The sequence below is a fragment of the Vigna angularis genome, chromosome 5, assembly GCF_016808095.1.
Source record: "Vigna angularis cultivar LongXiaoDou No.4 chromosome 5, ASM1680809v1, whole genome shotgun sequence".
NCBI classification, from domain to species: domain Eukaryota; kingdom Viridiplantae; phylum Streptophyta; class Magnoliopsida; order Fabales; family Fabaceae; genus Vigna; species Vigna angularis.
This window is the reverse complement of record NC_068974.1, coordinates 17,049,055-17,121,143: the sequence shown is the minus strand read 5'-3', so window position 1 is coordinate 17,121,143 and position 72,089 is coordinate 17,049,055. Positions and strand designations below refer to the sequence as shown.

General features: G+C 38.6%; 2 protein-coding genes across 2 annotated transcripts; one reads left to right on the top strand and one right to left on the bottom strand.

Moving 5' to 3' along the window:
• Window positions 1-32,983: 32,983 nt before the first annotated feature.
• Window positions 32,984-56,333, bottom strand: LOC108340303 (uncharacterized protein At4g15545). Its single transcript, XM_017577587.2, has 10 exons — window positions 55,931-56,333; window positions 54,406-54,474; window positions 48,030-48,083; window positions 47,863-47,926; window positions 47,657-47,725; window positions 46,995-47,252; window positions 46,711-46,756; window positions 46,547-46,625; window positions 46,333-46,457; window positions 32,984-33,274 (listed from the first exon to the last, which is right to left on the bottom strand). The coding sequence occupies exons 1-9, from the start codon at window positions 56,219-56,221 to the stop codon at window positions 46,359-46,361; spliced, it is 1,029 nt and encodes a 342-aa protein (XP_017433076.1). The 5' UTR covers window positions 56,222-56,333; the 3' UTR covers window positions 32,984-33,274; window positions 46,333-46,358.
• Window positions 56,334-60,689: 4,356 nt separating this feature from the next.
• LOC108339193 (uncharacterized) lies at window positions 60,690-63,358 on the top strand. The gene is made up of 3 exons (XM_052878158.1): window positions 60,690-62,012; window positions 62,127-63,155; window positions 63,275-63,358. Exons 1-3 carry the CDS (start codon window positions 60,690-60,692, stop codon window positions 63,356-63,358), a joined length of 2,436 nt encoding a protein of 811 aa, XP_052734118.1.
• The last annotated feature ends 8,731 nt before the right edge of the window (window positions 63,359-72,089 follow it).

Genomic DNA, 72,089 nt, shown 5'->3' with positions numbered 1-72,089 from the left:
ATGAAAAGGTCAAGGTTAAAGGTAAACATTGTTTGTTGTTTCAGGTACATGAAAAAGAGAAGATTGGCAGAGGAAGAAAAGTTCCTGATGATTGGATGAAAGAACAACTCAAACTTGGTACACCTGTGAGATTCAAAAACAAGTTGTGGGTTGTGAAAGGCTATAAAGAAAAGGAGATGATAGAGATAGAGTCTCCATATTCTAGAAGAGTCAAAACAGTACACCGGAAGCAATTGAGGAGTTGGTGGGATACGGACATCAACCTTGAAGAAGGAACTTGAACTTTATTGGGTCAAGCTAATGACGTTAAAAGAGCGCTTATTGGGAGGCAACCCAGTGATTTAAGAACTTTTAATTTTTGTTTTGGTGATGTAATTTTGAATTGTTGGGTACTTTTGTTATAAGTTTGTTACATGGTTTACATCTACTGATGGATGTTAGGCGGAAGAGTATCTACTGAAGGATACTATGTTTGTATACACCTACTGATGGGTGTTGGTAAGAAAGTTTTGCACCTACTGATGGGTGTTGGTGGATTTTGGGTCAGGCTCGTGACGTTAAAAAGGCGCTACCTGGGAGGCAACCCAGTTGATTTATTTTCTCTGTATTGTTTGTTTTGATCCTGCTTTAGTTGCATAATAGGGTTGTGCATGAGTGATCTGAGAATTTTATTGCAGGGAGCTAGTGAGGGGTATGTTTAGGACGCATTTAGTTTAAGCTAAGGAGAAGGATAGCACTTCCCGTAAGTGCTGCTGAGCAGTAGTGTCGCAAACTAGGCTTAGGTTACCCCTTAGCGCAACCCGAGCCCATTAGAGTACTTTTTATACCCTAAGCTGCGCCTTAGTTTCTCTTTTCATACTCTTCTCTACACACACACTCCTACATACTTTTTCAAAGGATCTTTACAACTTTTCCCTTATCCCTTTTGAGAAAATCTCTTTTCCACTTACTTTCTCACTTGTTTTCCATCTAAGTTTGGGGTTGGGAGAGAGCATCATGGGGCTGAGTTTTTCAAAGCACTAAAGCAGGATTTGTTCTATTTATTTGTGTTAGGTTTGATGTACTCAATTGGAAACTTCATCTATTATGATGGTTTGCTTATGATTGTGAATGTTTGATAAATAACGCTTGATGATGCTTTGATATAGATTGATGTTGAGATGTGTACATTACATGCTTATACAGGTGGTTCACAAGCTTTGTGAAGAAATGCAAGTTATTATGATTGTTATTGTGATATTAAGCAGGATGTGTATGTCAAATGTGAATGAGCTTATATATGAGGTTTTGAGTTCCAGAGTTTTTGTGATTGAGTGTTATTACTTTGGAAGCATGAATAACTTTGCCTAGGTTTTCTTTGATTGAATCAATTGCTTGTTTGCATTATATGATCAAGGCCGTTTGTTGGTAACCCTTATATTAGCCAAATTACATGAAATAAGCCACTAAAAGAGAACACTATGTGTTCTATCCTTTGAACCCTTAGCCTTGAACATAAAACCCTTGTTGAAAGCTTTTCCTTGAGTTAAGTACAAAATATTTTGTGGTATTGACAAATGTTCAAGTTTGGGGTTGTTGGAAAATAGAAAGGGAAATTGAAAGCATTGAGCTAAGAGCTAAGAATTAAGTATGTGAAAAGAGAAAGACAAAGAGAAAGAAAAGAAAAGAAAAAGCAAAGCTCAATGCAAAGTAAAGTTGGGAAAGTAAGAATGATTGTGTTTATATGATTCTCTTAACTCAAGGGTTTTGTGATCTAGAAAAACCAATTTTCTTGTTAGCCCAGCCACATTATAATCCATTGAAAAGTCCTTGTGATGGTGCATGCTTGTGAATTTATTTGATTGTGGTTAAATGAAAGGCAAAGTCAATTCATGTGATACTGTGATAGTAGAATGAATGAGTGATTATCTCTTATACACTTGTGTTTGAGAGAAACACTTTACCTAGTGAGGAAATATTCCATGAGCACATGAACATCCATGTTTAGTTGATTGATCATTCAAGAAAAATAGCATTTGATTGGATAGTAAGTGATTTTGTGAACACCAAAGCATGTGCACATCTTGATTGAAATCTTTGTCATGAGTTTGATTGAAGTTTTTACTTATCTTGAAAAGAGGATTTTGAATGGAGTGAACCATTATATTGATTGGTAGAAGATTGATTTACATCTTGTTTGCTTGAGGACAAGCAAAGTTCTAAGTTTGGGGTTGTGATAACAGTTGAAAAACTGTTATTTTCATGCTTAAATTTGATACTAAAAGCAACCTTTAACACTTAGAAACTAGCTTGAAATCATGCTTTTGGTTATATTTTGGGATATAAGAGAGCTGGACAGGTTTATGCTTGATTTTAGTGTTTTATGCAGGTTTTAAGGTGAATTTGGTGAAAGAAGTGAAGAAGGATAGAAATGGAATCAGAAAAGACATCAAAAAGTGCAAAAGGAGAAGCCGCAACTACCGCTCAACGGCAGTTTACCGCTGAGCGGCACTCAGAAACCCACGTTGGCTCCGTTGAGGGGTGAAAAGGCCGCTGAGGGGAGGAAACCAACTCGCGCACTTACCACTGAGCGGTAGTTTACCGCTGAGCGGCACTATTTTGGGCTTGGGCCTAATTTTCTGTATTATTACGAACAATATATAAGCTTTAGGTGTTCCTAGGGTTTGTATCTTTGGCTGAGACGAAGCAAACACTCTCTTTTCCACCCCTTTGAAGGAAGATCTTGGATGCTCAGGCTCCCTTTTCACCTTTCTAGGGTTTTATCTTCCATTCTTTCATTATTGTTCATCTAGTTTCACCATGAATATGGTGAACTAAACCTAGTATTGTTGTTGGGGAATCAATGTAGTCTTGTGAAACTCTCATATATGGAATTAATGTTTTAACATCTTACTTTAAGACTTATGCTTTCTTTCATCATTAGTTAGGGTTTTTCCTCTTTGCTCAATGCTTGCTTTGTTTAACTCATTCATTGCTATGATTATTGATTTTGTCGATATGGGAACGTACGGGGAGATCTAGATCCGGGAAATTTCTCCCAATAGCATATTGGTTGCCTTTAAGATCCTGCACTTTAGAACTAATTACTAGGAATGCTAGGAATTGTATGAACTCGTAATTAAGGATAGGCCTTCTTGACAAGGTAATTTAGAGAGTGGCATTAACATTGATGAAAAGATTGATGAATTCCTAAAGTATATGAGAGTGGATAAGATGAAATTGATAACCCCAACAACATACTCATCCATATCATTCATTACATGTTTGTTTTACTCTTTTTGCCATTGATCAAATTCATGCATACATGTTTAATTATTGTCTTGTGCATTAAAAACCTACAATCAATCGTTCACAAGTCTTAAATAATTAACAAATCAGATAACTAACTAGGTCGTGAGTCCTTTGGGAAAACGATACTTGGTCTTACCTAGTTTTATTACTTGATACGATTCGGTCACACTTGCCGAGGGTTAAACATGTTTGTGGCGCCGTTTTCGGTGTTGATAAATTTGTCATCATGGCTTCACACGTGGCTGCCCTCTTCCTTCCCCAATTAGGGTTTCAGATTGTTGAGGGTTTTTGCCGTGAATTGGAGAGTGGAGAAAATCTTGCTCCTGCTTCTGCCGTTGTGGAGAAGAAGCTCGTACTCTAGACTCGCGATGACTTGGAGATTTGGTAATTTCTGCGGGTTGCGTTTCTGGTTTCTGATGTAGGAGATTCTCGCGCGATAATGGAGATAGAGGAGATGAACAATGGCGCAATTCGGTTTCATTTTTGCCTTTTTCTGTTTCAAATTGCAGGTGGCTTTTCACGGCAGCTATGCGGAAGAGGGAGTCGTGGTCAGGCAAGGGCTCGCGTGAAGGAAGCATTGTGTGTGCTTGGTATTGATGGTTGCGGCGGCCATAGTGGCGCGAATGGAGAAATCGCGATTATGTTCCAAAACGGTAGCACGAAGGCGGCGATGATTCCGCGCAGGAGAAGGCTCGTGATGTTCCGACGATGGTGGCTAGAGGTTCGAAGATGAAGATGGTGAGCGAGAAGCGTTGCATCGGTGTGAAGGTTGACGGTGGTATCACGACATTAATGGTTGAGGCGCTGTGGTGGCGGGAATGGTGGTTTGTTGATGCGCCAACGAGAAAGGAGGAGATGAACGGTGGTCGTGGAGGTTGCGGCAGCGGCGGACGTTGGCAGTGGTTGCTGTGCGACGACGACTATTCGTGATGACGGCGGCACGACAATGGCAGCTAGGGTTTGGATTGGGAATTAGGGTTTCCTGTGGAAGATGATGACGTGGCAGAGGGGAATGATGTGGCAGTATATGGTTGGTCTATTTGGTGTGCACAGGATTAATGACATGGCAACTTCTTGATGGTCAGATGTGTGGGTATTAGATTGCCATGTGGCATGATCTGGTGTAGTCTAGTTTAGGAGGGTTGTGTATAGGAAACTTAGGGAGGTGTAGTAGAAAAGGCTTAGTGTTTGGGCTTAGTTGTTGGCCTATTTCAGAAATAGGAGTGTATGTAGGGATTTTAGGAGGTGCAAGGGTAAAGTCTGTTTGTTTGGCCCATTTGTATATTATTTTCCAAATAAAATCTTATTTTGGGCCTTAAATTGCCCTTTGGACCAATAAAACTTATATTCTCAGCCGCACAAATAAACATTAGAACATCCAAGAATAATTTATGCGCTAAAACTCAATTTTTACGTCTCTTTAATTCACAAACCCAACACTGCCAATCATCACAAATTCACTTAAAATCAATCATTTAAGCACAATTATCTCATCAAAAATTTGATATTTAAAGCATAAATGTGGACATAAATATGCACTCATCACCTAGCGTCTCCTCCATGCCTTGTCTAAAAGAAGAAATCTCTAGCTTCCCTTTGTTGATTTTAGATTGTGGGAAGTACTTGTTTAAGAACTTTGAAATCACGACTTCCCAATCAGTAAAGCTTTCCTCTGGAAAAGAATGCAACCATAACTTAGATTTGCCTCCCAATGAGAAAGGAAACAAACTAAGCTTTATTGCTTCATCCGGCACACCATTGATCTTTACAGTGTTGCAAATCTCGTTGAATGTGGTGAGATGCTCATATGGACTTTCATGTGATAGCCCATTAAATTGGTTTGTCTTCACCAATTGTATCAATTCCGGTTTCACCTCCATGTTTGCTGCATTGACCCTTGGCCTAGCAATGCTATGAAAGTCATGAGGGCCAACAACATTCGTGTAATCCGCCAGAGTACGTCTACCATTTTTCTCTCCGACCATATCTTCAGTGCTTTGGTTAGACCTTTGTGGTGAGGGTTGTAGAAGTGTTTTCGTAGAAGGAAATAGTTCTCTAGAAGTTCGAATTCTCCTTCTCCTTCTACTTTCGTCCAATCCTTCAAGAATAGGTTCCGAATTTTTCTTGCTTCTAGTCCGAATTGTACCCTGCATAGACAAGGAAACAAGTCCCAAGAAAAAATTGTTAGCACAAAAAGATAGAAAAGATAAACTTAAAAAGATAGAAAGATTAAGATTAAGAACAAAAGATAAGAAGATAAAAAATAAAAACTAAAAAGATCAAAAGATAAACTAAAAAGATAAAAAGATAAAGAAAAAAAAAACAAAAGGATAGAAAGATAAAAAAGATTAAAAAACTCAAATCAAAGTTAATCAATAATCACACAAATAAAATAGTTAAACCACAAGTCCACGACAACGGCACCAAAAACTTGTTAACCCGCGGCAAGTGTAACCGAACCGTATCAAGTAATAATAAATGGCGCCACAAACTTGTTTGACCCTCGGCAAGTGTGACCGAATCGTATCAAGTAATAAACTCGGTAAGACCAAGTATCGTTCTCCCAAAGGACTCACGGCCTAGTTAGTTATTTGATTCGTTGATTATTTAAGACTTGTGAACGATTGATTGTAGTTTTAAATGCAAAAGACAATAATTAAACATGTATGCATGAATGTGATCAATGGCAAAAAGAGTAAAACAAACACGGAATGAATTATATGGATGAGTATGTTGTTGGGGTTATCAATTTCATCTTATCCACTCTCATATATTTTAGGAATTCATCAATCTTTTCATCAATGTTAATGCCACTCTCTAAATCACCTTGTCAAGAAGGCCTATCCTTAATTACGAGTTCATACAATTCCTAGCATTCCTAGTAACTAGTTCTGAAGTGCAGGAGCTTAACGGCAACCAATATATTATTGGGAGAAATTCCCTAGGTCTAGACTTCCCCGTACGTTCCCATATCGACAAAATCAATGATCATGACAATGAATGAGTTAAACACTGCATGCTATGAGCAAAGAGGAAAAACCTTAACAATTAATCAAAGAAAGCATGTATCTCAAATAAGATTTTTAAACACAGATTCCATATATGACAGTTTCACAAGATTACATTGATCCCCCAACAACAATACAAGATTTAGTTCACCATATTCATGGTGAATCTAGATGAACAATGATTAAAGAATGAAAGATAAAACCCTAAAAAGGTAGAGAGGTAGCCTGAGCATCCAAGAGCTTCCTTCAAAGGGGTGGAAAAGAGAGTGTTTGCTTCGTCCCAGCCAAAGATACAAACCCTAGGAAAACCTAAAGCTTATATACTATTCGTAAAATACAGAAAATTAGGCCCAAGCCCAAAATAGTGCCGCTCAGCGGTAAACTACCGCTCAGCGGTAAGTGCGCGAGTTCATTTCTTCCCCTCAGCGGCCATTTCACCCCTCAGCGGAGCTAACGTGGGTTTCTGAGTGCCACTCAACGGTGAACTACCAAATTCTCCTTTTGCACTTTTTGATGTCTTTTCTGATTCCCTTTCTGTTCTTCTTCACTTCTTTAACCAAATTCACCTTAAAACCTGCATAAAACACTGAAATCAAGCATAAACCTATCCAGCTCTCTTATTTATGAAAATATAACCAAAAACATGATTTCAAGCTAGTTCCTAAGTGTTAAAGGTTGCTTTTAGTATCAAATTTAAGCATGAAAATAATAGTTTTTCAACTGTTATCACAACCCCAAACTTAGAACTTTGCTTGTCCTCAAGCAAAAAAAAATGTAACTCAATCTTCTACCAATCTGTACAGTGGTTCACTCATTAAAAAATCCTCTTTTCAAGATAAGTAAAAACTTCAATCAAACTCATGACAAAGATTTCAATCAAGATGTGCACTTGCTTTGGGTGTTTGCAAAATCACTTAATATCAAACAAATGCTATTTTCATGAATGATAAATCAACTAAGCATGGATGTTCATGTGCTCATGGAATATCTCCTCGCTAGGTAAAGTGTTTCACTCAAACACAAGTGTATAAGAGGTAATCACTCTTTCACTCTACTACCACAATGTCACAAGAATTGACTTTGCCTTTCATTTAACCACAATCAAATAAATTCACAAGCGTGCATTATCACAAGGACTTTCAATGGCTTATAATGTGGCTGGGCTAACAAGAAAATTGGTTTTTCTAGATCACAAAACCCTTGAGTTAGGAGAATCATATAAACACAATCATTCTTACTTTTCCCAACTTTCCTTTGCATTGAGCTTTGCTTTTTCTTTTCTTTCTCTTTTTCTTTTGCTTTTCACATACTTAATTCTTAGCTCTTAGCTCAATGCTTTCAAATTCCCTTTCTATTTTCCAACAACCCCAAACTTGAACATTTGTCAATACCACAAAATATTTTCTACTTAACTCAAGGTAAAGCTTTCAACAAGGGTTTTAAATTTATGTTCAAGGCTAAGGGTTCAACTGATATAACACACAGTGTTCTCTTTTGGTGGCTTATTTCATGCAATTTGGATAATATAAGGGCTTCCAACAAACGGCCTTGGTCATATGATGCAAACAAGCAAATAATTCAACCATAGAAAACCTGGGCAAAATCATTCATGCTTTCAAAGTAATAGCATTCAATCCCAAAAACTCTGGAGCTCAAAACCTCACATATAAGCTCATTCACATTCCACCTATACACATCCAGCTTAGTATCACAATCACAATTACAATAACTTGCATTTGATCACAAAGCTTGTGAACCACCTGTATAAGCATGTAATGTGCACATCTCAACATCAATCTATATCAAAACATCATTCAAGCATTACTTATCAAACAATCACAATCATCAGCAAACCATCATAACAGATAAAGTTTCCAATTGAGTACATCAAACCTAACACAAATAAATAGAACAAATCCTGCTTTAGTGCTTTGAAAAACTCAGCCCCATGATGCTCTCTCCCAACCCCAAACATAGATGGAAAACAAGTGAGAAAGTAAGTGGAAAAGAGATTTTCTCAAAAGGGATAAGGGAAAAGTTGTAAAGATCCTTTGAAAAAGTATGTAGGAGTGTGTGTGGAGAGAAGAATATGAAAAGAGAAACTAAGGCGCAGCTTAGGGTATAAAAAGTACCCTAATGGGCTCGGGTTCCGCTAAGGGGTAACCTAAGCCTAGTTTGCGACACTACCGCTCAGCGGCACTTACGGGAAGTGCTATCCTTCTCCTTAGCTTCACTTAAATGCGTCCTAAACATACCCCTCACTGGCTCCCTGCAATAAAATTCTCAGATCACTCATGCACAACCCTATTATGCAACTAAAGCAGGATCAAAACAAACAATACAGAGAAAATAAATCAACTGGGTTGCCTCCCAGGTAGCGCCTTTTTAACGTCACGAGCCTGACCCAAAATCCACCAACACCCATCAGTAGGTGCAAAACTTTCTTACCAACACCCATCAGTAGGTGTATACAAACATAGTATCCTTAAGTAGATACTCATCCGCCTAACATCCATCAGTAGATGTAAACCCTGTAACAAACTTATAACAAAAATACCCAACAGTTCAAAATTACATCACTAAAACAAAAATTAAAAGTTCTTAAATCACTGGGTTGCCTCCCAGTAAGCGCTCTTTTAACGTCATTAGCTTGACCCAATAAAGTTCAAGTTCCTTCTTCAAGGTTGATGTCCGTATCCCACCAACTCCTCAACTGCTTCCGGTGTACTGTTTTGACTCTTCTAGAATATGGAGACTCTATCTCTATCATCTCCTTTTCTTTATAGCCTTTCACAACCCACAACTTGTTTTTGAATCTCACAGGTGTACCAAGTTTGAGTTGTTCTTTCATCCAATCATCAGGAACTTTTCTTCCTCTGCCAATCTTCTCTTTTTCATGTACCTGAAACAACAAACAATGTTTACCTTTAACCTTGACCTTTTCATCTTTAGGGCTAGTCATGAGTACATCTTGAAATGCAGCTTTATGACTAGCTTCTTCCTCCTGCATCTGTCTCTCCTCTTTGAAGACATCTACAACAACCCTTTCTTCTCGGTCTTGCAGCGCCACTATACCTTCGTTCACATCAATGATGGCTTTGGCCGTTTTCATAAACGGTCTTCCGAGAATAATGGGTATCTTTTCGGTCTCCATCTCCATCACCACAAAGTCTGCCAAGAACGGTAGTTTGCCTACACAAACTATAATGTCCTCTGCTATTCCATAGGGTTTCTTCGAAGATCCATCTGCCATTACTAAGTTAACCTTTATAGGCTTCACATCCACATCACCAATCTGTTCAAGTAAAGAATAAGGTATCAAGTTAACACTTGATCCTAAATCAAGTAAAGCTTTTTTGATCCTTTTCTTCCCTATTGTGCATGGAATGGAAAATCCTCCTGGATCTTCGGCTTTTGGAGGGAATGACTCCTTTTTAACAATTGTATACTTCTTTGTATCTTCATCTCTACGTCTTTTCTTTGTAAAGATTTCTTCCTCAGGTTTAGTATAAACTGCAATATGCTGTAATATCTCCTTCCAAGGTGCATCATTGTCCACCATATTGAATAATTCTGTAAAATCAAATTGTTTCTCATGATTTATTGGAAAAGGAAACATATCATTACTCTTTATCTCTTTTCTCTCTTCTTTTTCTTTTTCTCTCTTTTCTCTCTTTTCTTTTTCTTCCTCTCCTTTTTCTTTCTCTTTGTCTAACTCAACTATTTCATCATTTGTACTCTCCACCACTTTACATTCTTCCCCGGGGTTAACCTCAGTATTAGCCCCAAAATTTCTATTAGGCCTTTCTTCCACTTGCTTGGTAATCTGACCCATTTGAATCTCCAAATTCTTAATAGCAGCATCAATACTATTTTGAGAAGATTCAGTTTTCTGTATAAATTGATGAAGAGTTTCTTCCATCCTTATGGACCTTTCATTAAGTATAGAAATCTGTTGCCATAAAGTTGGTTGTTGTTGTTGCTTGTTAAATTGCCCAGTTTGTCCAGCTTGCCCACTTTGTCCTTGACCAATGCTTGGGTGTGGTTTCCACCCTTGATTGAAGTTCCCCTGACGGTACGGAAACTGATTGGCCATGAAGTTAACATCCTCCAAAGCTTCTGTTAGAAAGGCGCACTGACCATTTACATGATCACCTCCACACAATTCACACAACTGTGATTGAACCTGTGCAACAGTCTTTAACTCTTTTGGCAATTGTGCAAGTGTTTTTGTAAGAGTCTCCAGTTGTTGAGTTAGTATCTTATTTTGTGCTAGCACGACGTCATGGGATTGCAGCTGTAGAACTCCTTTTTGTTGGATAGGAGTTCCTCTTTCACTGTTCAGATCATTATCACTAGTAGCCATGTTATCAATGATTTCTGTAGCTTTCTCTGGAGTTTTCCATTTGATGTTTCCTCCAGCTGTGGCGTCAAGCATCATCTTGGTTTGAGAACCAAGACCTATAAGGAAGGCCAAGACTACTTCCCCTTCGTCAAAACCATGTGTGGGAGTTTTTCTCAGTAAGCTTTTATATATGTCCCATGCATGACCTAGTGATTCCTCCATACCTTGCCTGAAAGATAAAATCTCTTGCTTTCCTTTATTTACCTTTGATTGTGGAAAGTATTTGTTTAGGAACTTTGTTACCACCTCTTCCCACTCTGTAAAGCTTCCTTCTGGAAAAGAGTTCAACCAAATCTTAGTGTTGCCTCCTAGTGAGAATGGAAACAGGCTAAGTTTGATTGCTTCGTCCCGCACCCCATTTATCTTTACTATGTTGCAAATCTCGTTAAACGTAGTGATGTGCTCATATGGACTTTCGTGAGACAACCCATTAAACTGGTTACTCTTAACCAATTGGATTAGTGCTGGTTTCACCTCCATATTAGCCACATTGACTCTTGGTCTTGCTATGCTGTTGAAATGCTGAGGTCCAGCTACATTAGTATAATCAGCAAGAGTTCGTCTGTTATTATTGTTTTCCATCTCCTCAATGCTATGGTCAGAACTTTGTGGAGTTTGTGGAGAAGGAAAGAGTTCTCTAGATGTACGGATTCTTCTCCTTCGTCTACTCTCGTCCAAACCTTCAAGAAGAGGTTCTGCAGTTTTCTTCCTCCTAGTTCGGATTGCTTCCTGCATACACAAGAAAACAAATCCCTAAAAAAAATTGGTTAGCACAAAAAGATATAAAAGAAGATATAAGATCAGAGATAAGAAGATAAAATAAAAACAGAAAAATAAAAATAGAAAACAGAAAAATAAAATAAAATAAAAACAAAGAATAAAATAAAATAAAATAAAAACAGAAAAATAAAAATAAAAACAGAAATTCAAACAAATACACTAGTTAAACCACGAGTCCCCGGCAACGGCGCCAAAAACTTGATAACAAATTTATGAATACCGAAAACGGCGCCACAAACTTGTTTAACCCTCGGCAAGTGTGACCGAATCGTATCAAGTAATAAAACTAGGTAAGACCAAGTATCGTTTTCCCAAAGGACACACGGCCTAGTTAGTTATCTGATTTGTTAATTATTTAGGACTTGTGAACGATTGATTGTAGGTTTTTAATGCACAAGACAATAATTAAACATGTATGCATGAATTTGATCAATGGCAAAAAGAGTAAAACAAACATGAATGAATGATATGGATGAGTATGTTGTTGGGGTTATCAATTTCATCTTATCCACTCTCATATACTTTAGGAATTCATCAATCTTTTCATCAATGTTAATGCCACTCTCTAAATTACCTTGTCAAGAAGGCCTATCCTGAATTACGAGTTCATACAATTCCTAGCATTCCTAGTAATTAGTTCTAAAGTGCAGGAGCTTAAAGGCAACCAATATGCTATTGGGAGAAATTCCCCGGATCTAGATCTCCCCGTACGTTCCCATATCGACAAAATCAATAATCATAGCAATGAATGAGTTAAACAAAGCAAGCATTGAGCAAAGAGGAAAAACCCTAACTAATGATGAAAGAAAGCATAAGTCTTAAAGTAAGATGTTAAAACATTAATTCCATATATGAGAGTTTCACAAGACTACATTGATTCCCCAACAACAATACAAGGTTTAGTTCACCATATTCATGGTGAAACTAGATGAACAATAATGAAAGAATGAAAGATAAAATCCTAGAAAGGTGAAAAGGGAGCCTGAGCATCCAAGATCTTCCTTCAAAGGGGTGGAAAAGAGAGTGTTTGCTTCGTCCCAGCCAAAGATACAAACCCTAGGAACACCTAAAGCTTATATATTGTTCGTAATAATACAGAAAATTAGGCCCAAGCCCAAAATAGTGCCGCTCAGCGGTAAGTGCGCGAGTTGGTTTCCTCCCCTCAGCGGCCTTTTCACCCCTCAACGGAGCCAACGTGAGTTTCTGAGTGCCGCTCAACGGTAAACTGCCGCTAGGCGGTAGTTGCGGCTTCTCCTTTTGCACTTTTTGATGTCTTTTCTGATTCCATTTCTATCCTTCTTCACTTCTTTCACTAAATTCACCTTAAAACCTGCATAAAACACTAAAATCAAGCATAAACCTGTCCAGCTCTCTTATTTCCAAAAATATAACCAAAAGCATGATTTCAAGCTAGTTTCTAAGTGTTAGAGGTTGCTTGTAGTATCAAATTTAAGCATGAAAATAACAGTTTTCAACTGTTATCATTGGTGCATGCAAGCTGTGTCAAAACTGGTCAAAGCAGGTCAACAAGTCTCCTTTGGTCAAAAGTGGTCAAACTGAGGGGCTTTCTTGCAATTTCAAAAATTAAAATGGGGCTAGAGTATAGATAGAAGAAATTTCAGGGCATTTATGCAATTTTGGAAAGTCAGAAAAGTTAAAAGATAAAATTCAGTTGTTGAATTAATTTAATTTGAGAATATCAACAGAAAATATCTTCCAAGTAATGTTATAATTATCTAAATCTTTTAGTTATTTGGAAGATATAAGATAAAAGATTCTGTCACACTAGTAAAAAAATGGGTTTTTACAGCGCACATTATGCCACGGTTCAAAGAAAACCGCAGCATAATGGTGCGCGGTGGCAGTTTTGTAAATAAATCGAACATATATGCCGCGGTTCTGCTCCAAACCGCGGCATATACTCCAGTCAACCATTGCCTTTGACGCCACGTATGAATAAAAAATTAAATAACAGAGTATATGCCGCGGTTCCCCATAGAACCGCGGCATATACCCCTGCGAATTTATTGCAGGTGCTGACTGGGTCAGAGTACTTGAAAAGTTACAGGGGTATATGCCGCGGTTCTATGGGGAACCGCGGCATATAACCCCTGTAACGTCTGAACTTCCCTGCCAGTCAGAGAATTTCAGAAGTTACAGGGGGTATATGCCGCGGTTCCCCATAGAACCGCGGCATATACCCCTGTAACTTCTGAAATTCCCCAGAAGGCAGTTGGGAAGCAGTTGTGTTGAGTACGTTACAGGGGTATATGCCGCGATTCTACGAGCAACCGCGGCATATTCTGCTATCTGAAATTAATTTAATATTAATTTGAAATATTAATTTGACACTAACCGCGGCATACTCGTCGGACTATATGCCGCGGTTGAACCGCGGCATATAGTGCATTTTTCAATTTTTTTTTTTAATTTTTTTTTTAAAAAAAATGAATTTAGGCAGCGGTTCCCTTTACAACCGCGGCATATTCCGCAGCCTATATACCGCGGTTAGAACCGCGGCATAAAGTGCCTGACTTACTATCGCGGCTGAATATGCCGCGGTTCAAGAACCGCGACGTATAGTGAAAATCAACCGCGGTAAAAGCCCCTCGCTGCACTAGTGTCAACTGAATATTCAGAGTCCAAGCCCAATCAAGCCCTATATAAAGAGACCCAGGGAAGCATAAAAGGCACTTGACTTCATTCATTCATTCACCACTTCTCTCTCTCTCTTATTTCATCTTGTATTCAACTCCATTCATCAAGAGCTAAGCATCTAGGGCTATTCTGCTGTAATTCCATTATAGATTATGAGGTTAGATTGAGTTAATGCAATTGTTTATTTTGATTATTGCTTTAAGTTGTTCTCTCTCTATGTCTTTCATCTCTCTATCAAACTAAAAGGAAAGATTCTTGCATCATAATGTGTTTGAATCTACATGCATATTGATTATATGAGTTCTAGGGTTTCTAGGTTTAATTGAGAATCTACTTTGATTTAATTTAGCAACTTTCATATGATTAATTGGTTTTTACTATCAATTGAGAATGTACTTTGATTGGTAGTAATAATTTCAACTGTAATCAATTGAGAATTTACTTTGATTGATTAGTTTTTAATTTGGTTAGGCGATTTAAGAATAGACATGATTAAACACAATAGGATTTGATTGAGAATGTACTTTGGTTGAATTCATTGTGAATAATCTAGAAAGGTTTTTCATTTGATTGAGAATTTACTTTGGTTAAATGCATGATCGCCCTCAAATTAATTAAGAATGTACTTTAATTAATTTGAAAGTTAAATAATAATCAATTGAACAATTATCTATGAATAACCGATGATGAATCGATCTTGGAAAAGCAGTGGAATTAGCCTATTTCATTATAATCATTTTTAAGTTTCTTATTTGTTCTTTAAACCTTCTCCAAACATCAATTTTATTCTTGAACATTGCATTGCATTCATAAGATTCAAATATTAAAAGGCAATTCCGTATTCGTTGGGAGACGACTCAGGGTTACTTTAACCCTATTTACTTTCTTGAATACTACTTGGCAATACTGAAGTTGCTTTGAAAAATAGTATTAATTTGATAGCTTCAACGACAGCCCATCAAATTTGGCGCCGTTGTCGGGGAATACGGTTAGTATTTTGAATATTTTGATTCTTATTTTTATTTTTACTTTTTTATTTTTATTTTTATCTTTATTTTTTTAACGTACATACATTTAATTTAATTTGAGTTATTTTGTAGTCTTTAGTCATTCTTGTTTTAGCAAAAATCTTTGTTCTTGTTTTAATTAAGAATTCTCTTGAGAAATACTTGAGGCTAGTTTGAATACACTCTTGCTAGGAAAGACTTGGTACTTAAGTTGTCCATTGTGATGCACCTCTCTTTCCTGGGAGTGGACCCAACAAGTCTCTCTTATCTCTTATTTGAAATCTTTCTCTAAAGCAAGAACAAAAGAAAAAAAAAGAAGTAACAGAGAAACAACTTCTAGCAGATTGCGTAGTGCATGACCAGAGCTAACCCGGGAGAATTTTATCAAATTAACCCGGAAGTCGAAAGGAATTTGCATAAGCTGCGGAGAAGATTGAAATTTGGGTGTTCTACGTAGGGAACACTTCTTACATCTGAAGCCATACCACCTTCATTATCTCTAGTTATAAACATACCATCTAATCCTGTACCTGATCCTAACCCAAACAATATGGCACAAAGAACCATCAGACAGTTAGCCACCTCGAAGAATACAGTTATCCGAAGTAACATTGAATACCCTAATGAGGAGTGGGAGTTGAGACCTGACCTGTTAAATGCCTTACCAAAGTTCAATGGGTTATCAAGGGAGAATCCACACAAGCACTTGAGACAATTTCACATGTTGTGTGAAAACTTTAAATCTCCCAGGATCACAATAGAAAGCTTTAAAATGAGAGCTTTTCCTTTTACTCTTTAAGGAGCAGCTCAAGATTGGTGGTACTATCTCTCTGCACGAATTACAAATTGGGAAACTATTGAAAGACTCTTTGTTGAAAGGTATTTTCCTGCATCCAAATTATCAGCTATTTGACCAGGAAATTCAAGATATAAGACAGAGAGATAGAGAGAATCTTAGTGAATATTGGGAAAGATTGAAGAAATTATGTTCTTCATGCCCTCAACTCCAAATAGAAGACTTTATTCTAAGCTTTTATGAAGGCTTAAGTCCTACTGATAGGTCATGGGCAGATGTTGCAAGCAGAGGATATTTCTTAGACAGGTCACCAGAAGATGGTATAGATCTAATAGAACGGAAGGCAGTAGACAATCAACAGTATGGTACAAGAGAAAATTCAGTGACTTTGTTGAATGGAGTGCATGAAATTGATAATGGTGCAGTTGATGGAAAGAGGATAGATGAAAGATTGAATAAGCTAGAAATCAAACTCGATGAGATTGCAAGTTTGTTTAAAACCTCAACTCCACAAATTGCTAAGAAATGTGGAATATGCATTTCAACTAACCATTATACTGATGAATGTCCTAGCTTGGTGGAAAACACTATGGAAAACCCATCTCAAGCTTTTGCTGCAAACATGATTGGAGGAAATAGGCCATACCAGAATTATCATGATTCATCCTCCAATAGGTATCAACTGAATAAACAACCTTATGTTCCACCTCAACAAAGGCAGCAACCTCAACCTGAAATGTCACTACAAGATTTTATGAAAACAATACTTGAGCAAAATTCAGAAATCAAGAAATCAATTGTAGAGTTGACTCAGAGGGTGGAAAAATTAGAGGCTAAGGAGTCAAATAAACTACCTGCACAAATAGTGATCAACCCGCAAAATGTAAGTGTTATTACTTTGAGAACGGGTAAGCAAGTAGAAGGCCTTGAAGGAGCCCAAAAGGATGAAGATAAGGAGAAAGAAGGAGCGCAAATTGATGACAATGCAGGACCAAGTGAACCATCACCTGAGACTACCGTTGATAAATCCAGGTTAGTATCCTCTAACTCTTCTTCTAAAAATTCTTCTTCATCCTATTCTCCACCTCCTCCATATCCAAATCAGTTGAAACCGAAAAACAAAAAAATGGAGGAATTAGACCAAGAGATCTTAAATACTTTCAAAAAGGTGGAGATCAACATTCCCTTGCTAGATGTTGTTAAGCAAATCCCTAAATACGCCAAGTTTTAGAAAGAAATTTGCACAAATAGAAGGCGTTTTAGGGATAATGAGGTTGTGAATTTGGGAAGAAATGTGTCAAGCTTGATTAAGAAGCATATTGAAATACCGCGAAAATGCAAGGATCCAGGTATGTTTTCTGTTCCATGTGTTATTGGAAATTCAAAGTTTGACAATGCCATGCTAGATTTAGGGGCTTCCATAAATGTAATGCCTTTATCAGTGTTTACTTCTCTATCTTTGGGACCTCTTAAGACTACTGGTGTGGTCATTCAACTGGCCAACCGTAGCACAGTTAACCCTGCAGGTGTGCTTGAGGACGTCCTTGTCCGAGTAGACAAGTTAATTTCTATATCTTGGACATGAAGGATGATGAAGGAATCAGTCCAACAACTATTATCTTGGGAAGACCTTTCATGATGATAGCACGAACCAAGATAGATGTGCATGCATGATCATTGACAATGGAGATAGGAGACGAGAAGGTGCGGTTCAACGTGTTGGAAGTTGGGAAGCACCAGATTAAAGATCATTCTTTGTTTTGTATGGAATTATCAAGTGATGTTGTAAACAATTTTTCTTTTTCAAATATGTCGTGCCTAATTTTGGACAAAAAAGGAAACTGTAAAGCAGGTGATAATGAGGATGCGGTATTAATAGATGACACCTCTGTGGCGTCCGAGTGTGATGTTGAGGTGGCTGAGATTACCTTAGGTAGTAAAATTTTGCCATCTGTGGTGCAGCCACCCATTTTGGAGTTGAAACCTTTACCATCCCATTTGAAATATGTTTATCTTGAGAGGGATGGGAAACTCCTTGTTATTATATCTGCATTGCTTATTGATGAGCAGGAAAAACAGCTATTACAGGTTATCAGAGACCACAAGAGAGCAATAGGCTGGACTTTAGCAGATATTCCTGGTATTAGCCCTTCTTTTTGCATGCATAGAATAATTTTGGAGGATGATACTAAACCAGTGAGACAACCTCAAGGAAGACTGAATCCTAACTGATGGGGGTTGTAAAGAAAAAGGACACCAAGTTGCTACAAATAGGTCTTATATATTCGTATCATGACAGCACTTGGGTGGGCCCTATACATGTGGTTCCCAAGAAATATGGAATCACAATGGTCAAGAATGAGAAGCACAAGTTGACTCCTATTCAAGATAGAAGTGGGTCACATAATGTAGTAGTTGACCATCTTAGTAGCATTCAAAAGGGAAAAGATAACATTCCTATCCAGGATGACTTTTCCAATGAAGTCCTACTAATTCCTTCCACCATGAAGGAGGTAAGTTCCCTCATACTTTTTCTTTGCATTTTATATATAAGGCATACATTGAGGACAATGCATAGTTTAAGTGTGGGGGTGTGGGGAAACAATTAATTTTGTTCCCTATTTTGTTTTTTTTTTAATAAATATTTGCATTGGATTTGAGAGTTTGAATCAATAACTGAGATGATCATGAATTCAAGAGAAAAAAATGAGTCATGTTGATATGAGTGGATTGCTTCTATGATTTGCTCATTGAGTTGACTTGAGAATTTCTTGATTAAATTTTTTGTGAAAGAAATTTGAACCATGTGAATTTTGAGCTTAATGTTAAGGATGGACCACCATGTGTCATACCTATTTTTCTTGTGTGATTTGCCCATGTTCCGTTGATATTGTAATAGTTAGCTTGATTCTATGTTGTGCAACTAAGGTGAATATGCATGATTTGATATGATTGAGGCATTTCTTGTTTTAGCTACTTGGCCAAATAAACTTGTCCTAACATTAATCAATTGGAACCCTCTTTGAGCCTTAAGCCTATTTTTCTTGTTTCCAGTCATTGTCAAATGAGAAAAAAAGAAAAATCATATGTTCCTTACCTTAGGAAAGAAGAAGGAGTAATGGACTCTATTAGAAGTAAAGTGAGGAATAAGTGTATGGGTGAGTACCTCACCCACAAAATAATAAAAAAAGCAAAAAGGAAGATGAAAAGTTGGAGTTTTAAAAAGAAAAAAAGAAGAAGAAAGAAAAGTAAATCTTCCTTAAAAGAGAAAGAAATAGATTGGTTTTTGAAATCAAGTATCATTACTCTTTCTATATCAATTTTAAAAACTCAGAAATTCCAAGAAAATTCCCTACCTTTGCCTTGGACTCAATAAAACCTTAAAAAGCCCTTATGAGAGAATTGGAGAGAATTGCATGTTTTCTGAAGTATGTGAATGTTAGAATCTTGCTAAATATCAAGGGTGTCTACTTTCATGGGTATTTTGAGTATAAACACAAGCCAAAAACACTTGAGAGAATTGGAGAGAAATAAATACATGTCTGGTGAAGAATAGAGTAATTTCATATTTGATTTTCTTGGGAATTCAAAAAGGTCAACTCATGTGTGAAGAATAGAGTAATTTCATTTGCATATCCCCGACTAAGTGATTTCTAGATAATTGATCTATGTCTGGTGTTGTTCATTATTTCAATCCAAATGCAAATATGGAATAAAATGACTCAGAACAAAGTCTTGGAATTAATCAATTTTGCCCAGGAGTGCAAAAGGATAAGTGTGGGGGTGTGATGAGTGCATATTTATGCCCACATTTATGCTTTAAAATTCAAATTTTTGATGAGATAATTGTGCTTAAATGATTGATTTTAAGTGAATTTGTGATGATTGGAATTGTTGGGTTTGGGAATTAAAGAGACGTAAAAAGTGAGTTTTAGCGCATAAATTATTCTTGGATGTTCTAATGTTTATTTGTGCTGCTGAGAATATAAGTTTTATTGGTCCAAATGGCAATTCAAGGCCCAAAATCAGATTTTATTTGGAAAATAATATACAAATGGGCCAAACAAACAGACTTTACCCTTGCGCCTCCTAAAATCCCTACATACACTCTTATTTCTGAAACAGGCCAACAACTAAGCCCAAACACTAAGCCTTTTCTACTACACCTCCCTAAGTTTTCTATACACACCCCTCCTAAACTAGACTACACCAGATCATACCACATGGCAATCTAATACCCACACATCTGACCATTAAGAAGTTGCCATGTCATTAATCCTCTGCACACCAAATAGACCAACCACATGTTGCCACATCATTCCCCTCTACCATGTCATTAAACCGCCATTGTCGTGCCGCTGTCATCACGAACAGTCGTCGTCGCACAGCAACCACTGTCAACGTCCGCCGCTGCCGCAACCTCCACGACCACCGTTCATCTCCTCCTATCTCGCCAGCGCATCAACGGACCACCATTCCCGCCACCACAGCGCCTCAACCATTAACGCCATGACACCACCGTCAACCTTCACACCGACGCAACGCTTCTCGCTCACCATCTTCATCTTTGAACCTCTAGCCACAATCGTCGGAACATCACGAGCCTTCTCCTGCGCGGAATCATCGTCGCCTTCATGCTATCGTTTTGGAACGTAATTGCGATTTCTCCATTCGCGCCACTATGGTCGCCGCAACCATCAATACCAACCACACACAGCGCTTCCTTCACGGAGCCCTTGCCAGACCACGACTCCCTCTTCCGCATAGCCGCCGTGAAAAGCCACCTGCAATTTGAAACATAAAAAGGCAAAAACGAAACCCAATCGCACCACTGTTCATCTCAGCCATCTCCATTATCGCGCGAGAATCTCCTACATCAGAAACCATGAACGCAACTCGCAGACATTACCAAATCTCCAAGCCATCGCGAGTCTAGAGTACGAGCTTCTTCTCCACAACGGCGGAAGCAGGACCAAGATTTTCTCCACTCTCCAATTCATGGCGCAAACCCTCAGCAATCTGAAACCCTAATTGGGGAAGGAAGAGGGCAGCCACGTGTGAAGCCCTGATTGGTGCATGCAAGCTGGGTCAAAACTGGTCAAAGTAGGTCAAGAAGTCTCCTCTGGTCAAAAGTGGTCAAACTGAAGGGCTTTCTTGCAATTTCAGAAATTAAAATGGGGCTAAAGTGCAGATAGAAGATATTTTAGGGCATTTATGCAATTTTGGAAAGTCAGAAAAGCTAAAAGATAAAATTAAGTTCTTGAATTAATTTAATTTGAGAATATCAATACAAAATATCTTCCAAATAATGTTATAATTATCTAAATCTTTTAGTTATTTGGAAGATATAAGATAAAAGATTTTGTCAATTGAATATTTAGAGTCCAAGCCCAATCAAGCCCTATATAAAGAGACCTAGGGAAGCATAAATGGGACTTGACTTCATTCATTCATTCACCACTTCTCTCTCTCTTATTTCATCTTGTATTCAACTCCATTCATGGAGAGCTAAGCATCTAGGGCTATTCTGCTGTAATTCCATTATAGATTATGAGGTTAAATTGAGTTAATGCAATTGTTTATTTTGATTATTGCTTTAAGTTGTTCTCTCTCTATGTCTTTCATCTCTCTATCAAATTAAAAGCAAAGATTCTTGCATCATAATGTGTTTGAATCTACATGCATATTGATTATATGAGTTATAGGGTTTCTAGGTTTAATTGAGAATCTACTTTGATTTAATTTAGGAACTTTCATATGATTAATTGGTTTTTACTATCAATTGAGAATGTACTTTGATTGGTAGTAATAATTTCAACTATAATCAATTGATAATTTACTTTGATTAATTAGTTTTTAATTTGGTTAGGCGATTTAAGAATAGACATGATTAAACACAAATAGGATTTGATTGAGAATGTATTTTGATTGAATTCATTGTGAATAATCTAGAAAGGTTTTGCATTTGATTGAGAATTTACTTTGGTTAAATACATGATCGCCCTCAAATTAATTAAGAATGTACTTTAATTAATTTGAAACTTAAATAATAATCCATTGAAAAATTATCTATGAATAACCGATCATGAATCGATCTTGGAAAAGCAGTGGAATTAGCCTATTTCGTTATAATCGTTTTTAAGTTTCTTTTTTGTTCTTTAAACCTTCTCCAAACATCATAGGGAAGGAAAAATTTAGGATCCAGGAAGCTTTACTATTCCTTGCGTCATAGGGAAGGAAAAAATAAGGAAAGCCTTAATTGATTTAGGGTCAAGTATTAATTTGATGCCTTTATCTCTGCTTGAAAGAATTGGTGATCTTGAAGTCAAGCCAACAAAGGTAACCTTGCTAATGGCAGATGGATCTTTAAAGAAGCCCTATGGTGTGGTGGAAGATGTTGTGGTGTGCATTGACACATTAAAATTCCTGGTGGACTTTGTGGTGATGGAGATGAAGGAGGATGAGAAGGTCCCAATCATTCTTGGAAGACCGTTTATGAAAACGACAAAGGTAATCATCAATGTGGATGAATGGATGATAGTGCTTCAAGACCGAGGAGAGAAGGCGATCTTTAATTTCTTCAAAGGGGAGCAGTATATTCAAGAGAAGGAGGCTAGTCATAAAGCTGCATGTAAAGATTCACCCTTGACTAGTTCAAAAGCTGCAAAGCCCGACTTCAAAGGTAAAAATTGTTTTTTGTCACAGTTTAGGGAAGAAGAAAAAGATGGCAAAGGAAGGAAGGTTCATAATGACTTGATGGAGGAACAACTCAAACTTGGTACACCTGTAAGATTCAAGAACAAGTTGTGGGTTGTGAAAGACTATAAAGAGGATGGAGTGATAGAGATTGAAGATCTATATTCAAGGAGAGTAAAAAAGGTGGACCGAAAACAGTTGATGAGTTGGTGTGATTAAAGAAAAAGGAACACCAACATTGAAGATGGAACTTGAACTTTATTGGGTCAAGCTAATGACATTAAAAGAGCGCTTACTGGGAGAACCCCAGTGATTTCAGAACATTGATTTTGGTTATGTAATTTTTTTTAAACTGTGGACATTGATTTATGATTGAGATTTTGTGGTATAGCATCTACTGATGGATGCTAGGTGGTTGAGTATCTACTGAAGGATACTAGGTTTGTTTACACCTACTGATGGGTGTTGGTAAGAAAGATCTGCACTTACTGAAGGGTACTGGAGGATTTTGGGTCAGGCTCGTGACGTTAAACAAGCGCTACCTGGGAGGCAACCTACTTGATTTACTTTATTTTTGTCTGTTTGTTTTGATTCTGCTTTAGATGCATGATAGGGATGGAATGTATGACTGATGTGAGAACATAAATGCATAAGGTGAGTGAGAGGCATGAGTATAAGACGCCTAGGGCAAGCTAGGAAGAAGGAGAGTAGGTGCTGTAAATGCCGCTCAGCGGTAATTACCAGTGAGCGCGAATACTACAGAGTTGGGTGGAATGCTTTGGTTCAATTGGGCTCAGCGGGATTAGACCCATTAGGGTATTTTTATACCCTAGGGCGCGACTTTGCTTCTATTTTCAAATCTCCCTCTTCACACACACTTTCAAGCACTCTCCAAAGAGTTCTCTTCACTTTTCCCTTCTTCCCCCTTCACAAAACCTCTCTTCCACTCACTTTTGCACCAAGTTTTAATTGAAGTTTGGGGTTTGGTGAGAGCATTGCTTTTAGGGGCTGATTTCTTCATATTCCTAGAGCATTCTAAGATAAGGAGTGTTTTAGGGAGTTGTTTGTGGTTTACTAATGCTTAACAATGTGTCTTGTGGTTTTGTGAATTGTGTTTGATGCAGGGATGGCCTCCTCATCGGGCAAAAGAATCACGACTATAGGATCCAAGAAGAAGGAGAGGAGGAAGATTTAGATGACAGCATGGGTTGATGAGGAGCTGAGATAGCATCTTCTAATGGATGCTATCACCTCTAGAGCAGGATTTTTATCTTTTGTTTTGTACTGTTGAACTTATTTGCTTCTGATTTTAGAATAGGATTGTGATGTACTCAGTTTGAAACTTTATCTGCCATGATGGTTTGCTTGTGACTTATGCATGATGATGCTTGGATATTGATTGATGTTGAGATTGTGCACTATATGCTGATATACAGGTGGTGTTTCACAAGCTTTGTGAACAAATGCATGATGTTGTGATTGTGATTATGATGCTAAGAAGGATGTGTATGTGGAATGGTTAAATGAGCCTATATGTGAGGTTTTTGAGATCTAGAGTTTTTGATTGAATGCTATTACATTGAAAGCATGAATGACTTTCCCCAGGTTTCTATGATTGACTCACTTGCTTGTATGTGTCATAAGATCAAGGCCATTTGTTGTTAACCCTTTTTAGCCAAAATACATGATTTTAGCCCACTAAAAGAGAGCACTATGTGTTCTATCCTTTGAACCTTTAGCTTTGAACATGATTTGAAAACCCTTTCTAAAAATCTTTACCTTGAGTTGAGTTGAAAATATTTTGTGGTATTGATAAAGGTTCAAGTTTGGGGTTGTTGGAAAGTCTAGAAAGGGAAAATAACAAGCATTGAGCTAAGCACGTGAAAAGCAAAAGAAAAAGGAAGGAAAATAAAGAAAGAAAAAGAGAAAGGCTCAATGCGAAAGAAAGTTGGGAAAAAGGAAGAATGGTTGTGTTTAGATGATTCACTAAACTCAAGGATTTTGTGATCTAGAAAAACCAATTTTCTTGTTAGCCCAGCCACATTATAAGCAATAGAAAAGTCCTTGTGATGATACTTGCTTGTGAATGTGTTTGATTATGGTTAAATGAAAGGCAAAGTTAATTCATGTGACATTGTGATAGTAGAGGGAAGTAGTGACCTCTAATACACTTGCGTGTTTGAGTGAAACACTTTATTTAGTGAGGAAAGATTCCATGAACACATAAGTGCATCTATGCTTAGTTAATTGATCATTCATAAGAATAGCATTTGTTGAAGCTTATGTGGTTATGTGAACATTAAAGCATGTGTGCATCTTGACTGAATTCTTTGTGTTGAGCTGATTTGAGTAGTTATTCATCTTGAAAGAAGGAGTTTTGAATGTTGTGAACCATTGTATGGATTGGTGGAAGATTGAGTTACATTTTGTTTGCGTGAGGACAAGCAAAGTTCTAAGTTTGGAGTTGTGATAACAGTTGAAAAACTGTTATTTTTAGACTTAATTTTGACCTTAAAGACAACCTTTATGACTTAGAAACTAGCTTGTAATCATACTTTTGCTTATGTTTTGGAAATAAGAGAGTTGGATGGGTTTTATGCTTGGTTTCTCTTTTTTTTGCAGGTTTTAAGATGAATTGAATGGAAGAAGTGAAGTAGCCATAAGTTGGAATCAGAAAAGGAAGAAAAAGTGCATATAAGAAGAGCCGCAAGTACCGCTCACCGGAAATTACCGTTGAGTGGCACTCTGAAGTCCCCTACTCACCGTTGAGGGGCAAAACTACAACTAAGCGTCAAATAGGAGAATCGCACTTACCGCTGAGCGGTAATTACCGTTGAGCGCCATTTTAATAGGCCTTAGGCCACTTTTTTGTAATCTTTAAGAGTCTATATAAGGTTTTAGTCGACCTAGGGTTAGTATCTCTTGGCAGAACGAAGCAAAATCACACTTTCTTCACCCCTTGGAGTAGGATTTTGGAATACATGAGAGTGGATAGGATGAATTGAAAACCCCTAACAACATCATGATTCCATATATTTCAATCAGGTTTTGCTTCTTTTGATCCAATTGATCAATACATGCATTCATATTTACTTTTCGATATTTGCATTTAAACTACAAGAATTTGTTTTACAAGTCTTATTTAATCAAGAAATCATACAACTGTTTAGGCCGTGAGTCCTTTGAGAAACGATACTTGGTCTTACCATTTATTATTACTTGATACGATTCGGTTACACTTGCCGAGGGTTAACACCCGTATGTGTCCATATCGACAAAATCAATGATCATGCAATTGAATGAGTTAAACAAATCATGCATAGAGTGTAGAGGAAAAACCCTAACAATTAATGAAGTAAAGCATATATAATCAAAAATCAATTTAATACATGAGAGTTTAAGAGGTTACATCTTTCCCAACAACAAATAATGTTCAGTTCTCCATTATCATGGAGAAACTAGATGAACAATGGAATAAAAGAATGAAAGAGATAGAAAAACCCTAGAAAGAGAAGAGGAAAGTTGTCACATCCCCAAATCTACCCCTAAGGGGTGAAAAATGTGTTTCTATGCTCAAATCATCAAAAGATACAATCCCTAGGACGTGCAAGTCCTTAAATAGAACATAAAAGTAATAGAAAATATGTCCAAGCCCATAAAAATAACAGAAAGCAGGTCCAAGCCCACATCGCCGGGGCTTGGACATTTCTGCATTCTAGTTGACTTTTAAGCATTCTAGTTGACTTTTCTACATTCTGGTTTACTTTTCTGCATTCCAACCATTCGGTACTTTAACTCTTCTTTCAAATCATTCCAATAGCCTACAAAATCAAGGGAATCTAGCACAAAACCCTTAAATTCACCTTCAACTCTGTTATTCACAAAACTAAAGCAAAAACATGAGTTAAAGCAAGTTTCTAAGTCAGATAGGGCGTTTTTAATATCAAAATTAAGTATAAAAATAATAGTTTTTCAACCGTTATCAACACCCTCAGCGGCCCTCTGAACATTACAAACGCTACCCGGCTTGGATTCACTCATAATCCTAAACCAGTCGCGAAGAGGGCCTTTTCTTCCTATGATATCTGCAAATAAGAGACATTATCCACAGATCAATCACGATTCGATAACAACTAAGGACATCAGTAAGAAGAACATCCCAAATACCCTTGAGTCAAAATCATGCTCAAGGTAGTTTATAATCTTCCGAGAAGAAAAAGGGCGTGGCATCCCAGTCAAAACATTCAAAGCGTCCAATTCATCAATGGTCATTTTATATTCCGACCAAGAAGTGAATTTAAGAGGATCTTGGGTCCAGTAAAGAGGGAACCTAGGGTTGTTATCCTCATTAAAAGAAGGGGCGACTTGACTCAGTGATCATCACTCTAAAAAACTTATCCTTAAAACCTCTAAAAGATTGAGAATACAACTCCAAAGTGGCATTCCCAGGTTGAGAAATCAAAGAAATCCAACCTCTCCTCGCGACTGGGCGAGCTCTAAAGAAGTGCAAAAACAAAGATGAAGTGGGTTTAATGGCCAAGGCTTGGCACATAGCGGCAAAGGCTTGGATGTACCCCCAACTATTTGGATGTAACTGAGTGGGGGCAACATTAAGGGTTTTTAGCACATCTATCTGAAACATGCTAAATGGTAGTCTCACATACATATCGTAAAATAGGCAAGAGTAGACGTAGAAAAAATCGTCAGCAGAGTTCTCTTTACCATGAAAAACCCTTTCACTATCCCAACAAGCATTTAGTTTTATACAAGATTTGTAACCTAAGGTCCTCAGAATACAACTACTCTCAACCTAATCCTGTAATACAGGTTTGCTATTAAACAGACTATGAAAGTCACTTACGTCACGGGAAGCCCAATCGTAGCCACTAACATTGGGAGACGACGGAGAAGGGTTTTCCGGGTTCTCGACAGTAGCATTACCATATAAAAAAGCACTTTCACCGCTAAGTATGGTGGTGATTTCACGATGAACTCCAGCGGAGGACTCTCCCGGTGCCTCGACGACCATCACTCCGAAGTCCTATTGTCAACCTACCCATACAAACCAAACGGTTAACTCGGACTTGGGGGGCATTAGGTATAGTAAGATACCTAAGTCGAACAGTGAGTGTCTGCATACGATAACGATCACTTTATACGATCGCTCTATCCACTGAGTTATAAAGCGCTAGTATCAGCGTCCAATAACGATCGCTCTATCTACTAAGTTAGAAGCGCTCGACAACAAAATCAAATAGGTTCAGCGCACGTTAAAAGTCAAGCCAGACTCACTTAACCAAGTCAAACCAGGTTTAACGCTCAGCCAAGCTATACGACATTGTGCCAATTGGCCCAACATTTAAGTAATAGGACCAATAGTCTAGCAGAAGAAGAAATAGTCAAAAATATCTAATTGAAGATATTAATAACGCCGATTATGGGCAACTGACCGGATTTTAAGGTACATTTGTTTAAGGTAAGTCTGTTACAGATTTTATTAAGGTTAAATACAGGAAGGCGAAGGAAGGCCAGGTACGTTCCATTGAATACTAAAAAATAACTTTACGGTGATAATAAAATCATTTTCCTTGAGAAATGAGGTTCCATAACCCACACCTGAGTTGAGTGTCGGAGTATCTTCGCAGGTATCCCCCTATTGGAGCGGGCGAGCTGTACAACTTGAAGGAGAGTGTGCGACTTCCAGAAAGGTGAACAAGTGACATCAATTAAGGAGAAGTGAGTTTCCGAGATATTTAGAAGCAGCAAAGGCACATCAGCAAGGTCCGCATCTCAGCCCCGAATGCCTATACCGAAACAAATACCATATAATTGATATTGATGAAGTGATATTGTGCTTTAAATCACATTCAAATTAAGAATAAAATCAAAAATGTTTCTTCTAATAAAAGTCATATTCATTTCAATATACATTCAAATCATAAACTGTGTTTCAAATGCACATGATATTCACGTCAATATTCATTGAACGGACAACATTATTCTTCAATAGAGAACACAAAATAATATAATAAAGTCCTAACCAAAATAAAGTGCATAATACATATTGAATTTCCAAAATAGGCACCAATATGGACATTAATAACGTTTTATGACTTCTAAACTGGTGTTGTACTTGATTGACTTTGTTAAAGTTCTTGAAGCTAGCATTGAGTAATCTAACTTGATTAAGATTGAGTTGGGTTTATTGTAGTTGACTAGTGTTCTATTTGAGCTATTTGTGGGCAAGTAGTTCTTTTATGTCCAAGTTATCTACATATCCCACATTTCTTATGGGTTCCACCTTGTCTTAGTTGTGTCTCATCCTTCTTTAGCTCCCAAGATTCTAGTCTTCTTTTCTTTTTTGGTCTACCATGAAAAACCTTTTTAGGTGGAGGAAAAACATCGGGATTTGAAGTCATTTCCTATAGATGAGGACCATTGACAAGGTATATCATTAGAATGTATGTTTCTTCATAGGTTGACCTTGTAAACCAATGTGGGATGTAGTCTTCTCCATTGATTTTTAAAAATGTCATGGCAGTCAGTGCATGAGAGCATGAGATTCCCGTTATAGTCCATTTTTTGTAACTACATTCCAATTTATCTATGTCTACCACAAACTTGTCACCAATGGTGGATGTGTGTCTCACCTCAAATATTTTGAGTCCTGACCAACTGTAAAATGATAAATAATTCAAGTGAGAGTGGTCCAATCCATATTCAATCATCAATAATTGAAGTTGTTGTGAAAGCATACCTAGGTATCCAATATTTTGTGTTGTTTAATTCCTTTTGTAGTCTTTTTTTAATTTTCGGGCAAAGGAAATCTTCACATGTAGTTATCTTATCTCTATTTGTTGTCCATCTCTTCATGAGGTAGATACGAATGTATTCCATCATTGTTATGACGGGCTTACCCGTTGCAATTAATATGACACTGTTAAAACCTTCAGACATATTATTGACAATGGTGTCACAAGCAACTGTTGTTGTAAACATAGACCTTGACCAAAGTCTAGTTTAAGAAAAAGTAAAGCATTTAAAAGATAAACAAGCAATTGTAAATAATTTACATGGTTTTAAGTTTTGAATACATGCCTTGGTGGAATAGCTATCAAGTGTTTTGAATACATGCCTTGGTTTTAAGTTTTGAATACATGCCTTGGTGGAATAGCTATCAAGTGTTTAAAGGCGTCTTGATTCAAGTCTTTAATTTCTCTCATCATTGTCTTCCATGCTTGAGAGTGTGTTGATGATTTTGCCTTCCATAATAGACGTTTCAGATTTTTCTCAAGAAATTTCTTCCTAAAATTTGCATATATCTGGCGCACACAGAACCTTTGGTCCACACCAGCTAAAAGTTGTTGTAATGTTAGCGAAAGTCCCTATCAAAGTAATAAATGAAAGTATGATAGTTAATTTAAAACAGATGAAGATGCAAGGCGAAGGTGTGATATTAGAAAACAAGAAAGAAATAAATTACTTACTTTTTTTATCTGAAAAAAATGTACATCTTGAACAAATTGCAGTACCATCAAGATTATCAATCAACCATTCTAAAAACCAAGTTCATGTTTCCTTATTCTCGACTTCCACAACAACGTATGCCAAAGGTAACATTTGGTCATTACCATCTCTTCCAAAAGTAGTTAACAAATCACCTCCATATTTCTCTTTCAAAAAACACGCATCAAAACCTATAATAGGCTTACATGATACAAAGTTGTCTTTACATGCCTTCAAACACACATACAATCTCTTGAATATTGGGTTCTCGTCATTAGGTTCTACATTAACTTTGACAGTTGATCCAGGATTTGACCTTACTAGCTCATTTGCATGGTCATATACTCTTTTATATTGTTCTTTCAAACAACCATCAATATTCTTGTATGTCATTGTTTTTGCCCTAAACGTTATAGACCTAGACACACCAATGTTTCATTTCTTACAAAATTTGTTTTGGAGGTTAGTAGATTAATATTTGGATTTTCTTTTATGGTCTTCTCTAATCTGCCACTTAACAATTTTGAAGTTACTAAACATATATTAATTTCTCTACTACATGTATGCTTGTTTATAATCTTCCTTAACTATCATGTACTTTGGACAACCTTATATGCACATAATATCAAGTTCAGATAAGTTTGTTGACTTTTACTATAATTTAGTTAAAAGTTAACATTTATATATCATAATAGAACATATTTTATACTAACAATAAACTTTGAGTAAGCAGTATATGTACTGACAATAAATCATAACACATCTCATGTGATAGATGATTTGTGAATTCTTAAAGTTATAGTAAAAGTCGTATAAATACCAATGGTTTATAATTTGTGAATTTTGTAATCCATTTTTGGTACAGGAAAACGACATAATTTTATCTATTTTTGAAATCTAAGCAAAGGACATAATTTGTATTTTGGCTTCAACTGTTATGGTATATTTTAACATACACCTGTTGAACCAATTTTTATTTGCGGGTTCATCAGCAAGGTTATTATATGCGCCTGTTTCTCACATGTATCAATAGGACCTTGTTTTTTCGGGCTTTTAGCTAGACACTACATGCTTGAGTGTGTGGTTAATTGAATACTTATCAAGGTCATTCTTGGTTTAGAACAATAACATACCATAAACAACAACATACCATAAACAACAACATACCATAAACAACAACATACCATAAACAACAATAGACCATAAATAATAATTGAACAGACCATAAACAAATATCATTTTCAAATGGGGCACCACAAGCAAAAGAACAACAAACATAATGGGGACCACAGTGAAACAAACATCTAACTTCATAGGGGACCACAACGAAACAGACCATAAAGCAAATGTAGACACACATTCAACAAAAACACACCTTGGACCTTCAATGGAACCTACTTCGGTGTTAAAAATATTCCACAACAATGCCAAATGCGCTTCAAAATCCCCAAACGGGCTTCTCAAATGTGCTTCTATTTTCAAAAACCCCAACTACAATTCTTCTATGTTCATAATGTAGATTACAAATTCTCTTTAATCACAAACTTAACAATCCTCTATCATAAATCCCAAAATTCTTTTGCTCGAAAAACCTAATTCTATTAATATTAAGTTTTTTCCCTAAATCTAAACCCTAATTGCAAAATTTCCACGTCAAGACAATGCAACGACAATAAAACTAGAAACAAAAAAAGCAATTAATTACTATGTGTGATAGGAATGTTTTTGCTTAACTTCACTAAATTAAGCAAACATTTTACTTAACTAAAGTGAAGAATTGCCTAAGATGAGTGAGTTTTAATTGTTAACTTGGTGTTTCCTATTAAAGTTAAGGATAATAGTTTTCAAGTTATCTAAGGATACAAGTTAAGCATAAATAAAAACCTTTTTAGAACATACCTATTAACATACATTGGATGCTCAATTCTCACGGCTGTTTTGATATCAATTTTATAAAACACAATGTTTTATTTACATGGAGAGTTTTGCCCCTTTTCACTTTTGGACATTATCCTATAATTAGTATTTCCGTTTGATGCATCAAAATTTAATAACCTTTGTTGTCATGAAATTTTATACATCTTTGGTTCCAACACTATTAAACTAAGAGGTATAAAAGTTTATCAGCCAACTAGCCCCTCTTTTCTTTTTTCATGTTTACGTTTTCTATTTCTTTTCATACAGAAAACTTCTAGCCATAACTCTCTTTTATACACTCTATTATTTCCTCTCTACCTAACAGAAAATTAGAAATATTAACAATGAGACCCCTTATAATAATTTCATCTAATATATTTTGTCATCCTCTATTGCTTTTTCGCCACCAAATTGACCTTGCTTCGTTGGTCACCAAACATTCAGGACTTTTACTCCCTTCACCTCCACAATTTCTTCATGCACCACCTCAAATTTTCAAAATGATTATTTTTCCTTTTGAGAAAGTGACTTTCAGATTCTCTATTCTGAATTTTCCAGAACAAAATTTTCAAAACAATTTTTAGACCATAATTTTCGGAAGAAAAATTCCAAAACATGAAATGTGTTCTGAAATAAAATTTCCAGAATGAAACCTATAAAATGCCTTTCAGAATGTGTTTTTCAAAGCAATATATTTTGGAAAAACTTTCCAAAACAAGGTTTTTTCTATATGTTCCTCTCTTCTTTCTCCTTTACAGTGTTCTCACTATCGTCTATTCTTCCTCTGCAGCGGCAATGCAGTGGTAGAAACAGTGACGGTGACAGTGTGATGCAAAGGGCATTCTAGTCTTTTCCTAGTATAGTGAGTGTAGTTAGTAATGGTAGGTCAGGAAACAATAGCCAACATTCAGACTGGTACTTGCATTTGCAGATCATCTTAGAAAATTTCCCATCGCACTTTTTCCATATACCAAAATCTTGCAATATCCACTCAGCATTTTAACTATATGTGCATGCCATTTAGAGAAATGACGAGTTTGAATATACACAAGCAACGGGGAATAAAAAACACAAACACAAGGCCTAGATGAAGTATATATTCTCGAATTCAATGGCTCAGATCAGTGCTTCCTTGGTTGATTTTGGTTATTGTTGGATCAGGGAGGAAAGAGTCAATATCATGTCCAAGAAACCAAGTTGGGTCAGTAACCTGAAAAACAGTCAATTAAACAATTGATCACTGCAGTTGAACAATCATAATACATTATTAGACGGCATTGTAGTTAGTATATTAAGAGCTTAGTATTGATCATTAATCGAGGCATAAACCTAATGTTAATGAAACTAGTGGTGAAAAATTATGACAATGCAAATGTGTGTTTTCCCTTGTTTAGTTTAATGCCCATATACCACATTGAAAAAGGCTATAGAGCTCAATGCATCTCTTTACTAATAAGCTTAGAAGATTCAATATATTAAGACAATTTGTTTAAACTTAAAATAATTAAATATGTTTTTAGTCTCTAAACTTAAACATAAAATTAAAATTCATCCATGTTTCAAACTTTAAGGGTCTCAAAACTTTAAAAATGAATTAATATAATCCATTAGTCTGTTAGATGTTAAGTTGTGTTTATGTTAATTGGGCTCAGCCCATTCTGTATTTAGGGTTTAACCCTTATCTTACATTATAAATAAACTATCCTATGTGTATGCTAAACACATAAGGGAGATTTCTCCTAATCTTCTCTACTATTTCATATGGTATCTAGAGCTTAGGTTTTGTTCCAGCCAGTTCCACAGTCTCCGGTACCCATTGCCACCGCAGCCGTCGCCGCTGCCGGAGTTCCAGAATCGACCGACGACCATACCATCCGGATCTTCTCGGTCGGGCGACCACCGTGGTGCAAAGATCTCGGGGAACGGACCATCCACACGCCTCCACGCACCACCGCAACAGTCACTCGATCCGCCACTTCCCGCCACACGTGTCGGCGCGTCGCCGGCGAGATCTGCCGCCGACCAGGACCGTCGTGATCGCCTCCTCGTCCTCTTTCTGGATCTGTTGTCGTTGCGTCAATCGGAGGACTTTGGATTTTTAGGGTTTCTCCCTCTCCATGGCTGCCCAACGTGATGATCGGAGTCGGTCTCGCCAGCCAGGTAAAGGATGTCCAAAATGTGACCACTGTGGCAAGCTAGGCCACAAAATTGATAGATGTTATGCGCTTCATGGACGTCCTCCTCGACCTATAGCAATGGCTAATTCTGATCCACCTCCCCGATCACCGTCTGCAGACTATCCTACTACATCAAATACCATAAACAACCCTGCACTCTTTCAAGAATTTCTCAGATGGTATAAGGACCGTCAGCACTCTAGTTCCACTACATCTGCTTCTGTTATACACACAGGTACTCCTTTTGTTGGTCTAACTCACTCTCTCGGATCTTGGGTCCTTGACTTAGGAGCCACCGATCATATCACTGGTAACAAGTCCTTGTTTTCTTCCTTGTCATGTCCGAATGATTTACCCTCGGTAACAATGGCTGATGGGTCTAGAGTCTCATCTCATGGTATTGGTACTGTTCATATTTTTCTGTCCATATCCATTGATAATGTACTTTATGTTCCTAGGTCTCTTTTTAACTTATTGTTCGTAAGTCGTCTAACTCGTTCCCTTAATTGTGTTATTTCATTTACCAAAGATTCTGTTTGGTTGCAGGACCAGAGTTCGAAACACATGATTGGCACAGGATGTGAGTCTCATGGCCTATATCATCTCTGCCCTTCTCCACATGTTGGCGTAATCATGGAGTCACCATCCCTTCTTCATGCTCAGTTAGGTCATCCTAGTCTTGCCAAACTGCAGCAACTTGTTCCGAGTTTGTCGAAATTATCAAGTTTGTCGTGTGAGTCTTATTAGTTAGGTAAACATACTCGTAGTTCCTTTCCTAATAGTGTTTCACAACGAGCGTCGTCCCCTTTTCATTGGTTCATTATGATATTTGGGGACCTAGTCGTGTTAAGTCCACTTTAGGATTTCAGTATTTTGTTACCTTTATTGATGACTATTTCATATGTACTTGGTTGTTTCTCATGAAGAATCATTCTGAGTTGTTTTCTATTTTCCAATCATTTTTCAATGAAATAAAAACTCAGTTTGAGGTTTCTATTCGCACTTTACGCAGTGATAATGGTCGTGAATACCTTTCTCAACCGTTTAAACATTTTATGGCTTCTCATGGCATTCTTCACCAAACCTCATGTGCTTATACCCCTCAACAAAATGGGGTGGCTGAGCGCAAGAATAGACACCTTATTGAAACAACTCGTACACTTCTAATTCATGGTCAAGTACCCTCACGTTTTAGGGGTGATGCAGTTCTCACGGCATGTTATCTTATCAACCACATGTTATCTTCCGTCCTAGATAACAAAATCCATCATTCTATCTTATTTCCTCAAGACCCTCTGCATCCATTACCTCTTAGAGTTTTTGGGTCTACATGTTTTGTTCATGATTTTAGTCCTGGTCTTGATAAGTTATGTCCTAGGTCTCACAAATGTGTCTTCTTAGGATTCCACGGTCACAAAAGGGCTATAAGTGTTTTTCCCTTCCCTCAATCGTCATTTTATCTCTGTTGATGTCACTTTTAATGAATCTTGATTTTACTTTTCACATTTATCTTCTAGTTCTGTACCTTTACCTGCTACTGTTGATACTCCTATTATCTGTGATCCTCCTGGTGATGCTCCACCCATTTTGTTTCCTCCTTCTTTAGACTCTCATTCACCACAACCCCTTCAGGTTTATAGTCGCCGCAATTGTCTCCCTCCTGACTCACTTCCAGTGCCGCCTCCCGTGTCTCCTCCGGCTCCAGCAAATGAGTCTGACTTGCCTATTGCCCTCCGTAAAGGTATACGCTCTACCCGTAACCCTTCCCCCATTATATTGTTCTTAGTTACCACAGATTATCTCCATCTTTTTACACTTGTCTCTCATTCATTTCTTCTGTGTCAATTCCCAAGTCTGTGGGTGATGCCTTAACTCATCCTGGCTGGCGTCAAGCTATGCTGGATGAATTAAGTGTTTTACAGAAAAGTGAAACTTGGGAGCTTGTCCAATTACCATCTGGAAAGTCTGTTGTTGGTTGCATGTGGGTGTATGCTATCAAGGTTGGCCCTGATGGCACAACTGATTGTCTGAAAGCTCGACTGGTTGCCAAAGGCTACACACAAATTTTTGGTTTGGATTATGATGATACTTTTTCTCCAGTGGCAAAAATGACCTCTGTTCGCCTATTCATTGCCATGGCCGCTCTTCGACAATGGCCTCTTTACCAACTTGATGTCAAAAATGCTTTCCTTAATGGTGATTTGCATGAAGAAATTTATATGGAGCAACCGCCTGGCTTTGTTGCTCAGGGGGAGTCATCTGGATTGGTATGTCGTCTTCGCAAATCCTTATATGGCCTAAAACAGTCTCCTCGGGCCTGGTTTGGTAAACTCAGCTGTGTTGTTCAACAATTTGGTATGTCTCGCAGTGAAGCGGATCATTTAGTGTTCTATCGCCACTCAAGTGCTCGATGTATCTACTTAATAGTGTATGTCGATGATATTGTTCTCACAGGAAGCGACTATCTTGGCATCTCTCAGATGAAACAACATCTTTGTCATCATTTTCAAACCAAAGATCTTGGCAAACTCTGGTACTTTTTGGGTATTGAAGTAGCACAATCCAATGCTGGTATTGTCATATCTTAGAGGAAGTATGCGTTAGACATCTTGGAGGAAACAGGGTTAATGAACTGTAAATCTGTTGAGACACCTATGGACCCTAACATCAAACTCCTACCAAATCAGGGGGAGCCTTTCTCAGATCCTGAACGGTACAGAAGATTAGTTGGTAAATTAAACTATCTTACTATTACGCGTCCTGACATTTCCTTCGCAGTTAGTGTGGTGAGTCAATTTCTAAACTCCCCATGTGAAGACCATTGGGATGTAGTTGTTCGCATACTGAAGTATATTAAAGGATCACCTGGAAAAGGTTTGTTATATGGTCCTAACAACGATACAAAAATCGTTTGCTATTCAAATGTTGATTGGGCTGGTTCCCCTTCTGATAGGAGCAAAGTGTTGTGGCAAGGTCCAACGCAGAAGCAGAATATAGAGCTATGGCATCTGCTACTTGCGAGCTTGTGTGGCTTAAACAATTACTTAGTGAATTGAAATTTGGAGATGTCACCCACATGACACTTATATGTGATAATCAAGTTGCTCTTCATATTAGCTCTAACCCTCTCTTCCATGAGAGAACCAAGCACATTGAAGTTGATTGTTATGTTATTAGAGAAAAAATCATATCCGGAGATATCAAGACTGAGTTCGTTAACTCAAGCAACCAGTTGGCAGACATATTCACCAAGTCCTTACGAGGACCTAGAATTGACTATCTTTGTAACAAGCTGGGAACATATGATTTATATGCTCCAGCTTCAGGGGGAGTGTTTGATGTTAAGTTGTGTGTTTATGTTAATTGGACTCAGCCCATTCTGTATTTAGGGTTTAATCCTTATCTTACATTATAAATAAACTACCCTATGTGTATGCTAAACACATAAGGGAGATTTCTCCTAATCTTCTCTACTATTTCATATTGTCAAACACATTTCAAATTGGCATTTGAGCTATTAAGACTATTTGACACGTTCCAACTCAAATATCAGTCTAGAACGTCATTTAAAAGCTTAGAGTAAAAAAAACTATATCAATTTATCTTTAAAATTTAGAAACCAAAATATATCAAATTTTGAAACAAGAATGAATTTCAGTTTTGCCTGTATATGAAATAAGCAACTTTAATATATATATATATATATATAAATATATATATATATATATATATAAATATATATATATATATATATATATTTAATATGCAGATAAAAGTTGACTTTTAACAAAGCAGAAATCTGCTTATTTTACTAAGAATTTTTTTAAAATAAACAAACAAATCGGTCATTTGTATGAAATTGCTAACAGTTGAACACATTATCACACACAAACAGCTATCCATCTATAGCTTCTCATAACCCGCCAAATCATGGAAAATGAGGATATTTCTTTACCCAAATTGGGCATCTACCACTAAAGCCAAATGTTGAAGGAAAACAACTTCACCCTTCACTATGTGTTTGCTTTGTAACTAAATGCTACTATTAAGAATAATCCGCCTCATCACCTCAATACCACACCAACTCTAATTTCATTAAATTTTGGAACTGCTAACATTATCATTTCTTAACTTCCATAAAGTCACTGAAACATGGGGGCTTTTGGGATTGGAGCTAAGACAAGGTTGGATATTATGAGATGCCTATATTTGTTAGGAATATAAGAGGAGAGAAGTAAGGGCTGAACGGTAAGAGGATAGAAGTAATGGTCGAACGGTAAGAGAAGAGAAGTAAGGACCGAACGGTAAGAGGAGAGAAGTAAGAGCCGAACGGTAAGATGAGAGAAGTAAGGGCCGAAGGGTAAGAGGAGAGAAGTAAAAGCCGAATAGTATATTACCGAATGGAGGTTGGAAGAGAGGAGGAGAGCGAATGACCGAACGGTATTAGAGAAGTGAGTAGCCGAACGGTGCTGGAAGTTGGTGGCCGAACGGTGTTAGGGAAAGTAGAAACTGAACAGTAGAATTTGAGGAGTGAGCAAAAACCGAATGGTAGAGGCGAGAAAGGATGTTAGGGTGTTAGAAGAGAGAGAATGTATAAATAATAAACAGAATGAGGGGAAAGGGATCGAATATTTTGTTTTGGGATTAAACTGGACCTCTTGGCCAATGGAGGAAGGAAGGCTTCCTTGGGAACATTTACTTATATTTTCTTCTTTCTTTACACTACAGATTGAAGGAAGGCTTCCTTGGGACTTTTGAGATGAATGAGAATTATATTTCTGAAACCAGAATAATTCTCCTTGAAAGTCAGGCTAGAGAATCCAAAGACTCCCTCTAGCCACCTTCCGTGCACACACCTCGATTTCTCATTTTCCATTAGCTTTTCATTGTGCTTCCATTAATTGCTTTCCTCCACGACGCTCTCCTTCATTAATTTACCTTCATATGCGTGGCGACACTTCATCAGCACATCTTTCTCTCAAATATGCATCATCAACATCCACGTCTTCATTCTCTTGAGGCTTCATTTCGCTCAAGCCTCTTCTCGCTTCTCCACACTCCAAATCAAGTTATCTTCTTCACGGATCTACATTTTCTCCTTCCACTTATTCCTCGTTTCAGCCATTTCGTCCATAGTACATCATCTTCACCGAACAGTTTTTCGTTCTATGGCCTCCCCTAGGGTTTCCTTCATCTTTCTTCATTTTCTTTGATTTTAGCCGATTAAAACCAATTTTGAACCGATTAAAAGTTTTTCCACCGATTAAACTTTGATTTACACCTATCAATCGGTCCATAATAGGTCTCCTTCTTCTAGGGTTTCTGATAGGTTTCTGATTAAGAAACCTATTCAAGAACCCTCTAAACCACCTCTCAGAATAGTAAGAAGACAAGAATGGGAACAAACTGTATATTATTCACAAAAGAATTCTCTGTACACTTACAGAAACAAGGCCTTAACCCCTTCCACAGGATAACACCTATTACAAATCAACTACCCAAAAATCAACTACCCAAAAAGTGCCTTTCCCCCAAGCACCCAACTATTTATACAACTGTCATTCCCGCCCTTCCTAACTGTAATAAGAAGATAGGTTGCTTAGCTATGTATTTCTCTTCCTTCTCTCATAAACCCTCCAACTCTTCTCATTCTTATCATTGCCCTCTGCCTGAAGTTCAACCTTGTCCCCAAGGTTGAAATCGGGGTACTGTTCCCGGATAGCAATTTCTTCTTCCCACGTCGCCCCATCTTGTCGTCCCTCCTGCCATTCTATCAACAATTGTGGTACTTCCTCTTCCCCTTTCTGCGTGAATCTCCTTCCCAGCACCCTGACCGGCCAAAACGAGGGTTCATCAGCCTGTAAATCTAGAGGCAACTCCTTCTCCACTCTTTGCTCTCCTATTGGCTTCTTTAAGTGTGAAACATGGAAGACAGGATGTATGCGTGCTGTCTCAAGTAACCGAAGCTTATAGGCCACTTCGCCCACTCTCTGCATTACCTAAAACGGTCCAAAATATATGGCCGCTAATTTCGGGTGAAGTCTAGTTGGCATGGAAGATTGCCAATGGGGTCTTATCTTCAAGTATACCCAATCCCCTACTTCAACATTGGCAGGCCTCCTTCCCTTGTTTGCTTGTTTAACCATTAACTCTTGAGCCCTCTCCAAGTGGAACTTCATCTGCCTTAAAGCCTCATCTCGGGTCTGCAACTCTTGACTCACCGCTTCTACCAATGACTCTCCCGGTATGAATCGTTGCAAGGATGGAGGTGGCCGCCCATAAACTGTCTCAAACGGGGTGCACCGGATTGCTCCCTGATAGTTGGTATTATACCAATACTCAGCCCATGGTAAGACTGTCATCCATCCTTTCGGTTGTTCAGAACAGAAGCACCGAAGATATCCCTCCAAAACACGGTTTAAAACCTCCGTTTGTCCGTCTGTCTCCGGGTGATATGCGGTGCTCATTTTCAACTGAGGGCCCTGCCCCTTAAATAACTTCTGCCAAAAAACGCTTAGGAAAGGGGGTCCCGATCACTCACGATTGATTTCGGAATGCCATGCAGCCTAACAATCTCCTTGATGAATAGCTCAGCTACCATTCTGGCTGAATAAGGATGTTTGAGTGGTAAAAAAAATGGCCGTATTTACTAAGGCAATCTACTACCACGAGTATAGCATCATATCCCTGTGATTTGGGGAACCTTACTATAAAATCCATGCTCAATTCTTCCCAAATGGCATTCGGGATTGGCTATGGTTGCAGCAGTCCTTGAGGAGAAGATGATAAGTATTTGTGTTGCTGGCACACCAAGCAACCCACGACATACTCGGTTACCCTCTTCTTCATGTCGACCCAATACAGGGATTGCGCCAATCTCCGGTAAGTTCTGTAAACACCAGAGTGTCCCCTTGTCTGCGTAACATGGAACTCTGCTAGCAACTTGGGAATCCATGTGGAGTTGGCTAACAGCACCAACCTCCGTTTACAGTGCAACCTTTCCTGCTCAAGGGTATACACTGGATGGGTATTCGGATCCCTTCTAAGATCCTCCATCACCTTCCTCAAATTGTCATCTTCCTTCACCTTCTTTAAAATCTCTCCAAAGTCCTGCCAGTATGGCCTGACCATCACTCCCAACTCTTTTTCCTCCTCCTTAAACCCCTCATCCCTCCTAGACAAGGCATCCGCTGCTTTATTGGTAACGCCTGCCTTGTATACTATCTCAAAATCGTATCCCAACAGTTTGGCAATCTAATTTTGTTGGTTTTGAGTAGTAATATGCTACACTAATAGGTAGCGGAGGCTCCTCTGATCGGTATGCACCACAAATCTTTTCCCCAACAAGTAAGGCCTCCAATGTTGTATGGCCAATACCAAAGCCATCAGCTCTTTCTCATAAATGGATTTGCTCAACGTCCCTGCTAATAATGTCTTACTAAAATAGGCAATTGGTCTTCCCCCTGAGTCAAAACCGCCCCTACACCGTTACTAGAGGCATCACACTCTATGTGAAAAGGTTGCTGGATGTCTAGCAGTGACAACACGGGAGCTTTCGTGATAGCCTTCTTCAGGTGCTGCAAGGCTTCTTCCGCTTTTTCATTCCATAAGAACTCTCCTTTCTTCAATAACTCTGTCAGGGGCTTGGCAATCTGTCAGGTTACTTTATACGAGTAACCTAAATTTGCGCTCTCTTCTCACTCAAACACTAGAACAATAGAAATAAAAGTATGTAAGTATGTATTATTGATTCTGTAATGTAAAGAAAATTACAAGTGTAATCTCCCGCAAGGAAGCCTATCTTCCTCCACTGGCCAATATGCCCAGTCTTTACCCAAAAGATAATAACCTCCTTGAATAGAGTTATAGGAAAACTATTTATAGTTTCTCAAACCCGCGCCCTTTCCTACAAGAGAAAACAGTCGGCTTTATTTCGTTCGGTATTAGTGACTTGATACCGTTCGGCCCTTAACGCTCTCTTCCTTGCAACCATTGTTCGGCCCTCAACACCCTCTTCCCTTGCAACCACCGTTCGGCCCTTAACTCCCTCTTCCATCTACCGTTCGGTATTCGTTTATTTATACCACTCGGCCTCTACTTCCCTCCTCCCTTCTGAATATCTTTCAGTCTATACTTCCCTCTGTCTATGTCTCACTTGCCTGTCCTTACCATTCGGCTTCTCCTCTCATGAATCGTTTGACCTCACTTCTCCTCTCATGAACCGTTCGGCCTCACTTCTCCTCTCATGAACCGTTCGGCTTCACTTCGCCCTTCCTTACCGTTCGGTATTAGGTTACTTCCCTCTTTTATTCCTAACACAATCTTCCCATAGTCTTTGACAAACCTCCTATAATAACCAGTTAAGCCGAAAAATCCCCTTACTCCTTTTACCGTTTTCGGCCTGCTCTATTAATTTACAACCCTCACCTTCTCAGGATCCATCTCTACTCTCTTGCTTGATATAGCATGACCCAAGTACCTAATATGAGTCTGCCCAAACTCACATTTCTTCCGATTTGCCACCCACTTATTCTGCTCTAGAGTTGCTAGCACAATCGCAACATGTTCGAGGTGCTCTCTCCATGTTTTGCTGTAAACCAGTATATCGTCGAAGAACACCAAGACGTACTTCCTTAGGTAAGGCTGGAACAGGTTGTTCATGGCATTTTGGAACGTGGCTGAAGCATTCGTGAGGCTGAAGGGCATCACCATAAATTCATAGTGCCCCTGGTGGGTCCTAAAAGTAGTTTTCTCGATATCCTTTTCTCCCATGCGGATTTGGTGATAACCCGCTTTCAAATCGATCTTCGAAAAATAGCAAGCCCCCCTCAACTCATCCAAGAGCTCCTCAATCACTGGTATTGGAAATTTATCAGGCACCGTGGCACGATTCAACGCCTTATAGTCGATGCAAAACCTCCAACTACCATCCTTTTTCTTCACTAAGATGACAGGACTCGAGTAGGGGCTATGGGTGGGTCGAATTACCCCCGTTTTGAGCATTTCCTCTACTTGCTGCTCTATTTCCCCCTTCATCACATGAGGGTACCTGTAAGGCCTGACATTAATAGGGTCCATGCCCTCTTTAAGAGGTATGTGATGCACCATGCCGTAGTCAGGAGGTAACCCCACTAGGTCAGCAAACACTCCCCTGTATTGGTTCAACAACAACTCTATTTCTCGACCTTGTTCCTCCGTTAAACCTGGATATTTCTCACCTTCCTCCCTTGACTCCAACGATCCTAACTCCAAGACCAGCAACCAAACCTCGACTTCGGTCATTTTTAGTAAAGCACTGGGCTCCACCATCTTCCTTTCCAATGTTGGATCTCCCTAGATCCTTACCTTCCTCCCCAAATGTTGGTACACCATGGTCAATTTGCTCCAATCCAGGGTCACCTCTCCTAATTTCTCCAACCACTCCACTCCTAATATCACGTCCACCCCTCCTAGCTCGAACAAGTGGAACCTCTCTACCACTTCCACTTCGCCCAACCTGATCTTCACCTCCTCACAACAGCCCCGAGTTTTTTTCTGATAGCCATCTCCCAGACTTACCCGATAAGGCAGGGTGTCGGCCACTATCAATAATCCCATTTCCTCCACTAGCTCCTGATGTATGAAGTTGTGACTAGCACCACTGTCTATGAGAACCAGCACTTCTCACCCCCCTATGCTTCCTCTTAATTTCGTTGTTTTTGGAGACGTCAACCCCCTTGCCGAAAAAGCCGATAACTCCATCTGGGAAGGTCCATCTCTACCGTTGTTTCTCTCCCCTCATCCTCCTCTTCTTCGGCCAAAATCAACATCCTCAATCCTCTTTCTGGGAACCGATGGCCTGGGCTAAAAGGTCCTCCACATCGGAAATACCTCACTCCTCCCTTCTTTTTATGAATTCCGAATAGGGTAAGTTTCGAATGTTTCTGCCTCTCCCCTCCACATTGGGTCTTACAACGCTACTTCCCTGAGTCATCTCTCGCCTTACCGACCCCACGCTCTCCGTGCTTCCCCCTCTTCCCTGTGTCTCACGACTGAATTCGATCCGTGTGATAGCCTTCGCTGCCCCTCCCCAAGAGTTCGGATTCTTAGTCGACTGTCCGCCTCCGATCTTCGACTGAGAACATAGCTTCAGGACGTCCCTCGCGACTTGCATTGCGGTCATTAGATCCTGCGGATCATGGGGCCTCACCTGATCACTCACCTCCTCCTAGAGTCCCGCCATGAAATAACCCAAGAGTTGTTCCTCCGGAATCCTCGTCGTTTGTCCCACCAACACTTCGAAATCCCGAACATACTCCATCACCGATCCCCCCTGTTTAATGGCGGCCAATCTCTCATAGACTGACCCTCGTCCTCCTTCCCCAAATCGGATCACCAACGCCCTCTTCAACCCCCCAAGAATTGTTCTTGGTTTTTTCCCTCCAAAAACGGAACCAGTATGCTGAGTACCCCTCCATACTGATGAAAGCCAATTGTAATTTCTCGTCTTCGGCCACCTTCTACACCTCAGAACTTCTCCACTCTGCTTATCCAAATCAATGGGTTGCCCCCTTCAAACCCCGGTAATTCCACCCGTTTCCTCCAATTGGAAGGGCCTTCTTGATTCCCTTCCCCTCTTCCTCCTCTATTTCCCTCGGTTCCTCTGCCGTTGTCGTTCACCGACGACTCACTAGCCCCTTGGCGATGGCTGTTTGGATCGCGATTGCGATCCCCCAGTATCTTCCGGATCGCCTGGATATCCTGCCTCATCGCTTCGTAGTTTTGTCTCAACACTCCCGTTTCATGTCGCAAGACCACCGTATCAGCCTTCGTCTCCGCTACTGCGATTTCCACCGCCTCCAACTGACCGTCCACCGCCAGTACTCTTCCCTCCATCTCACGCGTACGTCACTCCAATTGGGATCCGGCAGGTCGGACCAATTGATAGGTTTCTGATTAAGAAACCTATTCAAGAACCCTCTAAACCACCTCTCAGAACAGTAAGACAAGAATGGGAACAAACTGTATATTATTAACAAAAGATACTCTGTACACTTACAGAAACAAGGCCTTAACCCCTTCCACAGGATAACACCTGTTACAAATCAACTACCCAAAAAGTGCCTTTCCCCCAAGCACCCAACTATTTATACAACTATCATTCCCGCCCTTCCTAACTGTAATAAGCAGTTAGGTTGCTTAGCTATGTATTTCTCTTCCTTCTCTCATAAACCCTCCAACTCTTCTCATTCCTATCAGTTTCTATCGAGTTTATTCTCTGTTTCGAGCTTTTCTCTCGGTTTCCTTCGAGTCAGCTCTCAATCTAGAGCTTCGTCTATATTCCGCTGCGTATTTCTTCGTCGGAGAAGCTTTGAGGAGGTCTAGTTCGTGTTCGCACAGCTTCAATCGACCTCTCCTTGGAGCCTCTTCCATCAGCGTATAGATTTAGGTTACTCGTATAAAGTAACCTAACAATATCTCACATCAATTAGTATCAAATGTTTGATGAACTATGTTTGTGTTTAAATCTCACTACTTAATAATTAGCTTTTAACGGGGTAGGTTCCACGAGCGCTTGGGTGTTTATTAGATTCTCGAGATTTTAATATCACATCAAGTCTTTTATTTACTTAGTGTAGGATTGCTAACAGCTACATATTAAAAAATCCCAAAATTGAGAATGGGGTTGTGGCTAAAGTGATTCCAAGGAATGAACTTCAATATATCAGGTCATGTTTGTGAAATCCCATTATCAAAGGCAGAGGTAGCAAAATAGCAGACAACACAATGCAGATGTTTTAAGACAGTAATCACAGCCTTTTTAAGGACAAAACTTATATACTCTACTATACTTACAATTGATGTTATTCTCCTATCAAATTGAAGTCTCATCTTGGTAATATATAATGCATCTAAAACGAAAATTCCAAAGTGAATCTCCAGTATGATTGAAAAACAACATCAATTGTACCAATAGTGTCTGCAAGTTTCGTCCCCTTATTAATAGCATGCAAACAGGTGCAATTTCATCCACAATTCAAAACAGAAAAGATGCAGAAATAGTGGCAGAAAAGCAAGAACAAAAAGTATAACCAACGATTTGGATACTTACTCGTACAATACCAAGCAATGCTGCTTTCAGTACTGGCGTGCATTTCGGTTGAGCAATCCTTGAAAAGATAAATAGAGATCTTTGTTATCGGACCCAAATATCTCATCTGCTTTTCTTAATGTTTCCTGAAAGAACAGCGAACAAGTGGACCAATGATTACTTCGAAAAGTTTCAGTTCCAAATCCAACACTACAAATATTCAATATTCATTTACCTCCCGTGTTTGCTTCTGAGCATTTAATTCCTTTATGTTGGTAAGGAATGCACTGAACTGCTCATATGAAAGACGACTCCTGAAAAACGTGATACATTAAATCAACTAACTAAGCTTCTAAAATTGAAGAGTCATAGTTTAAGAAGACATGGGAAAGAACTCACCTTGCCTGACGAAAAAACTCCTTTCCATCAATCTTTGGAGTGCGACCTGAACAATTTTTTACACATTATGACAACTGAGAATATTGTAATACTGAAACACATTGAAGAAACACCAGGCCATCTAATGCTTCAGATGGAACAAAGCCATAACCAGCAGCATAAGATGGATTACATTTTAATCAAGAACTGCGGTAAAAGGTGCTAAGAGCAAAGAAACATGACAAGCTTCAAGGACAAGAATTAGTGATATGGGGCAACAGATCAGATTAACAAATTATCTAAACCTGGAACTGCTCGTCCCCGAGGTGGAGAATTTGCTGCTGATGACTGCTGACTAGATGGATACCATGAAGAGAGAGATCCACGCCCATCATATGGAAGTTTGGTTGGAGAGGTCGCACCAGAAGTTTTCTTGGGTGATCCAGCAGCAGAATATCCTCTAGGAGACCCAGCCGTTGAAATCACCTTTGGAGTTCCAGTTGGTGTAAGACGTGGTGTGATATATGGGGTCAAAGAAAACCTTTGCCCTGAATACCTGGAAGCTATAGGAACAAAAAACCAGAACAAAAGGGAATTATCCTGCATGTAATATTAAACAATTTTTCCAGTTAAATTCAATTGTTTTAGATAGAAAGTCCAAATTCTTAATTTTCCAGTACAACAGTTTATTTCCACGTTTTTAGTTTGATTAAATAATATAATTTTCAGTCCTCACTATACAAGAACTTTAAATAAGCATGCCAAGGATGACCAAAGGATGCCAAATAATACTCAAGGAAGTGGAAGAGAATTCAACCCAATGCTAGAGTTGATTATTAAAGTTCACTTTCATACGTAATTTCATATGAATGGTATAATACCTATATGAAGAAATAGTGTTAATTCTAACAATTGAGCAACAACATTATCATGTTTAGAATCAATGATCTCTGGAAAATTCATCTACCTTCATGATTTGTTTTATCCGCATCTTCAGGGCCATTGTATGAATGATGTACCGTATAACCATCATCATCTGCAAGCAATACACAAAAGAAATGCAAGTAAACAACTGCCAACAAACACTCTTATGACATTTCACTCATATCACCAGGAAGTGATACGTTCAAAATTGATAATTAAATAATCAACGAGGTAGAAAATAGAGAGTACCCTTATCAGGATATGCCTTTGGGACTGCTTGATCACAGGTTCCAATATCTATGGCTTCAGTATGCTGTAACAAGAACAAAGACAATCCTGTTTAGGAAAATAATACTACAGGTAATTTTCAGCAACAAAAGCAAGTGGAGCCATTATAAGTAGCTAGGTTGTCTTACCGATGCATTGTCATCAGTTAGAGACAGCATCAGTTGTTTTTTAAAGGTCTCCAACTAGAACATAAAAAAAGAAAACATGTTAGATCTACATAAAAGTAAGGGGTAAAGATATAAAGTTAAATCATTTTGACAATCAAGTCAACGTATGTTAGGTTCCTAGGTTGGAAACCTAACTATCAATGCTCACAGTCAACAAAAGAAGAAAGAAAGAATGAATTTATGTATTGATATTGAAAGAAGGTACACAGGTAGCATTAATGGAGGCCTAATCCCCCTCTTAACCCTACCGGAGGCCTAATCTCCCTCTTCTGGCCTATGTCTAGATTTACAAAATAATCTTCAAAAACTCCCCTCACAAAATTACCAAAAGGCTTATTTATACTCTCTTTCTTCCCCTAACAGCCTAACAAACTTTACCCATTACCCATTATACCCTGCCACCCCATATCCTAACATTACACCCCGCTGTAGAACAATCTTGTCCTCAAGGTTGGAAACGAAAAACTTGATCTCTTGGCTCCTCTTTATCATCTTGTTATTCTAGGAAGGGAACCCACTGATTATGCCCTCCAATTCAAATCAGGAGGCTTGGGTGGTGGTCGAGATGAAATACAGACTTTATAGGATCCTTTTCGTGTCTGCATTATTTCCATGAAAGCGAGGAGCTTCTTATCCTTCCCTGTAATATAACTTCGTCTACCGTTCGGCTCTCTTCTTCCTATCTTTATACCATTCGGCTTTCTTCTCCCTATCCTTATACCATTCGGTTTGCTTTCCCACGCTTTTCCACCGTTCAGTTTTCTTCTCCCTGTCTTTATACAGCTCGACTTGCTTTCCCATGCTTTTCTACCGATCGGTTTTCTTCTTCCTATCTTTATACCGCTCGGCTTGCTTTCCCATGCTTCTCTACCTTTTGGTTCCTCCCCGTGACTTCAATCGTTCGGCTATCGTTCCCTTCAACCGTTCGGCTCCAATAACCTCTTCTACCGTTCGGCTCAATTCCCACTATCTTTATATCATTCAGCTCTCTTTTATCTATCGAACCGTGCAGCTTCATCGCTTTTGGCTGAATAGGGCCTCCAGCCGAGAGAGTGGACAACTCCGTCTGCTTCAGGTCTAATTCTATCTCGGACCGCTCGGCAACCTCACCTGGGACATTGCGCTTGACCTCGGACCACTCGACAACCCTCGATCGACCTGTGTTATAGCGATCGGCCTCGGACTGTGTCCACTGACCGCTCGTTCGTCCCCAAGACGACTGGTCTTCTATTTCCTCTGACCGCTCGGCAACTCTCGATTGGCCTGTGTTATAGCGATTGGCCTCAGACTGCTCGGCTAATCCCGATCGGTCTGGTCTATAGTACTTGGCCTCCTACCACTCAGTAACCGCTCCTCGCGTTCATCCCCCAGATGACTCGTCTTCTATCTCGCTCCCTTTCCTTTCGCCTCCCTGTACATACTCTTACCCCGTCCCCATCTGTTTCGATGCCACCAAACGCTCAACAATGGTTCCAAACCTTATCACCAAGGCTTCCTTCAAGCCATCCCAGGAACGATTCTTGGTTGTCTCCTTCCATGCTCTAAACCAATAGCCAGCACTCCCCTCCATACTGATATCAGCTAGGCACACCTTTTCCTCCTCCAATACCCTTCGTAACTCGAACAATTTCTCTGCGCGATTGATCCAGTTGAACGGATCGATCCCCTCGAAGACGGGTAGCGCCACCCGTTTCCCCCAACTGTTTTGCCCCTCAGTATGTTCGTCTTCCCTTCCTCCTTCGTCTTTCCGCCTCACCCTTCGATTCTCGTTGACGAACGCTTGGCCCCCATCTACATGTCCATCCTGGTTCCTGTTTCGTCCACCCAGCCTTTGCATGATTTCTTGTATGTCTTCACGCATCGCGGCCGTTTCTTGCCGTATTTCTTCCATATTTCTCCTGTATTCTTCCATGCTCCTTTCGCTGGTCCTCCTTTCCCAAGTATTGTCTCTTCCTTCCATCACGCTTATCCTCCCTTCGATTCTATTCTCCCAAGCGATAGCTTGCCCACCGTCTTGCTCCGCCTTTAATTGGATACGACAGTCGTCGTTCCCGTTCCTCCTCGCTAGTTCTCCTTCCCTTCGAAGCAGATTCGGCAGGTCGGACCAATTTGTTAGGTTCCTGGGTTGGAAACCTAACTATCAACACTCACAGTCAACAAAAGAAGAAAGAAAGAATGAATTTTTGTATTGATATTGAAAGAAGGTACACAGGTAGCATTAATGGAGGCCTAATCCCCCTCTTAACCCTACCGAAGGCCTAATCCCCCTCTTTTGGCCTATGTCCAGATTTACAAAATAATCTTCAAAAACTCCCCTCGCAGAATTACCAAAAGACTTATTTATACTCTCTTTCTTCCCCTAACAGCCTAACAAACTTTACCCATTACCCATTATACCCTGCCACCCCATATCCTAACAACGTATGTACTCTTAAAATGAAAAATAAGCATGCAATAAGTAAAATAAATGCAATTTTGTATACACATGGAAACACATTTTTCCACACCAATCATTGAGTTAGAAATCATGACAAAGGAAAAGATATATTAAGCCTATTAGTGAGTAAAAGAAATGTACAACTCTCCTCTCCTTGAAGCTACTTTAATTACCCTTTTCTTCCTTTTGTTAAGAAAATTGCACTCCTCCCCTCAAAGCTTACAATTCATTTATTCTTCTTAAGTCCTAAAATCAGTAATATGGTATTCAAAACTTGTTGTCCATGATATTGAAATTAGTGGAGAGCAGAGAAATGACTGTGGAAAACTTATATGTTGTTTATTACCACACTAAAAGGTTCACTTGAACGAATTGGAATCATAGTATAACACCCACTTCACAAGGAAGGGGTAATTTTAAGAATGGATGGATAGAAGGGTAGTGTAATTTGAACATAATTCCAAGTAACAGTGTAATTTAACTGAAAAATAATTATACGCAGAGGAAAAAATCAGTACATACAGATTAGAATGTGTGTAAACAGATCAGAACAGGAAAGTTCAGAAAATTCCCATTATACCAAAATGAGTTGTAAAATAATACTTCTCTTTTGAAAAGGGGAAAGATACTCCACAGCTAGAGATAGAGATATTCCACAGAAAATAAGTTGTTTGCTGATAAAAAAAGTGTTCTTTTAGCATAGAGAAGTTAGTACTTGGGACACATGATTTCAAGAGAAGGCGTTTCAGCTGACCTAACAAAAAATAAATATGCACCGACAGAGAGGTGTGAAGGGGTTAAGACGGTTCCTTGGGTTAATGGAATACCACATAAAGTGTGTGAAGAATTAGAGGAAATAGTTAGGCGTCTCACACAACAACTTAAGAAAATCAACTTTGCTTGGGGAAAAAAGCTCAAAGAGCCTTTGAACAACTAAAGGAGGCTATGACTACTACAATACAGTGCCTTTTGATCATTCAGTCACCAAAATGATGTCCAGCGCCACCCCTCCCCCCACATGGCATGTATAAGAATTGGGAGGGGTTGCAACAACCCTACAGAATTAAAAGCCTAGTAATTAATCCTTTGGCATATCACACATTCCCTTACATAATATTGTATAGTTTTCTTCATTCTTTCTCAAAAAAGTAGCCAAGAAATGTGATTGCAAGTTCAAGAATATCCTGAGTGCCCCCCATAGCAAAGTCATGGAATTCTTTTAAGATTAAGGAAATTTTGGAGTTTCTTGGAATCACCAACCATTAAGTTTTGGTTTTTACTTCTTAAACCTTTAATCATGGCCTACTTTTTGCAAATCTTCCAATTCAAAAAAACTGCATTGTTAGCATTTTGGTTTTTCTTTGAGATGGTTTTTACCTTACAACTGTATTCTAAATTATTGTTTTTAAACGTCCTCCTATAATAAACCTGCAACTATCTTACTGTTAATGATAGACCTGAAAGGAATAAGGGGAAGTGGATAGTGTACGAGAGAAGGAAGAGGCACAACTGATGCGATTAACTAACTAACGGTCTGGCACTTAACTGCCTTTAGCAGTTAAGTGAGGAGGGAAACCATTATAAATAGGAGAGTTAGTGTAGGAGGGGGGACTTTTGGTTAATTGTTTGTTAAACAGGTTCTGTCCTGGGGAGAGGGTTAGGCCTCTATTGTTCATTGTATAGAGATATTCTTTTGTGAATAAAAGAGATCTTTCTTCATTACCTGGTGTTTTTGGTGTGAGTTTGGAGTATTGATTAGGTTCGTTGTGGAGGATTCTATCAGTTAAAATGTTGTATTTGCTTCTCCGTAACTACAGCAGATAATGCTGTCAATTGCAACTTTCTAGAAAGGACATATGCTGCCTTGTTCTCACTCCCAGTTGTATACTTCATCTCAAAATCATACCTTAAATTCCTGGAAATGTTTAATTTTCCAGGAATCAAAATTTGGGAAACTATGTTTTCCAAGTTTAACTTACCTTTTCAAAAAGAACTTTCAAAGAAAACAATGTTTTCCGAGTTTGGTTTTTGGCCAAATTTCTCACAAAAACATTTGCATGGGGGAGGCTAACTTTTGCTGAGTTGAAGCAAAAATTTTAAACAAAAAAAATACAATGTTTCTCTTATTAAATCATTTAAAAAAAATTAACAAATAATTTAGTAAAAATAACATTACTCTTTGGTTTAGAAAACTTATATAAATATTCCCAATAGTATTTTTCACTAACTAAAAAGAATAATTCCTAGAAACCATGACTCCTGGTTATAAAAGAATTGTCTTCTACCAAACACCCCCTAAGAGCTTTGAAATCCAAGTCTGTTGTTCTTCCCCCATGACTCTTTGATTTGACAAGAATCTGAGAGCCCTTTGATCTGTCTGCACCACAAAATGCCTCCCCATCAAAGTCCACCTTTGAAAGGAAATTTCTTGACATACCTAGTCTTATGTCTAGGGACTTCATAGGAAAAACCATGGGGGTCAGCACTTTGGTTGTGGTAGACCAGTTAACCAAATATGCTCATGCTATCTTGCTGGCACATCCTTATCCAGCCAAAGTTCCATGGCCCTTATGAAGTGATGGAAAGGATAGGTGCTGCAGCATACAAAACTGAAATTGCCTTAAGGGAGTGATGTCCATCTCATACTCCATGTCTCTAACGAAAAAAAATTGTAGCAGCAACCAAGTACAGCTTAACCTCTTCCTTCATTCCTAACAACTGATTGGGAGCTTCAAGTCCAACCAAAAGAAGTACAAACTACGTGATTGAATGACCAAGGGAATATAGAGATTTTTGTCAAATGGAAGCACCTTCCAGTTTGTGAAAATTCATGGGAATTCATTGGATGAGTTCCAGGAGCAATTACCAGAATTTCACCTTGAGGACAAGGTGGATTTTGAAGGAGGAAGAGTAAATGTAGACCAAAAGACCTTGTGTCACTAAAGTTTATGTGAGAAGTTCCAAGAGAGAAATGCAGGACAGTGGGCAGCATCACACCTAATCATAACCAAAAGGACAAATATTTAAAATGACTGCCAAGGGCTGTTGTGGAGCAGGTGCTATCTAAAGTAAATGTTTATGTGGGTATCACGGGGAAGATAAGAGAGCATGAGTGGAAGATAGAAGGAGGCAGATGGGGTATGGGAAAAATTAGTTATGACTTGTGGGAGAGACTAGGCACTCTTGAATTGCCTAGAACTTGTATTATATTCTGCAATTTCTCACTCCAATAGAATTCAAGAATTTGAAATCACACTGATTCAGAACTGAACTTTCCTAAATTAATACGTTGTTTCTGCTTTTTACTTTGTCCATCCACTGGTACCTATCAGAGAGTAAGGGAAACGGTGAGTTTGTTAAACAAATGGGATAAGCTGCCAGTTTATGTTTGGTACATTGAATGGGTTGAGGGAATATCCAGGTTGTTGATAATCATAAAAGGCAAGGAGATAATAGGAAAAAACATTTTGTTGGTGGGCTAGAGCCTAGGGATGGACAGAAAACTTACCTCAGAGGAGCCATAGGCACCAGGCATTTTATGTATATATCTCAATATGAGTATATTTTAATTTTGCGCTTGAGCTTACAGATACTTGAGTAATTTTTCTGGTTTCCTAACACTATGCAACACATAATGATACAATTGAAACAAAATATTGAGCCAGGCAAAATCAAAACCAAGAAGCTATAATAGCTTAACTATTTTCTTGATCGATACTTGAAGCAAACGCCCAATAACATTTCACCATCTCAAAGAAATATAAAACATAGGAAGGGATTAGGAAACAGCACATAGTTCTAGCACAAACAACGGCAACATTTAAAAATTTCTGAAGAGCATTGACAAATGATATACATACAGAAAAAAAGTTCAAACGACAAAATCAAATAAATATTCACCTTGGCAAGGTCTCGAGTTAACTTCTTCACCGTTGCTGCCGATTGATCTCTCTCCTTCGTAAGCTTTATCTACAACCAACAAACAGAAGACAATCACTAACCATCAACTCTAAATAAGACTATCCTATTAACTTGTGCAAATTATTCAAACACACAAGTTCTCTCTAAGCAAGAGAGTCAATGCCATGCTTCTCATCCATCCTCTCTTACCCTCACCTTATATTTAGTTCCTTAAAAATATATTATGTGACATCAATTACTAAAGGCTGACACTAGAACACTAGAAAAGAAATAATTTTTCCCTTCCATTGCAAACTACTAAACACAACAATTTACGATAACCAACCAGCACCAACAATCTACAATAACCATCCCACATCCACTACATCCATTCCTCCTTTTCCTCTGCCTCCACTCTTCTCAATGCTTATCTCTCGATGGTACAAAAGAAGCCAATTTTACATAATAGATGGTCATCATTGTTCATTAAGCACAGGCATTCCAATATAATAATCTTTTGAAATAATCACTTTTGTCTCAAAAATAAAAAACGCACTGCCTTTAGTTCAGTTCGCTTATAGCAAACAATCTTTCATGTTTAACACCGTCAGTCTTTAAAAACAAAAGATTAATGCTTTAAATTTAATAAGTACACCCGCAGTTAATATAAAACCAATTTTCATAGTAAAAGCTGGTTCTACAGTAAATACCACTTACACTCGCACACCTTTCCTCTCTCAAGCTTTTACTAAGTCTACATCTGGAAGAGCTTATTTGAACTCATCTTAGCACATAACACAACGACTTGTACACGCATTTGAGAGAAAATATGAAAAATAGGCCATAGATTATAAGTTGTTTTCAGTCTGATGATCCATAATGCGATCCTCAATCGTTAGACCTAAGCACAGAACTGCAGATGACACAGTAGTTCCAACAAATTTTGCTCAAATACTCTGTGATAGTATTTTACAAAGTGGATTTTTAAACATCACTCAACCTCACAAAAAGAAATTATAAGATAACATTTGTACCCACTAATATACTATAATTTAGCTATGCCTGTAGTTAATATGAGATTTTCATCACCGCCCACAAAAACTAATTCATAAGGTGGGAGAGCTCAACTTGACTGATCAAGTAACTCACATACTCCACGTGTGACTCTAACACACCTCACCATAACTTACGAACATTTTCCCTTTGAAAACTAACAATACAAAAGGGTTATGTTGTTTTGTTCATGGACATGGTCCACACAGTATCCCAAAGACTAGTTCATTAAGTGAGAGAGTCTCAAAACTACCAGATCAAGTAGTCTCAAAACACACCTCACCACAAGTTACGAAATTTCCCTTTGATAAATAAGGTCATTTTGTTTTCTTGACGGACGCGGTCAACGCGGTATACGAGAGCTGACAACCGAAAAATATAGAGGTTTATACATGTATTAAGACCATAATAATTTGTAATTAATTTTAAAAGAAAAAGAAATATGCGAAGTGAGAAGGGATAAGAAGCAAACGTTATCATTGAGGGCGTTGTTGAGGGTGGAGTCGGATTGGTGGCAAGCGCGAGTGAGAGAGGAGAGGCGTTCTTCGAGGTCGTGGATGATTCGGTCCTTCTCTTGAAGCTTGTTCCGGAGGCGAGAGGTGTCGGCTTCGAGAACAGAGACACGGGAAGCGATGGCCATGGAGGTTATCTTACGAGCCAGATCGAGCTGCTGGTAAGGGTCGGTTGGGATGACGGCGAGAATCTCGTCGGGGAGGTCGAATTCCACCGCATTGCTCACTGAACCCGCCGTGCTCTGCGACATGCCACTCAACCCTCGCAACGACAATTCCACAGAAAGGGTTTGGTTGAGGTTGTCGCAGAGCTGGACGAGGGAAAACTAAAATATTCTCAAATCAGTGGCCCCAAACCTCGTCATTCCACAATGAACTAAGTAATTATTATTATTATTATTATTATTATTATTATTATTATTATTATTATTATTCCATTTCTTTATTCCTTCCTCAGCCTTACTTTTTCTTTTATTATTGAAAACTAAAAAAGAATATAATTTTTTCAATAATGATTTAAAAAAAGCAGATAAATTACATAGTGAGTGAGAGATAGGGTAGTTATATATTTCATTGAATAATTTTTTATTTAGTAATAAGTAAAATTATTTAATTAGAATAATATACATCTTTTCATATAATATTATAGATTTGTTAAGAAATAAAACTTATAAAATTTTAGTTGTCAAAAAAAGTATATTCTTATTTTATTTTAATAATTAAATTTTACTTTTATATATATATATATATATATATATATATATATATATATGTGTGTGTGTGTGTGTTAAATTTAATAGTTTGAGTTTTGCTATTCAAAATAGGCACTCATTACATTTATCGCAATCATATTCTTTTGTTCTTAAATATAACTACTGTTTTTTCTTTTGCGTTATATGATATAGTCGTGTTTCATTTTTTTAATGTTATATTTAAATTTTGCAAAAGATAAAATAAAATAATTTATTTAAAAATTAAGAATAGATTATTACAGTATTTCAATATGTTTTTGACCTTATGATGGAGAGCAATATTGCTGTCGTCCAATAAACTGATTTTTTTTTACCACATTAATATATTGGACATTTACTCTTTTATCTTTTCAAATTTTATAATCAAATCTTCAATTTTTAAATTATTGTTTAAATTGATTTTTGTAAATAAAATAAAGGGATTTTGTAATCACCTTTATTTTGGGTTGAAATAATGTACTATCAAATTTCCTTTTTCTTTTTTTTTTGCTATTTTTGTTTGCATTTTTATAGTATATTTATGTCAATAATTATGCGTCTCAACGTTGACGATAGATTAGAATTTTTATTTTATTTTAAATTTGAAAAAGTGGGATAGTTAAAATTTAAAAGTAAAATAAGACAGCTGGTGTCTTTTTCTTTTGTTGGGCTACGTGTGCGTCTCGAGTTTTTCTAAGTGTCGTTGTCTCGGTTTCAATTTTGAGTTTGTTTCCCTCCAAAATGGTCTTTTGCCCAATTTTTGTATTTTAGCCTTTTCTTTGTCACGGATATTTCCCCATTTTTTATGAAGTAATTCAAACTTCAGATATAACCGCCAATTTCTCTTTTCAAAATATGTTTATTAAATTATTCTATTATAATGATTAATTAAAACAAAAAGCATATATAAGTGTTCTTTATTTAAATTATAATATATTTATATCATTTAAAGATTTTAATTATTTAAAAAATAATGGTTTTCAAATAACACTTGTTGAAATTTAAATAAACTGGCTCAATACTCGATTTTGTAGTCTGGAGTTTTTTTGTTAACTTGACATTTCGGTTGAGCAATAATTTTTTATTTAGCCATGTCGTTAAAATATAATTTTACTTCGTTCCAATTATTAGGTAAGGGCATTTGTTTCAAGATATTTCTACTATTGTCAAAAGTATATTGAGGTAGAAATAATTAGTTTTATTCAATTAAAAAGGAATAAAAGAATATTTGTAAATGTATTTAATATCACATTCTCATGTTTGATGATATTTCTATTTCGTGAGGATGACTGGAAATATTACTGAAAAAAAAAATATTTTTCTTAAAATAATAATTAATTTATGGTAAAAATTATAACATACCTGTTTTATTTTTTAACACATTATGTCACGCCCCATTAATTATTCTGCTGATTCACCTCTCTACTTTCATAAATGCACCTTGCCACGCATACACCTCCATTGAGACGCACACCCTTCATTTAAAACGCACTCACGTTCACAATGCATGCATGCTGACAAGTGTCATTTTGGAACGTTCTAAAAACGTTAATGGAATCCAAGTGGCAGCAGGCGGTTGGACGATCGTCCTGCGTGGGGAAAGAAATGATTTTCTGGAAAACTCTTTCCCTTTCTCTGTGCATTTCATCTTCTTCCTCAAATTTCTGATCTCCTAAATTCTCCATTCTCTCTCTAGAGACCTTTCTTCTTCTCTCTTCTGCAACTCACCCTCCTTTGCTCCGTTCACGTTTCAGCACCGTGAGAAGCGTCCCTGCACCGTGAGCTTTCCATCAAACCGATTGGTTTTGGATTCTGAAACGGGTAAGTTTCACGTCCTCAACCACTCTTCATTTTCAACATGCAAGCTTCGTTTTAATCTGCATGCACCGTCTCTGAACCAATATTGGTTTCCTGTAATTTTAGTTGGAAGAGTTTTGGGGTTTTGAACGTTAAGGGTAGAAGAGTATACTGGAATCTTGTGTTCTTTTTGAAGAACAAAAGCACGCTGCTTAATCCGGGTAAGGGAAGCTTATTGTGATTTAATTTATAATGTGAGTTGTATGCAATGTTCGGTATGGATTGTATGCATGAATTGTATGCTGTTGTATTAGTATGAACGATCGCTGTTACACTGAATGAATGTGGTATGCATTGGGTGATACTTATGCTGATGGTTGCTTGGTATGGATGATTAATGAGAATCTTATAAAGTATGTAATTTGATATGTTGATACTATGTATAAAGTATGAACTGAGATATGATAATATGAATTTTGTAATGTATGAGATTATGGTGGAGAGAAATTATAAGTTATGAATCGTATGAAATCTGTAAAGTTATTGAAAACTGAAAAATATGGAAAATATTATATTCTCTGATAAAATACGCTCGTCCTTGTACGGTCATATACCGTTCGTTTTTCTCTAAAAACGATTTAGAGTGAAATTCTTTCATTTGGAAAGGATTCTGTCTTAGAACGAGCGTCCCCATTTGAAATGCTAATTTAGCGTTCGTCTTTGATAGCGTTCGACTTTATGTCGAGCATTCTTCTTTGGTAGCGTTCGACCTTATGTCGAGCGTTCTTCTTTGGTAGCGTTCGACCTTATGTCGAGCGTTCGTTCTTGATAGCGCTCGTTCTTTTGCCGAGCGTTCGTATTTAATAGCGTTCGACCTTATGTCGAGCGTTCGTCCTTGATAGCGTTCGACCCTCGTCGAGCGTTCATCCTTGATAGCGTTCGACCCTCTGTCGAGCGTTAGTCTTTGATAGCGTTCGGCCTTACAACGAGCGTTCGTTTTAAATCGCGCAAGGTCTCCTATCCAGCGCTCGTACTAATTGAATAATTATTGATCTTTAAATAGCGTTCGTCCTGATTTCAAATAGCGTTCGTCCATACAGTTAATTAACGTTCGTCTTTTTATGGCAATATAACTAAGAGTGAAAATGTGATGTTGAGGGAAGTATAAAATGTGCGAACCATATATGAAATGATATTATGATTTTGGAATTTGAACGAGCGTTCCAGGGTGGAACGACTCTTGACTGGATATTGATATTTGTAGTATGAACGTGGTAAGCTTAGATGGTGATCCATCCTGATATTCCGTGAGTGCTCGTTCTCAAGTAGAGATGAGTATGTCATTCGGGGGAATGGCAGGAGGTCTAGTCCATAACTGTAACTTGGACATAAAAGACTAACCTCAGGTGGCTACTGATGAGTATTCCAGTCACTCACCTGGGTGCACGGACGCCTTAGCTACACAGGTTTCATACAGTCCGGACGGTCGGTCTAGTATCAGGATTTTGGTTGAGTTAATGTATGATTTGAATGCATGTGTTACGAATAAATTGATATGTTTGATATGTATGAACTGTATGTTTGACTTGAATTAAATTCAATAAGCTTACCCTTGCATTTCCATTGTGTTGTCTCGTCTATGTATACCCGTCTTGTCGAATGCAATGATCATCCGTGTGGATGTGAGCAGATGGTGAGGCGTTACTTGAAGAAACACTGGAAGAAGAAAATTTGGAGGACGCCAACCTCGTCGAAGTTGAAGTGAAGGCCGAACAGTGAGCGTTCGGTTCTAGTTAGGGTATTTAGAGTAGCGAGCGGCTGTGAGCGAGCGCTCTTTTGATTGTAAATAGTTGGACGTACGGTCATTATTTTGTAAACCGTTCGTCCTTGCCTTTTTGTAAACGCTCGTTAATTTATATATGAAAGGCCGTTCGGCCATTTGTTTAATCCGTTTCCTTTACTTTTAAAACTGTTTTGGATTATTGATACGCGTAATTATTCTAAGTATATAGTTGATGACTGTATAATTTTGGGATGTTACATTATTGGTATCAGAGCAGTTTTGTTCTCTTAAGAACGCTGTAGGTTATGAGTGCAGTGCGTTTTTGCTGTGTGCTTATCGTGTGTTTAATAAGTTACTGTTTTAACTATTAAACATTTCTAACGTTCGTTTTCTCTGGTACAGAAAACGATGGCACCTAGACTCCCTCCTCCACCCCAACCTAACGAACCTGATGCGTCCAACAACGCTAGGTTGTTGGAGACAGTGATAGACCGCTTACAGCAGCAGAACACGACGCTGCTGGAACAAAATGCCACTCTAATGCAGCAGAATCAGAGTGCCATGCAGAGTTTGGAGGCTTCACGTGCCAACTCGGAAACCACACAGAGGCAGCTAATGGAGATCTTAGCAGCGACTAGGCAGCATTCAGGGGCGTCTTCTTCCAACGCTGCCCCGCCTACTGCCGAATGGAGCTTGGAGAGTTTCCTCCAACACCATCCTGCTAAATTCAATGGGAAGGGTCTCCCAGACGAAGCGGATCAGTGGTTGAGGGATATAGAGAAGATCTTCAATGCTAAACGATGCCCTGATGAAAACAGATTAGCGTATGTTGAGTATTTACTGACTGGAGAGGCGAGCCATTGGTGGTCGAGCACTAGGGCTATTCTTACGGACGCACAACAACCGATCACCTGGGAAGTATTTAGAAACAAATTTTATGAGGAATACTTCCCTGACAGCGTGCGGTTTGCAAAGGAGGTGGAATTCCTGCAATTGGTTCAAGGAAATATGTCCGTCTCGGAGTACACCAATAGATTCAAACATCTCGTCAGATTCAATACTATGGCCACAAGTGAAGTGTGGCAGTGTAGAAAATTTGAGAACGGATTGAGGAGTGATCTCAAGGTTTTGATTTCCAGTCTATGTATTCGGACGTTCCCAGCCATGGTTGAGAGGGCTAAGATACTTGAGAAAAATATGGCTGAGGCGGAACAACATAAGAAACAACAGGCGTCGAGAGGACCAGTTACGTCGAGACCTAATGTGAATCGGAACAGGACCCCATACGCTCGTCCAGCCCAGTCGAGTGGTTCACAAGCTATGGTAGTTGCTGGACAAGCCAATCAACAAGGGCCGGTCAGATGTTTTCAGTGCGGAGGACCCCATTTCAGATCTTCATGCCCTCAATTGATTGGAGTGAAATATTGCACTCGTTGTAGAAGAAATGGTCACCTGGAGAACGAGTGTAATATGGGCGGTCGTGCAGTGATGAGGCCGCCGAATGCTGGGAGGACTCAGCAAGGAAGAGGAGGAAGAGCCCAAGCTGTGGGGCGAGTATATGCGATCACTGGTGCAGAAGCAGCGAGCTCAGGTACGCTCGTCACTGGTACCTGCTTAGTTCATGGAATTCCTTGCTGTGTGTTGTATGATTTGGGGGCAACACACTCCTTCATCTCGAAGGCGTGCGTTGATAAGTTGGGATTAACCGAGAGTGAGATGCAGTTCGACTTGGTGGTGTCAACCCCAGCGGCTGGAGAGGTTAGGACGTCTACCATGTGCGTTAGATGTTCTGTTGAAGTAGAGGGGCGTAGATACAAGGTGAACTTAATATGTTTGCCTCTCAAGGACTTAGAAGTGATTCTGGGAATGGATTGGCTGAATACCAATCGCATCCTCATAGATTGTGGGGCTAAGGAGTTGATTTTTCCTGAGGAATGTGAAGAAGAGTTAGGAGTGACGCTCAGTCAAATTAAAGAAGATATAATGGAAGGCGCCAGTTGCTTCTTGATCATGACGCATGAAGACCGAGAATTGGCGGATAAGAGTGGTGAACGTTCGTTCAATAAGTACGCTGAAGGACGAACGGTTGTGGACGAATTCTCGGACGTTTTCCCGGATGAAGTGCCTGGATTGCCTCCTGTTCGTGAAGTTGAATTTACCATAGATTTGGTAACTACTGCGGCCCCTATATCCGTTCAACCGTATAGAATGGCACCCGCTGAATTGGTGGAGCTTAAAAAGCAAATAGAAGAGTTGATGGACAAGAGGTTCATCCGTCCAAGCGTGTCACCTTGGGGAGCGCCCGTGTTATTGGTGAAGAAGAAGGATGGCAGCTCTCGGCTTTGTATTGATTACCGTCAGTTGAATAAGCTGACCATCAAGAATAAATACCCACTGCCTCGCATTGACGATCTACTGGACCAGTTGCATGGAGCGAGCGTTTTCTCTAAGATAGACTTGAGATCAGGCTATCACCAGATTTGGGTCAAGGAAGGAGACATTCAGAAGACCGCCTTCCGTTCACGTTATGGACATTATGAGTACGTGGTCATGCCGTTCGGTGTGACGAACGCTCCAGCAGTCTTCATGGACTACATGAACCGTATATTCAGGCCGTATTTGGACAAATTCGTGGTGGTGTTTATTGATGATATTCTCATCTACTCCAAGAGTTGTGAAGAGCATGAGGAACACTTAAGGGTGGTACTTGGAGTGTTGAGAGAAAAGGAGTTGTACGCTAAGTTGTCTAAGTGCGAATTCTGGATGAAAGAAGTGCAATTTTTGGGTCACGTCGTGTCCGCTGGTGGAATTTCAGTTGATCCGGCTAAGGTGCGAGCGGTCTTGGATTGGGAGAGCCCTCATTCGGTATCAGAAGTTAGAAGCTTTGTGGGACTCGCGGGCTACTATAGGCGTTTCATAGAAGGATTTTCTAAGATAGTAGCACCGTTAACCCAGCTGACTAGAAAGGATCACCCGTTCGCTTGGACCGATAGGTGCGAATCCAGCTTCCAAGGGTTGAAGCAGAAGCTGACGAGCGCTCCAGTATTAGTAATTCCGGACACTGCCAAACCTTTTGAAGTTTACTGTGACGCATCTCACCAAGGTTTGGGGTGCGTTCTTATGCAAGAGAAGCGGGCAGTGGCGTACGCCTCACGGCAGTTGAAGATACATGAGAAGAATTACCCAACGCACGACCTAGAGCTAGCAGCGGTCGTCTTTGCTCTAAAGATTTGGAGACACTACTTGTATGGATCCGTCTTCCAAGTCTTTAGTGATCATAAGAGCCTCAAGTACCTATTTGACCAAAAGGAGTTGAATATGAGACAGCGGAGGTGGCTTGAGTTCTTAAAGGATTATGAGTTCGAGTTGCTTTATCACCCTGGTAAAGCGAACGTTGTGGCGGATGCTCTAAGTAGGAAGGCGGTTCATGTCTCGGTAATGATGGTTAAAGAGTTAAGTTTGGTGGAGAGTTTCCGAGACCTAAGGTTGCAGTTCGAGTTGGAGTCGAACAGTATTAAATGCTGCACCTTGTGGATATCAAGTGATGTGTTCGACCGAATTTGGATGAAACAACGAGAGGACGAAGAATTGGTGAAGATTTTAAGCGCGCTCGGTACGGATCAAGCCAAACATTTCAACGCTGGAACGGACGGCATGTTACGTTACATGGGACGGACGTGCGTTCCGAATGATGGCGAGCTGAAGAGAATTATCTTGGAAGAAGGTCATCACAGCCGTCTTAGCATGCATCCAGGCATGACTAAGATGTATCACGATCTCAAGCAGTCGTTCTGGTGGCCAGGGATGAAGAGTGACGTTGCACGTTTTGTGGCATCATGCCTAACCTGTCAACGTGCTAAGGCCGAATATCAAAGACCGGGTGGGCTACTACAACCTTTGGAGATTCCCAAATGGAAGTGGGACAGCATTTCAATGGACTTTGTGACTCACTTGCCTCGCACGGTCAAGAATCACGATTCTATTTGGGTAATAGTGGATCGTCTAACAAAGAGTGCTCACTTCCTAGCGGTCAACTTGAAGATGTCCATGACCAACTTGGCCAAGCTCTACATCAAAGAGATCGTTCGTCTACATGGAGTGCCGTCCAGTATCATCTCTGACAGAGACACAAGGTTCACCTCTCGGTTTTGGCAGTCGTTGCAAAGCGAGCTGGGCAGCAAACTCCAAATGAGTTCAGCGTACCATCCTCAGACGGACGGTCAATCCGAGAGAACAATCCAGACGCTCGAGGATTTGTTAAGGACGTGCGTACTCGATCACTTGGGCGCTTGGGATGATGTACTGCCGTTAATAGAGTTCACCTACAACAACAGCTTCCAGTCGAGCATTGGAATGGCTCCTTTCGAAGCACTATACGGACGCAAATGTCGCACGCCACTTTGTTGGTTTCAAGAAGGAGAACACATATTGACTGGACCAGAGCTCGTTCAACAAACAACTGATAAGGTGAAATTAATTCAAGAGAGACTGAAGGCATCCAGAAGCAGACAGAAGTCATACGCAGATAAGAGGAGACGACCCTTGGAGTTCAAAGCTGGCGATCATGTTTTTCTAAGGTTGAATCCAACTACCGGAGTAGGAAGAGCGTTACGATCAAAGAAATTATCTCCCAAGTTCGTGGGACCGTATCAGATCACAAGGAAGATTGGACCTGTTGCATACGAGCTAGCCCTACCTCCTCAATTGTCCAACCTTCATCCGGTATTTCACGTCTCCCAACTCCGAAAGTACGTGTCTGATCCCTCGCACATATTGGAGCTGGAGGACGTTCGTCTTCGACCAGACCGAACGCTAGAAATGAAGCCGATTCGCATTGAAGACGAACGCTCTAAATTATACAAAGGGAAGGATGTTCGACTGGTGAAAGTGTTGTGGGACGACAAGACTGGCGACTCTACGTGGGAAGTTGAAGATGCTATGAAAGACTTATACCCTCATCTATTCCCTGGTAAGCCTTCAATTTTCGAGGACGAAAATTTTTGTAGTTAGGAGGATTGTCACGCCCCATTAATTATTCTGCTGATTCACCTCTCTACTTTCATAAATGCACCTTGCCACGCATACACCTCCATTGAGACGCACACCCTTCATTTAAAACGCACTCACGTTCACAATGCATGCATGCTGACAAGTGTCATTTTGGAACGTTCTAAAAACGTTAATGGAATCCAAGTGGCAGCAGGCGGTTGGACGATCGTCCTGCGTGGGGAAAGAAATGATTTTCTGGAAAACTCTTTCCCTTTCTCTGTGCATTTCATCTTCTTCCTCAAATTTCTGATCTCCTAAATTCTCCATTCTCTCTCTAGAGACCTTTCTTCTTCTCTCTTCTGCAACTCACCCTCCTTTGCTCCGTTCACGTTTCAGCACCGTGAGAAGCGTCCCTGCACCGTGAGCTTTCCATCAAACCGATTGGTTTTGGATTCTGAAACGGGTAAGTTTCACGTCCTCAACCACTCTTCATTTTCAACATGCAAGCTTCGTTTTAATCTGCATGCACCGTCTCTGAACCAATATTGGTTTCCTGTAATTTTAGTTGGAAGAGTTTTGGGGTTTTGAACGTTAAGGGTAGAAGAGTATACTGGAATCTTGTGTTCTTTTTGAAGAACAAAAGCACGCTGCTTAATCCGGGTAAGGGAAGCTTATTGTGATTTAATTTATAATGTGAGTTGTATGCAATGTTCGGTATGGATTGTATGCATGAATTGTATGCTGTTGTATTAGTATGAACGATCGCTGTTACACTGAATGAATGTGGTATGCATTGGGTGATACTTATGCTGATGGTTGCTTGGTATGGATGATTAATGAGAATCTTATAAAGTATGTAATTTGATATGTTGATACTATGTATAAAGTATGAACTGAGATATGATAATATGAATTTTGTAATGTATGAGATTATGGTGGAGAGAAATTATAAGTTATGAATCGTATGAAATCTGTAAAGTTATTGAAAACTGAAAAATATGGAAAATATTATATTCTCTGATAAAATACGCTCGTCCTTGTACGGTCATATACCGTTCGTTTTTCTCTAAAAACGATTTAGAGTGAAATTCTTTCATTTGGAAAGGATTCTGTCTTAGAACGAGCGTCCCCATTTGAAATGCTAATTTAGCGTTCGTCTTTGATAGCGTTCGACTTTATGTCGAGCATTCTTCTTTGGTAGCGTTCGACCTTATGTCGAGCGTTCTTCTTTGGTAGCGTTCGACCTTATGTCGAGCGTTCGTTCTTGATAGCGCTCGTTCTTTTGCCGAGCGTTCGTATTTAATAGCGTTCGACCTTATGTCGAGCGTTCGTCCTTGATAGCGTTCGACCCTCGTCGAGCGTTCATCCTTGATAGCGTTCGACCCTCTGTCGAGCGTTAGTCTTTGATAGCGTTCGGCCTTACAACGAGCGTTCGTTTTAAATCGCGCAAGGTCTCCTATCCAGCGCTCGTACTAATTGAATAATTATTGATCTTTAAATAGCGTTCGTCCTGATTTCAAATAGCGTTCGTCCTTACAGTTAATTAACGTTCGTCTTTTTATGGCAATATAACTAAGAGTGAAAATGTGATGTTGAGGGAAGTATAAAATGTGCGAACCATATATGAAATGATATTATGATTTTGGAATTTGAACGAGCGTTCCAGGGTGGAACGACTCTTGACTGGATATTGATATTTGTAGTATGAACGTGGTAAGCTTAGATGGTGATCCATCCTGATATTCCGTGAGTGCTCGTTCTCAAGTAGAGATGAGTATGTCATTCGGGGGAATGGCAGGAGGTCTAGTCCATAACTGTAACTTGGACATAAAAGACTAACCTCAGGTGGCTACTGATGAGTATTCCAGTCACTCACCTGGGTGCACGGACGCCTTAGCTACACAGGTTTCATACAGTCCGGACGGTCGGTCTAGTATCAGGATTTTGGTTGAGTTAATGTATGATTTGAATGCATGTGTTACGAATAAATTGATATGTTTGATATGTATGAACTGTATGTTTGACTTGAATTAAATTCAATAAGCTTACCCTTGCATTTCCATTGTGTTGTCTCGTCTATGTATACCCGTCTTGTCGAATGCAATGATCATCCGTGTGGATGTGAGCAGATGGTGAGGCGTTACTTGAAGAAACACTGGAAGAAGAAAATTTGGAGGACGCCAACCTCGTCGAAGTTGAAGTGAAGGCCGAACAGTGAGCGTTCGGTTCTAGTTAGGGTATTTAGAGTAGCGAGCGGCTGTGAGCGAGCGCTCTTTTGATTGTAAATAGTTGGACGTACGGTCATTATTTTGTAAACCGTTCGTCCTTGCCTTTTTGTAAACGCTCGTTAATTTATATATGAAAGGCCGTTCGGCCATTTGTTTAATCCGTTTCCTTTACTTTTAAAACTGTTTTGGATTATTGATACGCGTAATTATTCTAAGTATATAGTTGATGACTGTATAATTTTGGGATGTTACACATTAAATTTTAAAAAATTATTTGTGACATTTTTAAAAATCTTAAAATGTTATTAACAATTTATGACCATTTTAAATTGGTTCAAATTAATTAATTTATTAATTTAAGTTTTTAATATTTAATTTCTTCCTTTTCTTTTCTTTTTTTCATCACCATTCTCAATTTTTTGTTTTCTATTCCTCCCCAACAAACTTTATTCTCTATCTTATGAATTTCTCATTTCTTTGAATTTATTCTTAATTCTTTTGTTTTTTTTTAATCTCACGAGGAAAGTTATAATTTATCTTATTACTTGCTTAAGTTTTTTTAAATTGTTTTCCTACAACCCTAATTATTATTTGGTAAATATTTTCATGTAAAAATAAATTGTCTTATTTTGGTTTATTCATAAACGTTGGATTTGGTTTGGTTTGTTGTTTTTTCTATGTTGTCTTAGTTTGCGTGAGAGGTCTTTTATCTAATAGCTTCAACTTTTTGATGGCATACTCTTTGTCATGATCTAGCACATTCATACAAGTTAAAGATATCTATGAGAGATGGACCTAGACTCTTTCTCATTGGTCATCTTAAATCTCATCAAGATTTAGTAGAGTAAGAATAGGGTGTGTTGACCAAGGGGTCAACATTTTGGCTAAGCTTGAAGAAAAAGGGAGAAGAATTTCGTCCAAGACATGTTGAAGCTTCCCATTGGAGAGTTTTTGTAACATCCCAAAAATACAGTATAAAACCATATCATAGAATACTCACATATTAACAATATTACAAATCAGTTCAGAAAGGGAATACACGCTTAAGGCCGAACGGCCTTACAAAATACTACAGAATTTAAGATTTACAAAATCACAACCAAAGTCTAGACCGAATGGTTATGAAACTAAGCTTACACCGAACGGTGTTACAAAATAAAACCCAACCTAACGACCGAACGGTCCTAGGGTTCCACTTTCACTTCCACTTCTACCAAAGCCTCCTCCAGCAGCTCTTCTCCGTCTGCTCACATCCACATGATGGTCATTGCAACAGGAACAAATAACCGAACGACAATACAGACAAGACAAGACAAGACAAGACATGTAATAGTTGGGATGCTGATAAGCTGTCGTTGAAGCTATCAAATTAATACTACTTTTCAAGGCAACTCAGTATTGCCAAGTAGTATTCAAGAAAGTAGACAAGGTTGAAGTAACCCTGAGTCGTCTCCCAACGAACACAGAATTGCTTTTGAATATCTGTGACTCTTACGAATGCTATGCAATGCTTATAAATAAAAGTAATGGTTGAAGAGTGTTTAAAGAATAAATAAAAACAGTTACGATGAATTAGGCTTATTCCACTGCTTTTCCAAGATAGATTCATCATCGGTTATTCACGAATAATTGTTCAATTGATTATTGTTTAAGTTTCAAATTAATTAAAGTACATTCTTAATTAATTTGAGGGCGATTATGCATTTAACTAAAGTAAATTCTCAATCAAATACAAAACCTTTCTAGATTATTCACAATAAATTCAACCAAAGTACATTCTCAATCAAATTCTATTATGTTTAATCATGTCTATTCTTAAATCTCCTAACCAAATTAAAAGTTAATCAATCAAAGTATATTCTCAATTGATTATAGTTGAAATTATTACTAATCAATCAAAGTACATTCTCAATTGATAGTAAAAACCATTTAATCATATGAAAGTTCCTAAATTAAATCAAAGTAGATTCTCAATTTAAACCTAGAAACCCTAAAACTCATATAATCAATATGCATGTAGATTGAAACATATTATGATGCAAAAATCTTTGCTTTTAACAAGATAGAGAGATGAAAGACATAGAGAGAGAACAACTTAAATAAATAATCAAAATAAACAATTGCATTAACTTAACGTAACCTCAGAATCCATCAGGGAATTACAGCAGAATAGCCCTAGATGCTTAGCTCTTCATGAATGGAGTTGAATACAAGATGAAAGAAAAGTGAGAGGAGTATGAGAGAATGAATGATTTAAGTGAAGTCCCTGGGTCTCTTTATATAGGCTTGATTGGGCTTGGACTTTGAATAGTTTGTTGATAAGATATTTTCTGTTGATATATTATATCTTTCAAATATTCATTAGATTAAATCAGTTTTAAAGAATATTTGATAGATATTAATTCAATTATCTTATATCTTATATCTTCCAAATAACTAAAAGATTTAGATAATGATAAAATTATTTGGAAGATATTTTCTGTTGATATTCCCAAATTAAATTCAACAACTGAATTTTATCTTTTAGATTTTTTGACTTTCCAAAATTGCACAAATACGCTGAAATTTCCTCTATTTGCACTTTAGCCGCTTCTGAATTTTTCACATAAAATCTGATTTTGGGCCTTGAATTGCCATTTGGACCAATAAAACTTATATTCTCAGCTGCACAAATAAACATTAGAACATCCAATAATAATTTATGTGCTAAAATTCACTTTTTACGTTTCTTTATTTCCCAAACCCAACAATTCCAATCATCACAAATTCACTTAAATAAACCATTTAAGCACAATTATCCCATCAAAAATTTGAATTTTAAAGCATAAATATGGGCATAAATATGCACTCATCAGATGCCCTCAACAGCTGCCACCCGAGGTTAGCCCGTTCCGTCCAAGTTCACCTTATGGACTAGGACCTCCTGCCATTCTCACACATGAAGGAATATATATATACAATTACACAACACTTATTTTTAACGACAAATAACGATAACATCTACGACTTTACGTATTATACAATACATTAACTAAACTGTTTAGGAAGCATAAAGAGGAAACTATACTTAGATCGAACGCTTACTTACAAGCACACTAAGAGAAAACTGATTGGTCATTAACTGAAGTTCTCCACAGAAGAAGAATCCAGTCCAGACCGAATACTCAAGGATAACCGAACAGTCAATAAATGACTCTCGATTAACAACACAGAATTACGCAATATACTGCAGACTTTAAAAATCAAACCATATCTCAAACCATTTCCTCATCATTTTAAACTCATACATTCATACCGCCAAACATGCAGTAATAACCATGCTTCATATTCATCGAACGATCAACAACCATTCAATCATTCAAACAAAGAATCATAATCAAATTATATAAGCTTCCCTTACCTCTAAAACTTAGCCGAACGCTCACAGTTTGCAGAGAATAGTTCACCACCAAAATTCTTAGATTCCTACGGTCACGATTTGTGAAACTAAACCAAACAAAAGAACAGAAATACTCAGAATGAGTGGATAAACTCATGCAACCAAAAATCTAGGTTTGCATGTGACAGAAAACGAACGTTTTAAGGAGAAAGTAACTCACCGGCTTGAAACCACAACTTGATCGGTTTAAACGAAAGCCCTTGACGCCGGGAGAGTTCAAACGGTGCCTGAGTGGTGATCGGAAGAAGAAAAGATGAGAATTTCTTAGAGAGAAGGTGGAGATTGTAGAGAAAAGGAGGAGAAAATGGGGTTCAGTAGTTTGGAGAAGAATGATGCATTTAGAAAGTGGGATCGAATTTCAAAATTTCCACTTAAATACCTCCTGCTCTAAACCGATCGGTCCACTCTCCTGCAGCCACCTGTTTTTCACTTACTGAAAATCTGAACCCTTTCCTTGACACCTAGCTTCCATGAACTTGGGGTTTTTAAGGGTTCTGACAGTTTTCCTCCTAGTTAGTGGCCATGTGTCACTCTAGGAATGAAGAGTTTTTCCATAGGTAGTGGCCACTTGTCACTCTCTCATTTAAGAGGATTTTTGTCACTTGTCTCCCTCCTATTGAAGAGGATTTTTCCTTGCTCTCCAAGCCAACCAAGGTGGCTCTTTTAGGTTAAAGTTTCAGCCCATTTTGAGACACCTTACCCTATAAATAGAAGTGTTCTCCATCATGCAATCTCCTTTGATTTAGATTAAACTTATGCTGCCATTTTTGTGCCATACTACTCTTTTAAGGTCACCCTAGGCTAAAGCAACCCAAGTGGCCTCCTCTAGCCACCTTCCTTCAAGAGTTGGCCCAATCTCTCTTAGAGAACCCTTAAACACATCTTCCCTCACCATACAACTCTAAAAACCATGAGCTATCAACACCTTTCACCACCACCAAATTCCACAATCTTCATCCATGAATGACTTGATTTGCTTATAGATTTGGCTTGTCCTAGCTAGAGCATTGCCATCATTTGGTATTGTTAAAATAGAATGGCTCAATTTCTCACACTAAGAGGGGGGTGAATTGGTGAAAAGTAAAAACAAAGTCTTTTAAAATCTTTTTCGCAAAAGGTGATGCCTTTAAAACTTTCTTGAAACGCAAGGTA

What these genes read in the sequence shown, in the direction of transcription:
- LOC108340303 (XM_017577587.2), bottom strand. Translation starts at nt 56,221, where the DNA reads ATGTCGCAGAGCACGGCGGGTTCAGTGAGCAATGCGGTGGAATTCGAC. An exon ending in AAAGGCATATCCTGATAAGG is followed by an intron (nt 47,726 to 47,862) that starts GTACTCTCTATT and finishes TATTGCTTGCAG; the next exon opens with ATGATGATGGTTATACGGTA. An exon ending in GAGTTTTTTCGTCAGGCAAG is followed by an intron (nt 46,626 to 46,710) that starts GTGAGTTCTTTC and finishes CACGTTTTTCAG; the next exon opens with GAGTCGTCTTTCATATGAGC.
- LOC108339193 (XM_052878158.1), top strand. Translation starts at nt 60,690, where the DNA reads ATGGCACCTAGACTCCCTCCTCCACCCCAACCTAACGAACCTGATGCG. An exon ending in GTGAGATGCAGTTCGACTTG is followed by an intron (nt 62,013 to 62,126) that starts GTGGTGTCAACC and finishes TTGCCTCTCAAG; the next exon opens with GACTTAGAAGTGATTCTGGG. An exon ending in GCCCTCATTCGGTATCAGAA is followed by an intron (nt 63,156 to 63,274) that starts GTTAGAAGCTTT and finishes TTGGACCGATAG; the next exon opens with GTGCGAATCCAGCTTCCAAG.